The 68,695-nt window shown below is 42.8% G+C and overlaps 1 protein-coding gene and 1 pseudogene across 1 annotated transcript; one reads left to right on the top strand and one right to left on the bottom strand.

Annotated features, from left to right (window-relative positions):
- Positions 1-12,552: 12,552 nt before the first annotated feature.
- Positions 12,553-13,509, bottom strand: LOC129713632 (craniofacial development protein 2-like; annotated as a pseudogene).
- Positions 13,510-19,096: 5,587 nt separating this feature from the next.
- On the top strand, positions 19,097-60,153 carry galnt12 (UDP-N-acetyl-alpha-D-galactosamine:polypeptide N-acetylgalactosaminyltransferase 12). The gene is made up of 10 exons (XM_055662816.1): positions 19,097-19,860; positions 28,787-28,956; positions 31,961-32,150; positions 35,942-36,127; positions 46,907-47,024; positions 49,457-49,633; positions 52,842-52,973; positions 55,635-55,748; positions 58,524-58,679; positions 59,133-60,153. Exons 1-10 carry the CDS (start codon positions 19,451-19,453, stop codon positions 59,271-59,273), a joined length of 1,794 nt encoding a protein of 597 aa, XP_055518791.1. The 5' UTR covers positions 19,097-19,450; the 3' UTR covers positions 59,274-60,153.
- The last annotated feature ends 8,542 nt before the right edge of the window (positions 60,154-68,695 follow it).

Below are 68,695 nucleotides of genomic sequence, written 5' to 3'. Positions count from 1 at the left end.
CCCTCTAAACCTGTCCTAGCCATGTACCTGTCCAAATATTTCTTAAACATTGCGATAGTACCTGCCTCAACAACCTCCTCCGGCAGCTCGTTCCATACACCCACCACCTTCTGTGTGAAAAAGTTACCCCCAAGGTTCTTATTAACTTATTTCTTTCCCCCTCACCTTGCACCTACTCACTGCATTCAGATGACTGCTAATCGGACTTCTTTTAAACCCTCTCACTGTTTTCACACTGAAGGGGAAAAAGACTGAAACTGCTTATCTTTTAAGTGCATCTGCTTCTCACCTTATTATTTATTTAATGTTTAATAATGACCATGAAGTCATTGGACTCCTCCAAAAGCAAACTGATTCATGAATTTTGTTTGGAATAGAAAATTGGTGGGGCGGAATTTTCAGTCCATGTGCAAAGAGCACTCTGAGTATATTGTGGCTGAATTATGCAAGTCCTAGGACATGTTATCAAATTTCTGCTTTATCCATTTTGTATCTGGCTATTTGCAAAAAAAATGCTTATGTGCCAACACTGTTGGACAACTTTGTATCGGCTTTTTTTTGTTTTGAGGGGGAACAAAGTTGCATAAATAACAACAAATAATTTGTAAGTACATGTGCAATCTATTACATGCCTATGACCTGATAACTGATCAACATATTCATGGGTGAATGTGAGGCCAGCCACTTTCAACTTAAATAGGATTGAATGGGATGATTATTGAGCTGCAATAAACATGAGGCAGTGAAAGTTCAGAGACTTGGTGATTTATACTTTGTTTAAGAAAAATGGATGAAGGGGTGCCAGTGGATGTAGTGTATCTAGACTTTCAGAAAGCCTTTGATAAGGTCCCGCACGGGAGACTGGTGACTAAAATTAGAGCACATGGTATTGGGGGTAAGGTGTTGACATGGATAGAAAATTGGTTGGCAGACCGGAAGCAAAGAGTAGGAGTGAACGGGTCCTTTTCAGAATGGCAGGCAGTGGCGAGTGGAGTGCCGCAAGGCTCGGTGTTGGGGCCGCAACTGTTTACCATGTATATTAATGATTTGAAAGAGGGAATTAGGAACAACACTAACAAGTTTGCGGATGACATAAAGCTGGGTGGCAGTGTGAACTGTGAAGAAGAGGAGGTTGCAGGGTGACCTGGACAGGTTGAATGAGTGGGCAGATGCAGTATATTATAGATAAATGTGAGGTTATCCATTTTGGCGGCAAAAACAAGGGGGCAGATTATTATCTCAACGGGGTTAGGTAAGGGGGAGGTACAGCGAGACCTGGGTGTCCTTGTACACCGGTCACTGAAAGTTGGCGTGCAGGTACTGCAGGCAGTGAAGAAAGCTAATGGAATGTTGGCCTTCATAACAAGAGGATTTCAGTATAGGAGTAGAGAGGTTCTTCTGCAGTTGTATAGGGCTCTGGTGAGACCACATCTGGAGTATTGTGTACAGTCTTGGTCTCCTAATTTGAGGAAGGACATCCTTGTGATTGAGGCAGTGCAGCGTAGGTTCAGAAGATTGATCCCTGGGATGGCGGGACTGTCATATGAGGAAAGATTGAAAAGACTAGTCTTGTATTCACTGGAGTTTAGAAGGATGAGGGGGAGATCTTATAGAAACGTATAAAATTATAAAAGGACTGGACAAGCTAGATGCAGGAAAAATGTTCCTAATGTTGGATGAGTCCAGAACCAGGGGCCACAGTCTTAGAATAAATAGGAGGTCATTTAAGACTGAGGTGAGAAAAAACGTTTTTCTCCCAGAGAGTTGTGAATTTATGGAATTCCCTGTCACAGAGGGCAGTGGAGGCCAAATGGATTTAAGAGAGGGTTAGATGGAGCTCTAGGGGCTAGTGGAGTCCAGGGATATGGGGAGAAGGCAGGCACGGGTTATTGATAGGGGACGATCAGCCATGATCACAATGAATGGCGGCGCTGGCTCAAAGGGCCGAATGGCCTCCCCCTGCACCTATTTTCTATGTTTCTATGGAAAGAACTGCAGATGCTGGAAAAATCAAAGGTAGACAAAAAAGATGGAGAAACTCAGCAGGTAAGGCAGCATCTATGGAGCGAAGGAATAGGCCACATTTTGGAAGAAAGGGTCGTGACCTGAAACGTCGCCTATTCCTTCACTCCATAGATGCTGCCTCACGCACTGAGTTTCTCCAGCTGTTTTGTCTACCTGGTGATTTATACTTGGAGCATTTTAATATTATTTTATATCAAAATGACTGGGCTGCAAAGTAATAGAAGATTTAACTCAGATATATGAACATCCTGTTAGACAGCACTCATGGTATCGTGAACGGTCTTGGTCATCATATCTTGGGAAAGATACATTGGCCATGAAGAAATTGTAACCCAGATATACCAGAATGGCTCCTGAATTTCAAATGTTAAACTCCAAGAGGAGATGCCAGGAAAGGATTTTAATTTTAAGGTGTCAAGATCACTGACAGATATCTTGGGATAAATTTATTTTTACTGGTTGGTCATCAAAGGGGTTGAAAGGAGACACTGATAGGTGGCTAGCATTATCAAGGACCCACATACTACTGGCAATTCCATATCAATGATTTGAATGAGGGAGCCTTATGTAGTATTTTTAAGTTGGGCAAAATGACACTGGGTAGGATTGTGAGGAGGAGACAAAACCACTTCAAGGAAATTATCCGAGGGGCTTTGCGATTTATTTCATGCCAGTTACATGCTGATCAGCTCCATTCTGATTGTTCCATCGTGCACCAATGTGATAAATTTTGAAAACATCGGGTGATCTAGTAAAGAGCAGCGAGGCCTGTGATAAATCAACCATGAACAGCATTTAAAAAGGCCATTCAGCCCAACACATCCATGCTGACCAAGCGAGTCCCACTTTCCTGCACCTGGCCCATATCCCTCGAAGTTTGCCATCTACGTACCTAAACCTAACGGCTCAAAACAAAACTGCTAGCTTACAGAGCAGTTGTCCTCTCCACCATGTTGTATGGAGCCGAGTCATGGACCACCTGCAGCAGGCACCTGAGAGCCCTGGAACAATACTATCAAAGATCCTTACAAAAGATTCTGAGGATCAGCTGGGAGGACAAATGCCCCAACATCAGTGTTTTGGAGGAAGCCAACATGATCAGCATCACCACCACAATAATGCAGCACCAACCTATATGGACTGGCCATGTCAGCCGCATGTCCAACACACGTCTCCCTAAACAAATCCTATACTCTCAATTGAAGGAAGGTCGGCGAGCCCTCGGCGGGCCAAAGGACAACATCAAGAACAGTCTGAAGAAATTCCACATCACATCAAGTAATTGGGAGCACATTGCACTGGACAGCGCTCCTGGAGGAAATCCGTGCAGGAAGGAGCTACATTTTACGAAATGGAACTACGTCGTGTCGCAGAGACTAAGCGACAGCACCGTAAGGAGAGAGAGAGAGAGAAAGGGGCTCGATGACTACCAACCACCGCCAGTCTCCAAGGTGTGTAGGTCGCGGATCGGCCTCTGCAGACATCTGCACACCCACAAGTAGACGACCCTATGGGGAGGAGAGGACAGTAATACTTATTTCGAGTGACCGCCGATGACCTGTCCTATTGTCATTTAAATGTTATAAAGGGCCTGTCCCACTTTCACGACCTAATTCACGACCTTTTTTACTCGTGGATATTTTTCATCAGGCTAGAAAAATGCCCCGATCTACTTGATGCCACGAGTACCTACGACTAACATCACGCCCTACCTACGACCTCCTAGGACCTTGTGACGACCATGCTGCGAGTATGTGTCAAGGGCAAACTCGGCAGAGGTCGTGAATTAGGTCGTGAAAGTGGGACAGGCCCTTAATTTTGCATGCCTCTACCACTTCCTCTGGCAGCTCGTTTCATATACTCTACCATCTGTGTGAAAAACAGGCCAGGTCCCTTTTAAATCTCCCCAACGCCCCCCACCCCCCCCCCCCCCCCCACCCCCCCACACCCCCCCCCCCCCCCCCCCCCCCCCCCCCCCCCCCCCCCCCCCCCCTTTCACCTTAAACCTTTGCCCTCTCCCCTAGCCTGAGGCAAAGGCTTATCCGTGCCCCTTCTGATTTAATATAATTATTCGGTCACCCTTTGACCTTGTTTGTTCTGGAGAAAATAACCAGGCAAACCAGTTTCTCCTTATAACTCTAACCTTCTAATCCCTGTAACATTGGTGTAAACCCTTTTTGCACCCTTTCCACCAAAGATCATAGAGCGGTTGTTTTACATATTCACATATTTGAATCGCCTGAGGATCTAGGTGGCTGCATCCTGCATCTTTCTTTTAATTCATACACTAAAGGTATCTTATAGTAGCTATTTAACATACCAGTAAAGCAGGTCTTTCATACTGGGAGAAAAGCAGAGGGGAATTATGTGTGGTCACATATGCAAACTATGCAGTCAGAATTGAAACAGAGTTGCTGTAGCTGTAAGGCAACAGTTCTACCTGCTGTGGTATTGCTGACAAGGTCCAAGAAATCAAATATGCTGGCCTTCATGGCGAAAGGATTGTACAGGGACTCGGTGAGACTATAACTGCAGTATCGTGTGTAGTACTGCAGTTATCGGTTGAGAACTGCAGCAACATCACAGGATATGGGGTAAAGCCCCTGTCCCACTTTCACAACCTAATTGGCGACCTCTGACGAGTTTGCCGGTGACTCGTACTCGCAGCATGGTCGCCACGAGGTTGCAGGAGGACTTTGTAACTCTTCCTCATGCTTGTGAGTGGTCTCCGGGTACTCGTGGCCTCAAGTAGGTTGCGCCGTTTTTTCCAGCCTGATAATAAATGTCCACGAGTAAAAAAAGGTCGGCATTGAAAAAATGTATACTTTTTACTCGTAGGTAGGTCGTAGTAGGCTGCGATGGTAGTCGTAGATCGGATACTGGCACGAGAAAAAAAAATGCAAACATGACATCATTTTATCATGTGATCATTTCCACTCGTAGCTAGTCGTAGTTGGTCTTAGGTGTGGAAGACTGAGGTCGGGGGGGGGGGGTTCGTAGATATGGTCATAGGAGGTAGTAGACATAGTCATAGGAGGTCATTTACTTCTGCGAGTCAATACGACCATAACAACTCGTCTAGGGTCTTCTGAACTCATGGATTAGGTCGTCCAAGTGGGACAGGCCCTTAAGGCTTTTAGACTGAGATTAAGTGAAATTTCTTTACTCACCGGTTGGTATATCTGGAATTCTGTATCAGGAAATCACAGAGGTCAAGTTGCCAACATTGTGTAAGAAAGGAGAGGATTGATTTGTATGATCATCAAGAGTTTTAAGGAGAGGGCAGGACTGGTATTCAGATGGAGGCTCAACCATGCTCATTTTGGATGGTGAGGCCCGTTCAAATGGGCAAATTGTCTATTCCTGCTGCTGAGTATTTCTCAATCTTGAAGGTAACATTATAGTATGTAACTGGAAATACTACTGGATTTTTTTTACTTTGGGTGTAGGAGACGAGTGGGGAATCTGATAGAAATGTACAAAGTTATGAGAGGCAAAGTTTGGATAGAAAGTAAAAGACTATTCCCTATGGCAGAGATGTCTGAGACCAGAAGGCATAGGTTTAAGGTAATGCATAAAAAGTTTAGAAGGGATGTGAATAATTTTTGCACCCAGACAATGGTTTCAATCTGAAATGCACCACCTGAGAAGGTGGTGGAGACAAGTACTCTTACAATATTAATGAAGTACCTGGATGAGCACTTGAATCGTCAAGGCATAATAGGCTGTGGACCAAGTATATGCGATTATACTTAATGGCAGATGTGCATATGATGGGTTGAAGGGCCAGTTTCTTTGCGGTATAACTCTCCTTCACACACAGTTGCAAATATGTGGGATTAATAGGTGTTGTGGAGGACACCAGCACAACAGCTGCCAGTGTCATTCTATCGTTGCTCCATAGAGTGTCCAAGTTCAAGTGAGTTTATTGTCACGTGTATAGGACAATTAAATTCTTACTTTGCTTCAGCACACAGAACATAGTAGGCATTTACTACAAAACAGATAAGTGTGTCCATATACCATGATATAAATGTAGACACATGAATAAATAAACTGATAAAGTGCAAATAACAGAAAATGGTTATTAATAATCAGAGTTTTGTCCGAGCCAGGTTTAATAGCCTGATGGCTGTGGGGAAGTAGCTATTCCTGAACCTGGTTGTTGCACTTCAGGCTCCTGTACCTTCTACCTGAAGGTAGCAGGGAGATGAGTGTGTGGCCAGTCCTGACACATGCCACCCTGGTGTGGTATGGCAACAGTTCTGCAGCTGACAAGAAGGCTCTGCAAAGCCCAGAAAATCACCAACACACATCTGCCTGTCCTGGAAGAGATCTAGTGCTCTCGTTGCCTGCGAAAGGCATCACTCGTCCTAAAGGACTCATCTCATCCTGCACATCACTTGTTTGCCCTTCTGCCCTCAGGAAAGCGTTACAGGTCCATCAAATCACACATCACAAGGTTAACAAACAGTTAACAAGATTATCAAACAAGGCTATCACCACTCTGAACTCTGCACAGAATACACAATATGTAAACAATAAAAATATTGTATACATCATACCTGAAACTCGTCAAGAGCAAAACCGTCACATTTTAAAAAAATATGACAAATCTTCAAATTTTCATAGTAGTAATTGTCCAATGAATGCACGTTTGACATTGGTCGGGTGCAAATTGACCAACCCCGCGCTTTGTTTTATGGTCGCTAGGCAGCGACAACCCTGGGATCAAGGCTGCCTCCTCATTACATCAATAGCAATAGCAAGGTTTCCAAGGAATAAAGGTAATGCTAACCTTGCTGATAATTTTGTTTTTCAATTGATTTATCTTTATAAAGTTATGATGTGAACTGTTAAATAAAAATGATCAATAACAAATGTAGAGTTGGGATCAGGGTTAGGGTCGGTCGGTCTGTCGGTCGGGCTGTCGGTAGGCCAAAGGATGCTGTGGAAGATCTGTCGGGCCGTCAGTGGGTGGTGAGAGTGGTCGGGCCACCGGTGGGTCCTGAGAGTGGTCAACCGGTCTGGGCCGCAGGTGGGTCATGAGAGTGGCCGGGCCGCTGGTGGATGGTGAGAGTGGTCGGTCTGCCGGTGGGTGGTGCGAGGGGTCGGTTGGGCTGTCGGATGGCCGGTGTTGCAGCGAGCGGGCTGTCTGACGGAGCTGGTGTTATGCTGAAGGCGGCCCAAGCGGCGTGCAGAGCAGTGCTGCTCCCCACCATCATCACCACGATGATCAAGGAGGGCAAGCTGGTCGAGTTGGACGCGTTGCGGGGCCACACTTATGGAGCCCGTAGCCTGTCCCACAGCGGCTTCAGCTCCTGCCGTGGGCGGGTGGGGGGGGGGGGGGGGTGGTGAGGGTTAAGGTCAGGCATTTTCCTGTCAGTGGAAGATGCCTGGCACTTCCCCCAGCCTGGCACTTCCCCAGTCTCACGATGGCCGTGACCCCCATTCTGCACACTGGCAGTCAGTGGGGTTCAGAAAACGGGGGAACCCACAGGAACTGCCCTCACCCATTAATTAGGTTGGTTCAGAAGCCGGACCTCTGCAGCAGTCTCTTTCAAAAAACACACTCACAATTATATTCTTTTTATATGATATAATTATACATAAATATGTATGATTACAGTCATATTCATGTCATATATATATATAGCATAATAATATATGGTTTAAATAGACCAACAATAAACGGCTCCCCATAATGTAATATGGGTATTGGACGCTAGATGGCGCTTTTCGATCTAATTTTCTAATTAATTTAATTAATCAATGTGCAACTTTTGGCACTGACGAGTTATGACTTCCTTCTCAATTATATTTTATCTAAATCTGCAAAATTTCATGTAGTTCCAAGACATGGGTCACAAAAGTTGATTTCTAGACACATTTTTGATGCTCGGCCCACTTACTGAGATTTTAATCATAGATGATTGATGACATTGTCCTACGGAACCACTAATGGTTTAACAATTACAAACTTCTGAATTATTTCGTTCTGGCAAGGGATCAGGACTCAGGGATAAGTTAGAATTCATGACAACTTTTACATTTGAAGGCTTAAGGAAGAAGAACTTGTTTGTTTCATTCAATTTCTTCATCAAACTCTGAACACATTTTAAAGAGAATTACCAACTGCTTGTTTTCTCTGTTTTCATTTGTGTTTAGTACTCGCTATTTTTGTATCTTGTGTGGTCTTACTGCTTGTATAAAGCTTACCTGTGATCTCACCATGCAGTTTGGCCTATAAACATTGATCTGCCTGCATCTTATTTCTACCAAAAGAACTGGAGAATTTCATTCCATTTACTTACTGCTGTCCAATATATATTAGTTAGAATGTCATCATGAACACAGAGATCCCTACTCATAATCGCATATCCAAGGCTAGGATTCATGTCCATAACTGATTGAAAATTCTTGTGGTGCATTTGATGGAGAAATGAAAAAGATCATACAGTGCCCTCCACAATGTTTGGGACAAAGACCCATCCTTTATTTATTTGCCTCTGTACTCCACAATTTGAGATTTTTAATAGAAAAAAAAAATCACATGTGGTTAAATTGCATATTGCCAAATTTTATTAAAGGGTATTTTTATACATTTTAGTTTCACCATGTAGAATTACAGCAGTGTTTATACATAGTCCCCCCCCCCCCCCCCCCATTTCAGGGCACCATAATGTTTGGGACACAGCAATGTAATGTAAATGAAAGTAGTCATGTTTAGTATTTTGTTGCATATCCTTTGCTTGCAATGACTGCTTGAAGTCTGCAATTCATGGACATCACCAGTTGCTGGGTGGCTTCTCTGGTGATGCTCTGCCAGGCCTGTATTGCAGTCATCTTTAGCTTATGCTTGTTTTGGGGGCTGGTCCCCTTCAGTTTTCTCTTCAGCATATAAAAGGCATGCTCAATTGGGTTCAGATCGGACTTGGCCATTCAAGAATTTACCATTTTTGAAAAACTCCGTTATTGCTTTAGCAGTATGTTTGGGATCATTGCCTTGCTGTAGAATGAACCGCCGGACAATGGGTTTTGAGGCATTTGTTTGAACTTGAGCAGATAGGATGTGTCTATACACTTCAGAATTCATTATCCTACTACCATCAGCAGATGAATCATCAATGAAGTTAAGCGAGCCAGTACCTTCAGCAGCCATACATGCCCAGGCCATAACACCCCCACCACCGTGTTTCACAGATGAGGTGGTATGCTTTGGATCTTGGGCAGTTCCTTCTCTCCTCCATTATTTGCTCTTGCCATCACTCTGATATAAGTTAATCTTTGTCTCATCTGTCCACAAGACCTTTTTCCAGAACTGTGGGTGCTCTTTTAAATACTTCTTAAGTACTTCAAACTGTAACCTGACCATCCTATTTTTGCGGCTAACCAGTGGTTTGAATCTTGCAATGTAGCCTCTGTATTTCTGTTCATGAAATCTGCTGCGGACAGTGGTCATTGACAAATTCGCACCTGACTCCTGAAGAGTGTTTTTGATCTGTCGGACAGGTGTTTGGGGTTTTTCTTTATTATAGAGAGAATTATTCTGTCATCTGCTGTGGAGGTCTTCCTTGGACTGCCAGTCCCTTTGCAGTTAGTAAGCTCACCAGTGCTCTCTTTTTACTTAATGATGTTCCAAACAGCTGATTTTGGTAAGCTTAAGGTTTGGCCGATGCCTCTAACAGTTTTATTCTTGTTTCTCACTCATAATGGTTTATTTGACTTTCATTGGCACAACTTTGGTCCTCGTGTGATAATCAGCAATAAAAGTTTCCAAAAGTGATGGAATAACTGGAGGAAAAGCTATGTGCTGCAAGCTCTCTTATACCTGCATTAAGGAGGCATTTAAACACACCTGTGCAATTACAAACGCCTGTGCAGCCATCTGTCCCAAACATTATGGTGCCCTGACATGGGGGGAACTATGCATACAGCTGTGATTTCTACCTGATTAAATCAAAATGTATAAAAATGGCCTTTAATAAAATCTGACAATGTGCACTTTAACCACATATGATTTTTTTCTATTACAAATCTCAAATTGTGGAGTAAATAAATAAATGATGGGTCTTTGTCCCAAATATTATGGAGGGCACTGTACTTCTCTTCATGACAACTGGCACTGTAAATGGTTTACTCTTCAGAAACTCTTACCCAACTCCTCCCTCACACCTTACAAAAGTGATATTATTATTCCCTATATCAAAAAAAATGACACAACCTCTAATCATAAAAATATTTTGCTTTGAAGTCATGAGAGTTATGAAGACTTTTGACATAGTTGGTAGATTTAAAAAAGTCACTTGCAGGAAAATCAATAGCCAAAGGATACAAATTTTAAATAATTTACAATATATAATAATAATAAACTTTATTACGGACTTGAGGTCCAGACAAGGGGCAACATTACATTAAAAAAAAAGCATTGCATATTAAAAAAATATCATAAAGTACATATATATCACTTATAAAAGCATCATAAATTATATATTTTTTAAAACACAATACCCAAGTTAAAAATCCAGATTAAAAGAATGATCAATGTCCTACAACGAGACGATACCAGTGTCTCCACAACTGGGATTCGTAGCGCTGACCCTTATGTTTGACAAGGCCACAATAATTACATTTTTAGAGTAATTTATCCTGCAAATGAATTTATACATGTGATTTCTTAGGATTGCTTCTAAAGTACTGACTCTTGCAGCCACAAACATATAACTGGCACTACACCATCTAGGTTTCCTTAACAGTGTTCTCATGGCATCGTTATATGCCACCTTTAGTCTCTGCAAACTTGTCTTTCCATAGTTCAACCACAGGTGCAGTGTAGAGTGGTGTGCAGTATGCTCTAAATAGCAACATCTTCACCACATCTGCACACGCACCAATATAACCTGATCCAGCACATTAATGTACATGGCATCTGTTGCGACTGTGATTTAGCTACATGGGGGACTGAAGCTGGTCTTTATTCTTCATATGAAGCACGCATTCTCTTCCAAAAGCAGAGAATGCCATGAGTTAAATCCCTGAAAACTCAAAGTACGTGTCGTTTTTATACTCTGAAGAACAAAGATAAGATCAGGTGCTACAGTCTCATTATTACTTACTTTAATATTCTTGGCTGACATGGCATTCACATTGAATTACATATTACAGTGGGAGTACTCTGCAACGAGATATCTCTGAATATTCAAACTTCTTTGCTGGTCAAAGTAATGTCTGGGTCAAAGTTGCTGCTGGGACGCAAGTCGGGGCTTGATCAACCCCTGGGCGAGGGTGTCTGATGTTGTGAGACCCGAAACACCCGATGACCCCAGGTCACATCACTGAGGATGCGTCCCAGTGCATCTAGAAGTATTTTTCACACATGGATGGTGTGAAAGGTTCTGAGTTCAGAGAATCTAGACACCCATAATTAGTCACAAAGTGCTGGAGTAACTCAGCGGGTCAGGCAGCATCTTTGGAGAACATGGATAGGTGACCTTTCAGGTCAGGACTCTGCTTCAGACTGGTTGTGGTGGGGATGTGGGGAAAAAGCTGCAAGAGAAGAGGGCCAAGACAAATTTGCAAGTGATGTATGAAAACATAGTGAATCTATAAGTAAATATATTAATTGGTTACACAATAATAAACTCAGAAATTGATTACAAATATGTAAAGAGCAAAAGGCCACGCTGTAAGTAAAATTAATTTAAATTTTGAAAGTTAATACAGCCACACAATTTTGCAATCTCACTAAAGATAATCCCCCTTTCCCCCCCCTCCTCCTTCCCCCCCTCCACCTCTCTCTCTCCCCCCCTCACCTCTCTCTCCCCCTCCTCTCTCTCCCCATCCCCTCTCTCTCTCTCTCCCCCTCTCAAACCCCCCCTTTCTCCCTCTCACATCCCCCCCTCTCTCTCCCTCCCGCGCAGCGAGGCTCCAACCGCACCGCAGACATCGCCCCCCCCCCCCCCCCCCCCCCCCCCCGGCCCGGAGAAACGGGCAATCCCGCAACGCAACATTCCACTACTTACCTGAAGTAGACACCGAAGATCTTTGGTGGGCATGAGGCATCGAGGTGATTGTGTGGAGTACAAATGGAGATCTGAACCCGCCCTGGCCCACTGCGCATACGTGGAGAGACAGCATCATTTTGCGTCGTTACTGCGTCACCGGCTTCCCCCAACTGCGCAGGTGCGGATGGTTGCAATTTTCTTCCCTAAAACTTCCAGCGGGCCGGAACCAGAATTTCGGGTAATTTCTGTCAAAGTGGAAACGCTGATAGCGGTCCAATTTTTATTTTCTCTGGATTTTTTTTACTCTGGGGGAAAAAAAACACCTTGGCCGGAGGCCCCCTAGATTTTGAGGCCCTAGGCTTCAGCCTATAGGTAAATCCGGCCCTGCCGAGGCCCCCCTAGATCTCGAGGCCCTAAGCTTAAACTTGTGAAGCTTATACGTAAATCTGGCCCTGATCTGGAAGCGGTTCACCACCTCTACTGTGTATTGGGCCTGTAGATTTGGTCGAGAGGAAAACAGCTTTCAGTCCACTTTTTCCTTGGGGCCTGTAGGCTTAGGCTGCTTCAGGCTAAACCTCACTCGCGTTGCCACCACTGTGATCCGAGCTCAAGGTCTCAAAGGTGCTGTGCACTTCAGTGTCCATGACACTATTGTGCCATTTGTGTTGCACCTGGATGTAATCCAGCTGGCGCTTTTCTTCTGTGCACCGGTCCTGATGTGTCCACAGCTTTCCTCGTCGCTTCTTGAACATGCTGTTGGCTGCTAGGAGACTATACTCCTGGAGAAAGCTGGCTAGGTGTTAACCATTCCGGTTAGTGTTACCAGTGTGATACGTGTAACAGACATCCTCCGGTCCGAGGCGGGCATTGAAGTCCCCAAGCACACCCAGAAAATTGTGCGCAAGTACTCGCTCCATCACAACTTGGAGGACAGAGTAAAATTGTTCCACTTCGGCCACAGGGCTGCTGTTGTGAGGGGAGTAGTATACTATGACAGTGGTGACAGGGTTACCACTAAACTCAAGGACTCGAGGATTGACAGAGTGGACACCCTGGGAGTGGACACCCTCCTTGCTCTCCGACTCAATAGCAGACCCACTCCTCCATGAGCAGAGTTGTTTACAGGACCTCTCCATGCTGACGATGTGATGAGGTCCATGCCACCCGCATTGTCAAACCTGATCTCCACGTCCCGGTGGACACAACGATGCTCTTGAATGCCCAGGACATCAACCCTGCATCTCCAACTGTCACTGAGGAAGACGAGGAGATGGAGACTGTCCTCAGGGATGTACAGATCCACGACAGCCCCTTCACCATGGTGGAGCTGCGTAAAGTGAAGACCTCGCTGAAGCAAGGGAAGAGTCCAGGCCCTGATAACATCCTTCCAGAGGTGTTGAAAAACTGAGCTCGAGGACAATATACGCAACACAGCACTAATGACGAATGACAAGCCAGCACAGTGGTCACAATCCAACATCCTCCCCACCCCCAAATCTGGGAGCCTTAACAGGATTGACAACTATCGTGGCATCAGCTTGACATGTGTCTTGGCCAAGGTCTACAACCACTTGATTCTCAACCGGATTAGGGCTGCTATCGACCCGAAGGTACGTTACAATCAGAATGGTTTCAGAGAGAAGAGGAACACGATTACACAGATCCTTGCCCTCCGAAGAATCATTGAGGAGGTGAAGAATAACACTAATCTGCTGCTCATTTGGGGCATCCGGGCGCTGACGCTACCGTTGCTCATGCTCAAGGGCAGTACTATTGGCCTGCCATGGCCAAGTATATCAAGGCTCGAGTGGCGGCGTGCTCCGAGTGCAACTCCATGGCCCCTCACCAGCAGCGCCAGCCCCTGTTGCAGCAGCCGGCCCCCGACATGCCCTGGTCTTCACTGGCTGCAGATATTTTTGAGTGGCGTGGGAAGCACTACCTGGTGTTGGTGGACTCGTATTCATCCTGGTTTGAAGTGGACCTTCTTCCCACCATCACATCGGAGATGGTCATCGGCAAGCTGCGACGTCACTTTGCTGTCTTTGGTTCCCCGGTCAAGCTCCAGACTGACAACGGCTGTCAATTTACTAGCGCCGAATTTGCTGCCTTCGCTACAAAATGGAACTTTACTCACTTTACTAGCAGCCCTGAATTCCCTCAGAGTAACGGCCTGGCTGAACGTGCTGTGCGCAGCGTGAAGACGTTGCTGGAGCAGTCTCGCTTGTAAAACTGCGATTTTTATCAGGACCTGTTAAATCTGCGAAATGTGTCTAGAGACGGTGTTTTGGGTTCACCTGCTCAGCGGCTCATGTCCCGTGTCCTCCAGCCGCCAATGCCAATCGCTCAGCAGTCGCTTGTGCCGGTGGTACGCCACCCTGACGCGGCCCACCGCCGTATTTCTCAACGCCACGAAATCCAGCGCCGGTCCCACAACAAGTCTTGCCGCCCCCTACCCCCCCCCCTCACGACGGGTCAGGTTGTCCGCTTGCAGACACCTACAGGGTTTTCCAAGCTTGCCACTGTAGTAGGAGTGGCGGACTCACCCCTTTCCTATTTAGTGGACTACGAGGGCACTGTGTACCGTCGCAGTCGCCAACATCTGTTAGCTGTCCGGGAGCCTGCTTCCATTCCCGGAGCCTCCCTCTCCGTGGCTCGACTCTCCTCCTCGGATTGTGCCGCCTAATCCTGTTGTTGTTCGTGCCCCTACCGTGCCTCTCACGGTGCCTCCTGGTTTCGCCTCCCCGGCCGGCATGTCTCCTCCATGTCTTTCGCCTACTGGTTCTTCTTCTTCTTCTTCTTCTTATCCGCCTCGGGAGTCGCCATCTCGCAGTCCACCGGTTTCTGGCCAATCCCCTGTTTTTCTGTCTGATCCGCCGTCCCCACATTGTTCTCCGCCTCTGCCTTTCTCTTTAGGGGAGGGGAGTGAGGGTGAGGGTGCTGTACGGACCCGCTCAGGTAGAGTTGGCCGGCCCCCTGATCGGTATGGCGACTTTGCTTAATATTGTGCTGTTTGATTAAATGATACTGTTACTATGTTGCAGGTTTGTATAATTACCCTGCTGCTGTTTATTCTACGGGAAAGGATGTAGATGGTTATGCATGCAACCAAATATGTAGCTACCTCATTACCATTTGACACTCCCACCTTATGTAGTATAACTGTAGTATCTGCATGCACCCTCCCCCTGTAGATTCCAGTACGTGTGTAGACCAGTTGTGGTCAGTGCTGGGACGTGTGGATGTAGTGTCTTAATAAAGACTTAGTGAAGGACTAAGGACCACGTCTAAGCACCTTTACACTTCCGGCCGTCCAAACCCTCATAGACTTCAAGAAGACTTGTTTCATCGATGCAAAATGATGAGGATTTTGAAGGCTTATGGTATCCCTCCTCGTCTCCCGAGAGCCATTGAGGATATGTACTTGGGCACCACGGCCAAGGTTGTCACCCCGGATGGCGAGAGCAAAGTGTTTGAGATCCTCGCGGGGGTCTTACAGGGAGACACACTGGCATCCTTTCTCTTCGTCATTGTCCTTGATTATGCCATGTGGCAGGCGCTCAACGAACATGAGGACCTCGGCTTCACAATCACCCCAAGGCGTTCGAGAAGAATCGGGCCAGTCAACTTGTCAGACCTTGACTTCGCTGATGACATCGTCCTGCTGTCAGTCCAGATTAGGGAGGCACAGGAGCTGCTTGGCAGGGTCGAGACAGAGTGAGAGAAAGTGGGCCTCCACCTCAATGCCAAGAAGACATGGCGTTCAACATTGGTGACCATGAGCCTCTCAAGACCAGTGGCGGTGCTACTCTCAAGAAAGTGTTGGACTTCAAGTACCTGGGAGCGAGGATGCAGAGCTCGCATGGAAAGCGCTCGCATGGAAAGCCCTCAATAACATGGGGAGAATCTGGACGTCTCTGATGTCTAAGGGTCTCAAACTGAGATTTTCCCATGCAACTGGAGAGACCATATTATTGTACAGGTGTGAAGCATGGACTCTCACTCGAGCACTGTCCAGGTCTCTCGATGGTACCTACACCCGAATGCTCAGAAAAGTTCAAAAAGTCAGTTGGAGGGACCCCATCACCAACGTCCAGCTCTATGGGGAGAATCAACCTCTGACCAAGATCAGGTGGAGAAGGATGAGGCTCGCTGGTCACTGCCACCTCCACCCAGAAATGCCAGCAAACAAGGTTGTGTTTTGGGAACCCACCCATGGAAGACGTGACCTGGGATGGCCAATCAAGACGATGCTGAAGACGTTGATGGGAGAGGCTTGAGTAGAGACAAAAGAGGAGCTTGCCAGCTGCATGGAGGACAGAGATGTGTGGTGCGTCCGTCACCTTGCCCGTCGGAAACCAGCACCACCCCGTCACCAATTAATCTTTGGAATATGCTCATAGTAAATACGTCATCTCTTCCCTTGGGCAGTTTCTTGTGTGCTAGGATAATTGCTGCCAGTGTATTCTGTAGTGATTTAATGGTCCTATGTAGGATCAACAAACTCGGCCACAGATGTAATAGATAAAACTTGACGGAGAAGGTGGATGACTTATTGTATGCCATGCTGTGAATGTAACCTCAGTACAAGGCCAGTTGAACGAAAGTAAGAAATTCAACAATTTGGAATTTTAAATGGTTACACAAAAATTAGCAGTTGGAATGAGAATGTTAATTGTGTTGGAGCAGTCAGTATGAAAACACAGGCTGCATTATGAAAATCCTGATTTCGGAATTTGATGAAATTTTTCTGATTAATGCGATAGAGCTTATAATGAATATAATATCAGCCATTTGGAAGAAATGGACACTCACCATAGCTGCATTTTTATATATTCACTTTTAAGATCTGGACATCAGTGGAAAAGTCAGCATTATTGCCCATCCTGAATTGTTCTTGACAAGATGGTGGTGATCCACCTACATGAGCTTATACTGTACTTGTTTGTTGAGTGGCCTGGAGGAGGCCACTTCAAATGCCATTTAAAAGTGAACCACACAGGGTAGTCTGGAGTCACATGCAGGCCAGACCAGTGGATCTCGTAGAAAATGTCCTCCTCTGTAGGGCATTAATAAATCAATCTGGTTTTCATAGTCACATTATGAAAGTTTGATAGTATTTTTGAAATTCCAAATGTTTAATTGAATTTTTCGTGCAGTTGGTGGTGTTTGAGCTGGGGTCGCGCAAGATTATTAATGATCAAGATTTCTGGTAATTTAGCTAATGTACCTTTCCAGTATCCGTAGCCATGAATATGGTCAGAGCATTGATACTGGGGATGTCAGCTTGGGAGCGAACATTGATGTTGGCTGATATGGTGTCGATGGATTTGGAGGCTTTTGCAGAGACAGGATTAGCAGCAATTTCCCAATGCTTCTTGTCATGCCTATTGAAAATAGTCCATGACCCCAGCTCGTCAAGGATTACTGTGAGTTTGGTGCCAGGGGACATATGAGTGAGAAGAGGTAACAGAAAAGTAATGGGGGGATGGCAATCCTCTGAGAGCTGGCATAGTCGGAGTGTGCTGAATGGATTCTTTCTGGACCATTGCGAAGTCCCCTCTGTGCCCTCCCTGATGGACATCTACATCCGCTGGTTACAGGGCAAAAAAATCTCAAAGACAGCTCCCATCCTGCGTTTGGACTGTTCGACCTGCTGCCCTCTGGAAGGCGCTATAGGTGCATCAAATCCAGGACAAACAGACTCAGGAATAGTTGCTTTCCGAGAATTATATCTACTATCAATTCAAATTAACACATGCACTGACTACACCGCCCAACACAGACTTCCATCTGTATATATTAGGTATGTTACAAAACGTACCTGAATCGTGGCTGAGCATCTGCCCCTCCCCTTGTGTGTGATTTTGGAGCTGTTTGGAGGGGGCGGGTTTAAAACCCGATTTTTACTAGGCTGTTCCAATCGCAGATGTTCAGCCTAGTAAATCATTAACGGAGAATCGCTGCAAGACCCGGTCCCAAAAGCAATCGTTTTATAGGCCTCGACAGAGTAGGTTTACCTAAATTTAAAAGCTTCGTTCAGTTCGCAAGCTCTATTGCCCCAGGGTTTTTATAAAGCAAACAATTAAAGGTATGTTTTTACATTAAATGGGGCATGTATATTACCCTATAATTATAATTTTCTATAGCGAGTAGCTCATTTTGGGCTTTTTATATCCCGCAGTATTTTTCTCGGCATTTGAGGGCACTAATCAGCGCGCTGTCAACATTCTAAACCAGCGCGTTCACAGGAACCCACTACCAAGCCGATTTAAATGGGCTCAGCAACTGAACACTAAATTCCTTCCATTCCGTCTATACCTAATGTAAATGGGATATAAAAATCATGTTACATTGTGCGATTTGTGAAGCACCTTTGGACACTTAGGCTATTTAAAAATGTTAATCTTTCCAAATTGCTTTTGATTATCTAAGATCACTGCTTTTTTGGGGCCCATTGAAAATCAATCGAACAAGATGCTAATTTCCGAGTATTGGTCATAACTTTTTTTAATACTTGAGATTGAAAGTGCCTTCGGTGTCTCCTAAACTTATTTATGCTTTATCTGATGGGATAAATTGCAGACTTGATTTTTTAAATCTCAAAATTTTGTAACATTGCTATATATATGTATATATGAAGAAGCAGGTTTTGTGCCGAAATTTCCCCCCCTATTTCCTTCGCTCCATTTTTTTTTGTTTGCTGTTTCACCCGCTGAGTATGCACTTCTCGAGCATCTTTTTTGTACACGTATTCGATTGGCATATCATATCATCTGCAGTACAAAGCGTCAAACAATAGCTCCAATTCCTTTTGAGGTTTGCTATGGTCGAGGGGCAACGTTGAAGCAACAATGAGAAAACGCACAGGGCCCGCCCATTCCCTCCGTAGCTGCTGCCCGACCAGCTGAGTTCCTCCAGTACTTTGTGTCTTTTTTTGTTGTTGGGAAACCAGTACCTCCTGCAGTTGCTTGCTACCTCAAGTCCGTCCCCTCTGCAGCCATTCGGCAGTTGGGCCCCGCCCGCCCGCGCGCCCCGTGTCCGGGTGACGTTGGTGGCCGCGGGCGGTTGGAAATATATCCGCCCGCCCGCCCGCCCGCTGTGACAAGCACAGATTATAGAGGCGCTCTGCTATAAGATCTTTGGCCCAGCTCGCCCGCCGCCCCCTCCCCGTGACAAGGGCAACGGTCAGCCCGACGCCCCCTCTCCCCGTGACCGTGACAAGGGCAACCAAAGCCCCGCGACCCCACTCTGATTCCGCGCCGCCCCCTCCCCTCCCCGTGACAAGGGCGACGCGCCGCGCCGGGCAACGCCGCTCCCACTCCAGCCCCAGCGGCCTGAAGTCCCAGCCTGTCGCTCCGCAGCCCCGGTGAGTGGAGCCTGTGTCGACTGGCCGGCCCGAGGCCCTTCTACACAGGACGACGATGCTGGGTCGGCGGCGGTGGCATGTCAGGCCGCTCCTGCTGGTCTGCTGCGGAATGATCGCCGTGGGCTTCGTGATCCTGACCTGGAGCGCACGGGGGGAGGAGGGGTTGGACGGGGAAGGAGTGGGTCGTCAAGTCGGGGGTCGCGCCGCTGCCGCTGCCGCTGCCGCCGCCGCAGGAGACGGCCGTGTGGACACAGACGCCGAGTACGAACAGCTGAAGAGACCCGTTTACGAGAAGCCTCCGCTGGACGTGAACGCGTTGGGAGAGTTGGGCAAAGCCGTGCAACTGAACCTGCAAGGCGAGGAGAAGAAGAAGGAGGAGGAGGCGATCAACAAACATCAGATCAATACATATGTGAGCGACAGGATCTCCCTGCGCCGCCGGCTGCCGGAGAGGTGGAACCCGCTGTGAGTAACGATCGGCCGGGGCTTCATCTACACCGGCTTTCACCTCTTTGCCAACATCCTCACTTCCTCACCCCCATCCCCACTCTCCTAACCCACTTCCCTCACCCCCATCCCCACTCTCCTAACCCATCCTCACCCCCATCCCCACTCCCCTAACCCATCTCCTAACCCATCCTCGCCCCCATCCCCACTCTCCTAACCCATCCCCATCCCTACTCTCCTAACCCATCCCTCACCCCCATCCCCACTCTCCTAACCCACCCCCATCCCCACTCTCCTAACCCATCCCCCCCCATCCCCACTCTCCTAACCCACCCCCATCCCCACTCTCCTAACCCCCCCCATCCCCACTCTCCTAACCCCCCCCCCATCCCCACTCTCCTAACCCATCCTCACCCCCATCCCCACTCTCCTAACCCTCCCCCCCATCCCCACTCTCCTAACCCATCCTCACCCCCACGTCCCAGTCCCTCCCTCCAAGGGGTTTGTAGTGGAGAAGTTGGGGAAATACTTTCCTGACTATTCTCCGTCCAGTCAAAAATCTTCCACTGAAACGTGAAGCTTCTTATTACCTGGTCGTTCAATGTTGTTATTTCGAAGGCGTTCGAATAGCTTTTCAGGACTTTAACTAAATTGTTGACCTTTGCGAAGCATGATTTGGAGTAAAATCTTATGAGGGTGTTATGGACTCAATGTGGCGAAATAGGTTCCTATATTGGGCCATTCTTTGGAAAGTGAACCAAAATGTCACACACGTGACCAGATCACATAAAGTAATACATTAAAACATTCTTGTAAGAGATTAATCTTATTCATTACTATTTTCCTATCTACAGAACTATAATGCATCTGCTAAAATATGAACATTCTAGCTTTTTTAAAATTCACTGAGTTTGTCAGATAAAACTGAGTTATGAAACAAAATGCTTCTGTGTGAGTTCACACACGTGACCACTCACATTTGACCTCTGACCCTAACCAAACCATAACATTTTCACGATGAAATTTGAAAAAAATATGAATCCTATTTACAGTACAAAACAATGTACCTGTAATTCTTTCAGAATTAGAAGAGATGTATTCCACAATTTTTCATATTTTTGGTCACACACGTGACTATGGGCCCATTGCAAATGAATTTGAATATATTTACCACAGATATCAATGCAGGGGTCTTTAACAATTTAACATTTTAAAATGTTAATTTTTAAAACCATTTTGTACCAGATTTGGATAAATATATGGAAGATACATACGCAGATAGGAACGTAAATTGTGAGTGGGAAAGAGGGGTGTGTGTGTTTGTAGGTATGTTACCTAAAATTTGAAGAATTGACCTACAAATAACCTTCCCTGCCCCCTCTCCTCAATTTCCATCTATCTTCTTTGTGCCCACCTAGATGCTTCCTATTTCCTTCCATCTATATTCCTTCCTCTGTATTCACAATTTGTACTTTTCCTTTCCTTATCTTACTTTTTGCCTTTTCATTTATGGCCATTGTCCACCCATCTGCCAATTAAAAATACTCACCAATATTCACCTCTTACTTGTCAGACGTAGTCTCGCCCCCATCCCTCATCTAGATTTCTCCCCATACCCGTTCTCTCCCATTACCATCAATATGAAGGCAGACCCTACCTGAAATATTGCCTATCCATGTTCCCCAGCGATGCTGCCTGACCTGCTGAGTTGCTTACACATTTTTTTTTTGTAAGCCAACATTTGCAGTTCCCAGTGTCTTCATTTTACCCATCATCCATTGATTCAAGTTCGAATACATCAAGTAAATGTTATGGGACTGCACAGAGGAAGGCGTGTTTGTACTTTGCAGTGTGAACAGCTGCAAGGACAATTTATTTTAGCTAACAATTGTCAGTTCCGGCTTAGATGTACGTGGCATTTGTGCACATAATAGCACCTTTCAAGGTCTGCAAAACTGAATGTTGTTGCCTACTAGTAAACATTGTGCATAATTCTGCTCAACAGTAATACCACATATTTAGCATAACAATGTTGTCGCAGATTTGATAATAGAACCAGTTGCAAGATGAAGTTAAACCTGATGGATGATAATATGGAAAGAATAGTTAGTTTCTGAAGACACAAGCAAGAGTTACGATACAATACAATAGAACTTTATTTATCCCAGGAGGGAAATTGATCTGCCAACAGTCATACAAAATACATGAAATTAAAGATGAGTGAAAGGCTTGGGGAGTGGAAAGGCTGGGGGGGGGGGGGGGGGGGGGGGGGGGGGGGGGCAAAGGGGGGGGGGGGGGGGGGGGGGGGGGGCACCCCGTCAAAAAGAGAAGTTTTAAAGTTTGATCACAGAGAAGAAGGATCTCCTTTTTGTCCTGTCCTGCATCTTGGTGGAACCAGCCTACTGCTGAAGGTACTCCTCGGGTTGAGCAGTGTGTCATGGAGGGGGTGAGCTGTATTGTCCAGGGGACAGTTCTTCAGACTAGTTATTCGCTGAAGTTGAATTCTCAGCAACTGAAAGGAAGTTTAGTGAATCGGGCCACTTCTGCATGTGAACCACGTCTGCGTGAGGAACTGAGTTCCAGGTGAGCAGTTTACAAGCCAGGAAAGTGGAATATTAAGTTTGTTAGAGTGAAGGACAAGGACGGTAGGTGTAAAAAAAGCTTGGATGATGAGGGAAATTGAGGCTCTGGTCAAGAGTAACAAGGAGGCATGGGGATCGGCAGCTGTGATCAAAGGTATCCTTGGAGGCATTTTGGTAACAACAAGCTAAAAAAGGAAAGGTAATGCAAGCTAAAAAAGGAAATCAGGAGGGCAAAAAAGGGGACAGGAGATAGTTCTGGCAGAATATATTAAAGATAATCACATGAGATTTTATAAGTACATTAAGGGAAAAAGTGGTAACCAGAGAGAGAAAGGGACCCCTCGGGAATCAAAGCGGTCAACTCTGTGGAGCCACAGGATATGGGTAAGGTCTTCAATGAGCATTTCTCCTATATTTTTACTGGAGCAAGACATGAGAATTGGGCAACGTGGGGCAGTCAATGCAAATGTCTTGAGGGTGGTCAGTATTGCGTTCATGGAGGTGTTGAAGGTCCCAACATGTATGAAGGTAGACAAATCTCCTAGGCCTGCTCAAATATATCCCAGGACACTGTGGGAAGCTAGAGATGAAATTGCAGGTGCCCTGGCTGATTGGAGAGTGGCAAATAGTGTGCCTCTATTTAAGAAGGGCTGCAGGGAAATGTCTGGGAATTACAGGCGGTGAGTCTAATATCTGTGGTCAGAAAGTTACTGAAGCATATTCTATGTGATAAGTTATACATGCATTTAGATGGACAAGGGCTGATTAGGGTTAGTCAGCACAGTTTTGTACATGGAAGATCTTGTCTCATAAATCTGATTGAGTTTTTTGAAGATGTGACCAAAAAGGTCGATGAGGACAGAACTATAGATGTTGTACATATGGATTTCAGCGAGGCATTTGATAAGCCTCCACGTGGTAGGCTGCTCTAGAAGGTTAGATGGGATCCAAGGAGAGATAGTCAAATGGATAGAAAGAAAATTGCCTTCATGGAAGGAAGCAGAGTGCAATAGTGGAAGATACATTTTTGGACTCAGCATGGAAACAGGCTCTGTGGCCCACGTTGACCAACATGCCACATCTACATATCTAAACTAAGCTGTCATCATCAGTAGAGATCTAATTATTTTTAATGTACCCACACTTTGCCGGAAGGGCAATAAGACAAGGGTTGATCCCTTTACATGAATTGTACTAATCAAGATGATTCGTACAAGATATGATTGCATATTGAAATGCATTAACCTTGCTTAAAATAAATAAGTACAATTATAAAAAATGAAAAAAAAAGTAACCTGACCTGGGGATAAGATTGAAGTTTACCAGAATTGATATATGACACTGGAGGGCAGTAGTAGTATTTTTGACACGAGTGTAGTCACTTTAATTGCAGATACATAACTGAGCACAGTCTGTCAAAACTCAGTAATAATTATTCCCTGAATAAACACTCCTATGCAGGTCTGGTTTGTTGGATTTGTTTTTGTGGATGCCTGAATTATTTTAAAAAATCACTTCAACACAACAACTTCCCATGTCTCCTTAACATTTTGCACTGATACCTGATTAAAAATAGTTTTTTTCCCCAAATGGCTGGATTGTTTATAAAGTATGCATCCACAGTTTATCAAGTGTGCATACAAAGAAGTTGTTTATTGGAGGTCGGTAATGTCGGATTGGGGGAATAAATTTAATTTCACAACTTGGAGACTGCTGATATAAAATGCGATAGAACTCGTGGGTGTAACCTTTCAGTGAGTTCTTTGTTTCTTTTGTCCTTGATATTAAATCTTAGATAATTGCTTCATCCTCTTTACAGTAATCCTTATTACAAGATATTTGGCAGTGCAGGTGCTAATGATAATGCTTCAGTTAGAATGCCTGTGTCTTTTCCCCAGGATATGGAAATCAAGGACTAAAGGGCACATGTTTAAGATGAGAGGGGGACAATTTAAAAGGGATCTGAGGTGCAGCAGTTTCTGCACAAAGGGTGATGGGTATGTGGAATGTGTTTCCGGATAAAGTAGTTGTGATAGGTACAACAGCAACATGTAAAATACACTTGGACAGGTACATGGATAGGAAAGGTTTGGAGGGATGTGGGACTTAGAGGCAACTTGACATTGATAGGTTGGGCCGAAGGGCCTGTTTCCATGCTGAAAAGTTGCAATATGTATATGTATACTATGGCTATCTGACTAAAGAATGTTTGCTGATATGAGGATGGCTATATTTCTAAAGGTTTGTATTAATCTACTTAGTCTCTGTTTAAAAACGTCAAATTTATTTTGAGTTCTGTGATTCTATGAAATGTTCAATTCGGTCATCACAAGGATATGACTTTGGTTTCATAGCATCATTTGTGACGGGTACTCTTTTGATTCCTACAGAATTTGCAGATTGCAATAGAAGAATGTGGTTTAATTCAGCTTGGAAGAAAAAAATATCATAAATAGTTAAAAGTCAGGAAAAGGTTTTGAAAACAATTCAAACTTTAAAGGAGAAATTGTCAGTTTGCTGGTAATTAAACCTTTTAGTTTGATAGTGATTGGGTCTGGTGTTTTGGTAGGAAACAGACAAAAATTGGACTGTGTCTAGACATTTCCCTCAGAGATAAAATAGCATTGCTTCTTCAGATTATATCTGAAAATCTAGTAAAAAAACAAGTTTGAAATAAATATTCATTGTCCAAGGGTGAAATACTTTTATTGTTGAATGTAAGGGTGGTTGGAAGAAAGGAATGCAAAAGGTGGTAATATTTATGTAGTATTGGAGCGAGGAGTTGGCATGATTTACAGCTTGTGATGGAAGGATGATCTTGAGCCATGCAAATTTTGGGCTGACGTAGAAGTTGTTAATGGACTGTGCATGATGTTAAAATCTGTGCACAGAATAAACCGTGTTTGCTGGGTTTTGGCAATCTGCAAGATTTTCAGAGATATTGCTTCAAGTAATTTGCAAGACGCATTGATTTATAATTAAGGTGCGATGACATGAAAATGACAGTAACATATGGTGAATAAATAATTGTTTCCCATTACATTATACTTAGTGATTTGTTGGTTGAATCCCACAACTCCATTGTTCCATGAAAACTAAATAATCAGGTTGGGTTTTGTTTCTACATGTATTCCATACACATTTTGATTATACTTTTCCTACCTTAGTCTTGTAACTCATATCAAGTTTCCTCCCTATTTTCTCTGATTATAAGCCATGGAAGCACAATCTAAAAATAAGAACAAAAACATTTCTTTATCGGGCAAATAACAGTAGGAGTTTGTCCCAATCAGTACCCCATATCCCCTGACTCCGCTATCTTTAAGAGCTCTATCTAGCTCTCTCTTGAAAGTATCCAAAGAACCGGCCTCCACTGCTCTCTGAGGCAGAGAATTCCACAGACTTGCAACTCTCTGTGAGAAAAATTGTTTGCTCGTCTCCGTTCTAAATGACTTTCCCCTTATTCTTAAACTGTGGCCCTTGGTTCTGAACATCGGGAACATGTTTCCTTTAGTGTGTCTAAACCCTTAATAATCTTATATGTTTCAATAAGATATCCTCTCATCCTTCTAAACTCCAGAGTATACAAGCCCAACCGCTCCATTCTCTCAGCATATGACAGTCCTTCCATCCTGGGAATTAACCTTGTAAACCTACGCTGCACTCCCACAATAGCAAGAATGTCCTTCCTCAAATTAGGGGATCAAAACTGCACACAATACTCCAGGCGTGGTCTCACTCATTGATGTATATTGTAAATAGCTGCGGTCCTAGCACTGAGTGCCAGCACCAGTGACGTTTCGGGTCGAGACCCTTCTGTGCAGTCATTTGGGAATTCCAGTGCAAAACTACTTGGAAGCATCCTGATCCAATTAGCAAGAGTACTTGCTTACTTGTCCACCTGGTCCATTTGACTTGCAGCAGAGCAAGTTTTTTCCAGTAGCACCACAATTTGTTCTGTCCGTTGATTCTTTTGTCTCTTGCCTACAGTAAAAGGAAATTTACTGTGGTCTGTCAACCTGTCAGCATCTGGCTGATGTGGTAGGTAACCAGAGCATGTGCACCATCTCAATGGCCACGAGGAAAATATTCAAACTATTAGACGCAGTACCCAAGGCAGGACAAATCAAAATAGGACGTACATGGTAAATGGTAGGGAATTGAAGAATGTAGGTGAACAGAGGGATCTGGGAATAACTGTGCACAGTTCCCTGAAAGTGGAATCTCATGTAGATAGGGTGGTAAAGAAAGCTTTTGGTGTGCTGGCCTTTATAAATCAGAGCATTGGGTATAGAAGTTGGGATGTAATGTTAAAATTGTACAAGGCATTGGTGAGGCCAATTCTGTATTCAAGTATGGTGTACAATTTTAGTCGCCCAATTATAGGAAGGATGTCAACAAAATAGAGAGAGTACAGAGGAGATTTACGAGAACGTTGCCTGGGTTTCCGTAAAGAAGTGACAGAGAAAGGTTGAACAAATTAGGGCTTTATTCTTTGGAGCGCAGAAGGTTAAGGGGGGACTTGATAGAGGTTTTTAAAATGATGAGAGGGATAGACAGAGTTGACGTGGAAAAGCTTTTCCCACTGAGAGCAGGGAAGATTCAAACAAGGGGACATGACTTGAGAATTAAGGGACTGAAGTTTAGGGGTAACATGAGGGAGAACTTCTTTACTCAGAGAGTGGTAGCTGTGTGGAATGAGCTTCCAGTGAAGGTGGTGGAGGCAGGTTCGTCTTTATCATTTAAAAATAAATTGGATAGTTATATGGATGAGAAGGGAATGGAGGGTTATGGTCTGAGCGCAGGTATATGGGACTAGGGGAGATTATGTGCTCGGCACGGACTAGAAGGGTCGAGATGGCCTGTTTCCGTGCTGTAATTGTTATATGGTTATTTGAATTTGAGAGGATTGATAGGGATTAGTGTTATTTAGTTTGGAATTAAACACTATTGGAGGCTGATGTAATTTTAGTTTTCTTTAGTTATTTAAACATGTTTGTGGACCAGAGCATGGAAGTGTAAAATTGGTACCTTTAACAGAACTAGAAATGACCAGAAATTGTGTCCCCATAACTCAAAGATAATGATGTAATTGTTGTTTAATGTGTGGTTTGCAGTAATTCAGATTACAATAGTATAGTTTCACACAGTTCAAAATTAATAAGGTCAAAGTTCACTCTTGACAGAATTTATGTTTTCATTTGAGATGTTGACTTAAATCTTGTATAGGGTTTTATTTTATCAAATTTGAATAATTTACTTTAGACAGAACAAGGTTGAAGCTCGAACCACCTTGGTCTCTGTAACTCAGTTATGAACTACATTAATTTGTTGGCAAAAAATTATTTCTAGCTAAAGATGCGATAATTAAATTATTAGTGTTGTATCTGAGATCTGGAGTAATAAACTATTGCACAAGATTATACCAACATAGTAATTTGCAGATCTGAGTTTATTAAAAAAATATATACTGTTTGCACAAGTTGACCATAGAGTTTTCAGATTGTTTGGGCAAAAGTCATCTAGTTTAGGTTTCCCTTGGAGAAGGAATGCTCCATTTACAACAATTTAGCTTAACTGATTGCAGTTCCAAAGCAATACAGATGATTTTTAACTGTTCGCTGGTGCCATATTCTTGGAGCAATGAGAGTTGTCTATTCATTCAAAGCTGGCAAGGGTGTCATTTTTTTGAGGGGGAGTGAGCAGGGTGGGAGCAGAATAACCTGTACGAGATTACTTAATGAAGAAGAGCTATTGATTTCAGATTATCAGTAATCTTTTGAAAGGGAAATTTTGCCCTCATGTTATTATGAATCCTGAAACCTTATTACTGCACTTGACCAATAAATTAAAAACTTGAGAGAAGGTGTTTGTGAACTTGTGTGGTTTCTGGGAAAGAACTTCATTCACTGAAGTCATTGACTCTTTTGAAGGAAAAATAGGGAATCGTTTTGCTTTCCCTGAAGAATACACCAAACCAAACTAGATTTGTATTGTGCTTGATCTTAAAATAATCTGTATGCGCTGAACATAGTCACACTAGGTAAATGTATGATCTTGTGCTCTTGTGAATTCCTTGAGATAATTTATTTTGACATTTGTTGAGTTTATTTTTCAATTATTGTTTCCTTAAGTCACATTTTTAAAATAACTTTTGAATCGATTAAAAAAAAATATTGTTGAACGATTTATCCCTTGGAAATTAAAATTGGCAATAGTTAGCTTTTTTGAGTTTTTCCCCATAATATTGACATATTAAGTAAGAAAAATAATTTACACTAGTGAGTGTATCAAGCTTCAACAATGTTTCGCATGTCTATTGCAAATGATTGCACTTAACGTTTGTTATATTGCATCTTCAGATGTAAAGAGAAGAAATATGACTATCGAAACCTTCCAACCACCTCTGTGGTGATAGCATTTTATAACGAGGCCTGGTCAACGCTCCTGCGGACACTTCACAGTGTTCTTGACACTTCACCTGATATCCTATTGAAGGAGATTATCATAGTGGATGATTACAGTGAGCGAGGTAGATATAGCTTTCATCAATTACATTGTCTGGATGGTATGTTAAAGTATGTACATGTGGGACATGTTTGGTTTCAGCTTTTCAAGCAGTTTAAAAAATAAACTGCTTACTTGCCCAGTTGAAGATGAATGATGACATATGCACTTTTGCTTTCTGAATTGAGTCCATAAATATTCAACTACGTGATTGATATTGCTAAAAGTGATATCCTTCTGTTGGTGTTTTCATCCAGGTGCAGAACATGCCAATAAAGTTCTCCATCTTCCTTAGATTTTATTTCCTATAAGAAGAAATTATGTTGTAGAGATGTGTGTAGCTCCACCTCTTCTCTGCAAGTCTGCTTGCAGTCAGTTTTTCTTGTAGCCCCGTTTTCTCAGTAAATTCCGGCTTTTTTTCAAAACTGACTGTATTTGAACCCTATTTGTTGTTACATTGCATGACGTATCTCCCTTATTCCGCCACGATAAATCTGGCGCTTTTATTTGCAATTGGTTGATTTAAAATGACACTTTTGACATTTTAAAACTCAGCTCTCATTTTCCATTGCTTTTGGATTTATTGTACTTGAAAACAGAATGTAGTACCAAAGCCTTCAACCTCTAGTGTATAACTACTCAGTTTACAATGTTCTCTGTCAGTTCTCAATAGCCTTGAATGCTCTCATCTTTTCAAGAGATCTTTAAATATCCTGAGTGATACAGTCACCACAACGATCCAAGGGAGACAATTAGAGAGGTCCAGTTTACATCTCAGTTTTGAATAACTTCCCCATATCCTGCAACTATATATCTTCAGTCTGAAGAATGGTCCTGTCCAAAATGCTGTCTACCTATTCCATCTTCAGTTGCTGCCTGAGCTGCTGAATTTCTCCAGTATTGTGCTTTGTATTTAGCTCAAGCTTCCAGCATTGCAACATTGCTTGTCTCTATACGTTTGTATGATATGTAGACGCAAAATGCTGGAGTAACTCAGCGGGACAGGCAGAACCGTAGAGGCTTGGGACAAAGACCCTTCATTTATTCCGTTCCCTCCGTAGTCCACAATTTGACATTAGTAATTGAAAAAATCACATGTGCACATTGTCACATTTCATTAAAGGGTGATTTTTAAAATTTTGCTTTCACCATGTAGAAATTACAGCTGTATTTATATATAGTCCTACCATTTAAAGCCAATGACCACTGTCAGCAGAAGTCTTCATGAACAGAAATACAGAGGCTACAATGCAAGATACAAACCACTGGTTAGCTTCATAAATAGGATGGCCAGGTTACAGTTTGCCAAGAAGTACTTAAAAGAGCAACCACAGTTCTGGAAAAAGGTCTTGTGGACAGATGAGACGAAGATTAACTTATATAAGAGTGATGGCAAGAGCAAAGTATGGCGGAGAGAAGGAACTGCCCAAGAGCCAAAGCATACCACCTCATCTGTTAAACACAGGTGTTATGGCCTGGGCATGTATGGCTGCTGAAGGAACTGGCTCACTTATCTACATTGATGATACAACTGCTAATGGCAGTAGCATAATAAATTCTGAAGTGTATAGGCGTATCCTATTTGCTCAAGTTCAAACAAATGCTTCAAAACGCATTGGCCGGCAGTTCATTCTACAGCAAGACAATGATCCCAAACATACTGCTAAAGCAACAAAGGAGTTTCTCAAAGCTCAAAAATGGTAAATTCTCGAGTGACCAAGCCTTTTATATGCTGAAAAGAAAACTGAAGGGGACTAGTCCCAAAAACAAGTATAAGCTAAAGATGGCTGCAATACATTCCTAGCAGAGCATCACCAGAGAAGACACCCAGCAACTGGTGATGTCCATGCAGTCATTGCATGCAAAGAATATGCAACAAAATACTAAACACGACTACTTTCATTTACATGACATTGCTGTGTTCCAAACATTATGGTGCCCTGAAATGGGGGGACTATATATAAACACTGCTGTAATTTCTACATGGTGAATCCCAAATGTATAAAAATTGCCTTTATTAAAATCTGGCAATGTGCACTTTAATCACGTGTGATTTTTTTTTTCTAAGACACATCTCAAATTGTGGAGGACAGAGGCAAATAAATAAATGATGGGTCTTTGTCCCAAACATTATGGAGGGCACTGTATTCTTAATAATATTTTCCTCATTCAAAACTACAGCTCCCGTACGTAATGACCAATGTTTCATTTACCTTCCCAACTTGTTTACTGGTGGCAATTGCAAATTGTGCATAAGAACACCTTCATCTCTGGACTCTTATTCCTCCTTTTAGGTAATCGCCTGCTTTATGTTCCTCTTACTGAAGTCCACACCTCACACTTTCCCACATGAAACATCATTTGACAAGTTTTTTCCCACTCATTCAACACTTCTTTATCCAGTTGTAGAGTCCCTATATCCTCCTCGCACCATGTTTTACCACCAATAGGAAACTAATAGTTTCCATGGAACTAACTAAAGCACACGTTTGGATCCCAAAGGGCATTATACTTTTGTGCCAAAGACTAGACTATAAGCTAGTATTCATCTTTACTGTTCTTGAAGGTAATTTTTCATTGTTGGTATTTTTCATTCTGTGCCAAACTGAATTGAATTGTAATGGCTGTGACCACAAAACCTTCACATACATCTATTGAAACTGAAATCACAGACTTCTGCACATTTTAGAGAGTACTTCAATGGGATTATTAGGAGCAAGGATTTAGGAACTATTGGGGATTCCAAGGTATAATATTTTGCTATGTATGGAATCGAACATCAGCAGAATTTTTACCTTCCTGCACAAATTGTGAGAAAAATATGAATGTAAATTTGTTTGCCACAAATTGGCGTAATTGTACAATGAAAAAGAAAGAATTAATGGAAGAGTTTTTCAAAAAGAATTGTGTATGATTGTGTGAAGCTTGTCATGATCCTTGATTACTTAAATCCTCTTCATAGGTTTTAGGATTATGCAAAATATTAAACAAAAACATGCTAACGAGTTTAATACTTTTTCTTTTTGCAGAGCACCTAAAGAAGCCTTTGGAGGATTATGTAGCTGATCTTCGCAAAGTCCGATTGATACGTGCTCGAAAGAGAGAAGGCTTGGTTCGTGCACGATTGCTGGGCGCATCAATAGCTACTGGTGATGTCTTGACTTTCTTAGATTGCCACTGTGAGTGCCACATAGGTTGGCTGGAACCATTACTTGAGAGGTAAATTGATGTCTCATGATTGGATATCGCTATGCAAAAGTACTGTCATACTTTTGGATTGATAATGATTTAGAATTGCAAAGCATATACATCAATAAAATTGGCTTTTTGGCAGGATCATCCTAAGACGGCACTCAAGGCACTTCTTGTTTTTTTTGTTTAAAACAATAACCATATAATTTTGCAAAAATAATCCAGATAATGGGAGCAAGAGATGGCCATTCAGCTACTTGTGCCAGCTCCACTCTTCAGTAATGTCACTTCTACCGTATAAATGCAGTGCATATCCTTTAATTCGTCCAAAAACCTATCAATGTACTTGTAACTGGAGATTCCAAATCCCTCTCATGCGGAAAATCTCAAGGATTTACTGTTCTCTGGGTGAACTGATTTCAATCTGTCCTGAATGGCCAAGTCCCTATTGTGTTGTTGAAACCTTTGATTTGATACACCCAGCCAAGGGAAACAATATTCTCGCATCAATGGCATCAATCTCCAAGAATTTTGTATATTTCAATGAGACTACTTCTCATCTCACCAGTGCGCTATCTATTTGCATTAATTGCTCTTCTTGGAAATTAACTTTCAGTATTTACTGTCCAAGATACGCAGCCCCTTTTCCACACTAACACTTTTCAATATCTTGACAATTTAAAGGAAAAATCCATCATTTTGCATTTACTTTCTCCATGGAATATTTAATCTGGCCTGTTTCTATCCATTAATTTAGTGTGACTGCGTCTCCCTGTAGCCCCTGTATTTCCCTCACAACCCATACTCTCTCCCAGTCTTGCATTGTCCAAACTGATCTAAATTATTGTTATAGCTTGTGATCCCTGTGATACTTATGAAATCTCAGCCTCCCAAGCCAAAAAAATCCCCTTCTCCGTTTTTGTCTTTTAAAAATCCTCAGTCTTGCATGAGAATGGGATGGATCAGACTAGGGTGGCACTCAAGCCGCCTCAAGTTTTTCATTTAAAACCATAACCATATTCCTTTTTCTTGTGTTCCCTCTGCCGTTTTGGACTTTGAGGACCAATTTTTGGTTAAAGTGAAGTCGTCGAGAAGCCAGGTGCAAATGGAGGCTGCAAAGTCCAGAAGTTTAGGAATTATCTTATTTAGTATTATGGTGTTGAAGGTTGAGTTGTAGTTGATGATCAGTATCATGAGATAGATGTTCTTATTGTCGAGGTGATCCAGGCTGAATGTAGTGCAAGAGAGATGGGTTCTGCTATAAACCCATTTATCCTGGATGCGCACTGCTGAGGTTCTAGATTATCTGGAAGACTGGTGCCATTACTAGTCTTTCAAAGCATTTCATTATGCTCATTGTTAGACAGTAGTCATTGAGGCAGTCACTTTATTTTTCTTGGGGCACTGGAATGATGGAGGCTTCCACTAAACAGATGGAGAAGACGACTGTTGAAGTGAGAGATTGAAGATATTATTGAAGATTGGCACACAATTTTGGATTCTTTGCATTCCAGGAATTCTTATTTCACTTTCCGAGAGAGTTCTTTAGTGAGAACAGATCTGACCTGCCCTTGAGATGAAAGGGAGGAGATGGAGGGTAGGGGGGTTCCTAGGTGGAGCTTTGTTTGGCTTTTCAAAATGGGGATAAAAGATAATGAGCTCATCTGCTAGATTTGATGGATATCAACCCCGAACTAGGCTTGCAGCTGATGATAATATTCAGGCCAAGCACCAGTTGAATAGCATCTGCTTTCTTAAACTGAGCCTCCAGCTTGTTTTGGAAGTCTCTCTTGGTATTCCTGATTGCTTGTGGGGAAAACACTGGATGCCTTGTCTAGTGTGGTAGCATCCTTTAAAGCTTAAATCTGGACTTCAGCAGATAGTGAGGCTTCTTATTCATCCAAGTTTTCTGGTTAGGATAGACTTTAGTTGTCTTTGTCAATGCAGTCGTCAACACATTCTTCGCAAATTGCTAGCCATCTGTCCTCAGCAAATTTGGCACCTGTGCACTCTGTCCCTTCATCCAAGTATTAATGAAAGTTATAAATAGTTGAGGCCACAATACTGATCCATGTGACACGAGTTACTAGTTGCCAATCCAAAAATGATCTATTTATTGGACTGCTTATTAGTAACCAATCCCTAAACTTTGCTGATAGGTGCATGCGTATACTTGTCTCGGTATATTTGTCCTGTAACTATTTGTGTGGTTTTAACAAATGCCTTCTGGAAAACCAAATTTACAACTACCTGTTCTCCGTTATCCATATTTGCTTGTAAGATCAAATTTCAAGCAAATTAGCTAAACGCAATCTCCCCTTGCATAAATAGCACATTGAATTTACCTGATTCTGAGATTTTTTAATGTCCTGATATCATCTCCTTTATGGATTTGTTTTGTTTTGGCTGAACTAACTGGCCCATAGTTTTCTGCATTTTGTTTTTCTTCTGTCTTGAATTATGGTATTATGTTTCTGCAGAACAAAATTGATTACAGATTTGTTGGGTATTGATTTACACACATTCTACTCCTCCACATCCTCTGTATCTGTAATGAACAGTATACAGGAACATGTATCATAAATTCTATTACTTTAAAATGGCCCAAAGACAACAAAAAACAATGTCAATTATTTCAGATAAGCAAGGACAACCTGTTCATTGCATTGTTCTTAACATTGAGAGCCATCTAATTTTGCCTTCGTTGAACTAATGTTTCACAAAAGTTTTATTGTATCCCAAAAAATTGCATCTTCATTACCTGACACTATTTGAGTTGGCACCAGACAATGCCATTTTTTAAATACATTGATTTATATAGGTAGTGGTCATGGAATAGTTGTTGGGAAGGTTCATTCTTAACATTAATTTCAGATAGTGATTGGGTGAATATGTTTTTTTTTTTTTTTTGCCCAGCTGCAAAGCTTTCTTTCTCTTGAAGGACCATACAGTAAACCCTTGTTTTAACAGACCGCTTTATTACAAATTTTGGTTTTAGCAGACAGACCTGCCGGCCAACCCCCTGCTCATACCCGCCTACCCAGCCTTGCCTTAGATCCCCAGCTTGCAAGGTGCACCAGTAAACTCCTCTTCACCCACTGCACGGTCTGGTTGTTGTGGCTCGCATTGTAGTCCCTGGGGGCAGGGCTTTTTTTAGGCCTTTGCCACCGTCAGGATGCACTCGTTACTGTGGGGTTCCCTCCTCCTTTAGGGGTAGTTGGTGAGAGGGGCTACAATGTGAGCCGCAACAATAGCTGTTTCAATCGGACCGTGCAACAGCTGGTGAAGATGAGTTTGCTGGTGGAGACCTGTGGAATCGGCTCCTTGTGTTAAGGTAAAAGGACACAAGTGCTGGAGTATTCAAAACTCGGTCAGTCTGAAAAAATGTTCCGGTCACCTATTCATGTTCTCCAGAGATGCTGCCTGACCTGTAGATTTCCTCCAGTCCCCAGACCTTCTGTGTATTAACTATCATCTGCAGTTCTTTGGGTCAACTACAGACAATAATGCCGTTGTCGGATATAGTGGACAGTTGGCAATAACGAACACTATCTCCCCCCCCCCCCCCGTCCCCCCTCCCATGGTCTGTTATAACAAATGTGTATTATATATCAAATCTGACGTGGTTCTAATTGTTACATAAGAAATTGTAGCAGAAGTAGATCACTAGCCTGCAGCTATTTGATCAAATTCATGGCTGATTTTCCACATCATTGTAATGTTATTTGGCACTATTGTAACATAAAAAATGCTTGCAACGTTTGAATTATTTTCAAACCAATTTTAGGACACGTAGTTTGTTTTTTCTTTCCTGTCAGAATTAAAGAAGATGAGTCTGCTGTGGTCTGTCCTGTGATTGATGTCATTGCATGGAATACCTTTGAATATCTGGGAAATTCTGGAGAGCCTCAGATTGGAGGGTTTGATTGGAGACTAGTTTTCACCTGGCACACGATTCCTGATCATGAACGAAAACGAAGGCGATCCTCAATTGATGTTATTAGGTGAGTTATTGATTACTGATCAACAAAGTTAAATGTCTGATTAATTCAGTACTTACTTACTGTACAAATCTATATGTAACATTGTGCTCAAACAAATGAATGAGGATTTATTTTGTTCGATTTTTTCTAAAAAAAAAAGGTAGTTTTTGTGAAATTCTAAGAAATCTAAAGTTGCCATCCTGATGAGAGCCGGTAAGTTCCAAATGCAAACACATGTACTTCAACACTAATTGTGCTGGGTTGCAAAGATTACAATAGCACTGGAAGTTTTGCTTTATAGATCCAAAGGGTAAGGCTTTATTAAACCTGCGCCATCCTTAAATAAAAATCTTTATGTACATGACTGAGCTTTTGTAGACTCAAAGCCATTCCAGACTAATTTGGAGAGTTTCATTGACAAACTAAATTTCTGCTGATGGGTGAATAACTTGATGAATGCAATTGTAAAAAAAAAAGTGTTCTTGGCACATTTGTTGATCCTAGCTCAAGCACAATGAAGGTTTATAGTGGGAGTTCATCCATTATGTTCTAAAGGATTAATAACTTGATTCTAACATGGCAAATAGATATGAAATGATTTTAAGCAGATCCTTTTCTGTGATGACGTGCAAAGACTCACCATTCTATGTTTCTATTCTGGTACCATTGTACATTTATGAAAATTCTCAAAATGTACATATCTGGAGGCTTTCTCCCCACCACCACAACCACAATCTTCTCCAGAGATGTTGCTCGGCCCACTGAGTTACTATAGCACTTTGTGTAATTTTTCTGAAAATTCTCATCTTGCCACAAGGAGATATGCATTTTTCTTATTTTTTTTACTTTACAGTTCAATGTTGTGGTGGCACTGAATCGATGATGCAGGGTCTAACTAGCCCAGCATAATGCCGTCAGCTCCTTCCACCACCACTCCATGCAGCTGCTGCAGCTTCTCGCACTTTGCTCACTCACCTGGCTGCCGTGGGACTTTTAGTGACCGCTTTCACCAACACCACAACCCATGACCGCCACAACCTGGCTCTCCATTACCCCCACTACAGCCCCCCTGCTTCCTGAGCTGAGGTCACCAAGATTCCCATTGCCCAAATTTGTCGATGGACGTAATGGTACTTTCTGAGTGCATGGAATGTCAGCCTGCAGACCATTCACAGCCACTGTTTTAGTTTCTTGCTGCTACCAGGAGTACAGGAGGTCCTTCACCTCCAGGTTCAAGAACAGCTTCTTCCCATTAACCATCAGTTCTTCATTCACACTACAATCCTAACCACAATCCTACCTCACCACTGAACAACAGACTTTGCACTACTCTGGTTGCTCTACATACTTTGCTTTTTTTGCACCATGGTATGGTTTGGTTTTACTAGGAATAACTGATAATTGGTTGTATATTTATTGTTGTGTCTAGTGTGCTTGTAAAGTTGCAGCAAGAACATGCTTCATTATTCCAATCCAGTGCATGTGACAAATAAACACACTGAAACATTGTAAGTACTTAAAACAGAAGACACAAGGAACTGCAGATGCTGGCTTGCGAAAAAAGGCACAGTGTTAGACTAACTCCGCGGGTCAGGCAGCATCTCTGCAGAGCATGGATAGGTGATATTTCGAGTCTGGACCCTTTTTCAGACTGATGTAGTAGAAGGGAGAAAGCTGGGAGAGGCGAGGATGGGACAAATTTTGCAAGTGATACAAAGTACTGGAGTAACTCAGCGGGTCAGGCATTGGCCTTGGAGAACATGGATAGATGACGTTTCTGGTCGGGATCCTGGCAACTGATAGCTGGATGCTGTGGGGTGGGTTGGACAAAGGCCAGAGATGAAAAGATTAAAAAGTGTAAAATAAACTAAGGATAGAAGAGGCCTGAAATATGGAACCAGAGGAAGGAATGCAGATGGATGGGGATGAGATTTGGGGCAGGGGAAAGGGAAAAATGGGACACAGAGGAATTGGGGGGGGGGGGGGGAAAGAGGGTGGAGGGGCTTTACATTTCACACCTCTTCTATCCATATCTCACCTTACACTTTTTGCCTTTTCATCTCTGACCTTTGTCCAACCGTCTGCCAATCCAAAAACCCCTCACCTACAGTGCCCTTCATAATGTTTGGGACAAAGACCCATCATTTATTTATTTGCCTCTGTACTCCACAATTTGAGATTTTATTGGAGGCCATTTTTTATACATTTTGGTTTCATCATGTTGAAATTACAGCTGTGTTTATACATTTCCCCCCCATTTCAGGGCACCATAATGTTTGGGACACGTGGCTTCACAGGTGTTTATAATTGCTCAGGTGTGTTTAATTGCCTCCTTAATGCAAGTGTAAGGGACCTCTCAGCACCTAGTCTTTCCTCCAGTCTTTCCATCACCTTTGGAAACGTTTATTACTGTTTATCAATATGAGGACCAATGTTGTGCCAATGAAAGGCAAAAACGCCCTTATGAGACTGAGAAACAAGAATAAAATTGTTAAGACACATCAGCCAAACCTTAGGCTTGCCAAAATCAACTGTTTGGAACATCATTAAGAAGAAAGAGTACACTGGGGAGTTTACTAATCGCAAAGGGACTGCTAGTCCAAGGAAAACCTCCACAGCTGATGATAGAAGAATTCTCTCAATAAATAAAAATCCCCAAACACCTGTCTGACAAATGAGAAACTTTCTTCAGGAGTCAGGTGTGGATTTGTCCATTACCACTGTCCACAGAAGACTGCATGAATAAAAAATACAGAGGCTACACTGCAAGATTCAAACCACTGGTTAGCCGTAAAAATAGGATTGCCGGGTTACAATTTGCCAAGAAGTACTTAAAAGAGCAACCACAGTTGTGGAAAAAGGTCTTATGGACAGATGAGACGAATATTAACTTATATCAGAGTGATGGCAAGAGCAAAGTATGGAGGGGAGAAGGAACTGCCCAAGAGCCAAAGCTTACCACCTCATCTGAGAAACAAGGTGGTGAGGCTGTTATGGCCTGGGCACATCTTCATTGATGATACAACTGCTGATGGTTGTCGCATAATGAATTCTGAAGTGTATAGACACATCCTATCTGCTCAAGTTCAAACAAATGCCTCAAAACTTATTGGCCGGCGGTTCATTCTACAGCAAGGCATTGATCCCAAACATACTGCTAAAGCAACAAACGAGTTTTTCAAAGCTAAACAATGGTCAATTCTTGCGTGGCCAAGTCAATGAACCCAATTGAGCATGCTTTTTATATGCTGAAGAGAAAACTGAAAGGGACTAGTCCCCAAAACAAGCATAAGCTAAAGACGGCAGCAATACAGGCATGGCAGAGCATCATCAGTGAAGACACCCAGCAACTGGTGATGTCCATGAATTGCAGACTTCAAGCAGTCATTGCATGCAAAGGATATTCAACAAAATACTAAACATGACTACTTTCATTCACATGACATTGCTGTGTCCCAAACATTATGGAGGGCATTGTATATCTGCCTATCACTTGCCAGGATTTGTCCTGTTCCTACCTCTCTCTACCAGCCTTCTCCCCTCAACTACAATCAACCTGAAAAAGGGTCCTGATCCAAAATGTCACCTATCCATGTTCTGCACAGATGCTGCCTGACTCACTGAGCTAGTCCAGCACTTTGTCTCTCAAATAGAACAAAAGCTAACAACTGGAAAATTCAAGCTTAATCTATAGCAAATTTTAAAAACAAATAATGATGCTGAATATCCTTGTGCAATATTGACTATGTGGGTGAGTAACATTAACTAAGCCATTATTTGTTTTAGGAATGTTTGATTTAGTAATATTTGCTGTAAAGCCATTGATGTTTTGGGATACAGGTTCTTGATTTCCAAAGCAATTTCCAGTTTAATTAATAATGTGTCACTCTGCACACATAGGTATACACTGTACTAAAATACCCATCATGCATCTTGTCTAGGTTTCTCAATTTACAAAATTCCACTTAACAAAATATTTTCCTGGAATACTTTTTGGTTAATCAAGGAATTATTGTAGCTGTTGTTTCAATACCCTTTGAAAAGTCTGAAAATGAGTGATTTCGGACTTTTGTCTTCTGTGCAACCTATTTATTTAGTCTATTGTGGCCAAGGATAGCTCATAGAAATTCTTATGTACATCACCTTTTCCTTACTTGTGCCTTGTTGCCATTTTTGGTTACTACGATAGTGGTTCTTCCTGTGAATTCTGTTTAGTTTATTGTAAAGAAAGGCACACAATGAGTCGGGCAACATCCCTGGAGAATATGGATGGGAGGGGGAGAGGGTGGAGGTGAAAGTTGGAAAAGAAGAGGGGCAGGATAGTGCATGGTATTAATAGGTGAACATGGGTCGAGAAGGATTTTTAATAGGTGGATTGATGGACAAATACAAGAATGAAAAGACTGGTATGAGCCTGAAAAGGATAAAGAGTTGCAAAATGTTCAGCTCAAGGTTAGAAAAGTTGTGAATTGTGTAGCCATTATAGAACTATTAACAAATACTCCAAGTAATGATCCAACCAATTTATTAGCATATAGTAAAGTTACACAGCAAGTTGTCACCACTGTGACTACATCCCGACTAACCACCATTTAGCGTTAGTAATAAATGGTGACGGTATGGTAAAACCCCGACTGGATTATAGATCTGAGTGGTGTATAGCATGTGTGTTAGTATTAGGTAAGACAGATCTACATCTTTCCTCTTGGGAAAATAATGTAACAATGAATATATATGTGAGTACAACTAATCAAGTTTAACTGGGGTCTATAAGAATAGGCAGTTGCCCCAGCACTGGAGCAGGTTAAGCATAGTCCCCGTATCTAAGGGTAGTTTTGCAAATGCGACTCGCACACTTATGGTACAAGCTCGCATCTCCATGCTTCACCGGCGAGAACTGTGGGACCCGGGGGCTGTTGGAGCACTGGAGATCCAAGAGAAGGGGATGGAGACTGGAGTACTGACCGTGGTGACGAGAAGGCAGGATACATGCTGGGTACAGACCCGGCAAACGGACGGCGGGCTGGGGAGGAGAGAATATCGGGCATGCGGTGATACAGTCCAGGAACATCCGGATACGGGATCGTGGGTTGCGGTTCCTTCACTGGTAGAAGGTGTTTACGGTTTCGCTGGTCAGTCCCTCCGTTTGAATCGACAATGTACGAACGTGGTTCTGGTGCAGCGCTGCGGATTAAACCAAGGAATTCATGACCCTTGTCGGTTTGAAGTCGTACAACTTGACCACTTGCCAGCGGCTTGAGTGGCCTGCTTGTTTTGTCGTACGAGTGTTTCTGGATTTCGCGCTTATGCTGGAGTTGTGGTTGAATTACCGTTGGCTTGCAAACCTGTGGCTGTAGTAGTTGCTTGGGTACGGGCAACGTGGTGCGGGTGTGCCTGGACATGAGGCGTTGGACAGGAGATGCTAACGCTGGGTCGTGGGCAATGTTTCTTAAGTTGGGCAAGTTCAGGTAAACATCAGATTTTGCCAAATGGGATCTTTCCATTACCTGTTTGGCACTCCGGACTGCCCGTTCAGCCAGTCCGTTCGATTGAGGGAATTCGGGACTGCTGGTAATGTGACGAAAGTCTGAACATTGGGCAAAATTCTTGAAGCACTAGCTGATGAGCTGGCTTCCGTTGTTGGACAGTACTTTCACGGGTGCTCCGTGACTTAAAGTGTTGCACTAATTTTTGAACCACCACGGCTGAAATGGTACTGGGAAGCAGATCGATCTCAAACCAACCCGAGTATGTCAACCAGAACCAGGTATTGTTTACCATGTTTGAATCGAACACTCAAATGTCTGTTGCCAGTGTGGACCATGATAGGGCAAGAACTGGGTGAGAGAGAAGCGGCTGCTTGGGTTGATGGGATACCAGGCTATTGCAGATCGCGTAGACTTCCACCTTATCCCGTATGAACTCAGTCATTCTGGGCCAGAAAAACATGTTCTTGGCTTGAAGAATGGTTGCCTCGATGCCAGGATGTTCCCCGTGGACTGAGTCGAAATATTTATCTTGTAAAGCTGGTGAATGACTGCCGTGTGTCCCTTGATAATCACACCGACCTGGAGCACAAGTTCATCGCGGACCGGGAAGTATGTGCAAATGACAACGGGTACCTTGTACTGTTTATCCGGCCGGCCATGCCGGATGATCGAGGACAGGGACTGTAGGGTGTCATCGGCTGCTGTCCGGGCACTCTGTAGGAAGGTAGGAGACCATCACAGTGTAGGTGTCGTTGTCTGACGGTTGTTGCTCGCAGGTCTTGCGTGGGGCTCTGGATAGAGTGTTGGCTAGGTGCATGTCTTTTCCTGGTTTGTAAACCAGTTTGAAATGGTACCTTTGAAGCTGCATCATCATTCGCCGCGCAGGAGCAGCATGGATTGGCTTGTTCAAAATGCTGATCAGGGGCTGATGGCCTGTTTCAACAGTCACAGTCTTTCTAAAAGTTAAGTCTTTGAATTTCACACAGGCGAAAACCACTGGCAGTAATTCCTTTTCAATCTGAGCATTGCATTGCTCAGTTTCAGGCATTGTACAAAAGGCATATGCCATGGGTCTGTCACCTTCAATGGTGCTCTGAAGACAGGCAGCACCCAATCCGTACTGGGAGGCATCGCAGGTTAACGTTACAGGCCGTTTTATATCAAAGTAACCCAGTCGGGGCACAGGACAAGAGGCTGTGTTAGGGTATCGAATGCTGTCTGGTGCTGTGTATACCAGGACCACGTTGCGTCCTTGTGTGTTAGCTGCCGCAGTGGTGCTGACAGTTAACTGAAGTTCGGAATTAACTTACCCAGGTAATTCACCATGCCTAGGACTCTTTGTAAGCTGGTTACGTCTATGGGAGCTGGCAGTTTGTTGATGGCAATGGTCTTGGAAGGATCTGGTTTGAGTCCATCACTGGTGAAACCGTGTACCACATACTTCACTTCCTTGATACTAAATCTGCATTTTAGGGGGTTGAGCTTGAGGTTTATGTTCTTGGCACAATCCAATACTTCCTTTAAATTGGCAACGTGCTCTGACAATGGCACAAGGGTATCCTGCGAACAGCTGTTCCATCATGCGCTGGAAGGCTTAACTGACGGAGTTGATGCCAAAGGGCATTCGCAGAAACTTGTAGCGGCCAAAGGTGTGGCAAAAGTGGTTAGTTCAGTTTGTGGTCTAACGGAATTTGCCAGAATGAACTTTTGGAAACCGAGAACACAGTCGCTTTGCCTAAGTGTGCTGCCACCTCTTCTACTGTGCGCATTGGATAATACGGGCGTTTGATTGCAGTATGCAGATCTCTGGGGTTGATACAGATTTGTATTTTGTCTTTGTTTTTCTTGGTGGTCACTAGCATGGTTGAGACCAGGTCGGATGAGTCGTTGACTGCAGCGATGACGCCTAGGGATTCCATTCTTTGAAGATCGTTTTCTACCCGGTCCCGCATGGTATGCGGAATTCTATGAGGAGCTCGGACAACGGGCATTGTGTCTGGGTCAGTTACGATAGAGTAAGGAAGGTGGCGTTGTTGACGGCGGTCAGAGCAGGTCGAGCATCGGGTCTAGCCGGCTGCGACAGCCATTTTGGCAGTCGACTGTGGCGGACGTGGTAGTAGGCCGCAGTGGCCATTTTGGCAGCTGACCGAGGCGGCCTTTACTGGCAGCGAACGAGGCGATTCCCGGTTGCGTGCGGGGCGGCCGGCATCGAGGGGCCTTGCCCCACCGCTGCAGGTAGGAACTCCCACTGTTGCCGGTGTAATCGGAGACCGGCAGTGCTGCCGTGCCCTCGGCGAAGACTGGAAGCGGCCGAGGGATCCGTCGCGGGACCGCCGACTCATGACCGACTGAGGTTCCATCCCGCTGCTGGACTGACCACAGTCCGACCTGACGGGCTGCCAGTGGCCAGGGATATTCGGAAAACGCGCTGGCGAGGAGCAGAATGACGTCTTCGGGCAGCCGCCCCAGGTAAGTCCGCTCTCACCCTGGGGTGGGCGGCGATGCAGGTGATGATGGGGGCAGGGGGCTGATATACTCGCCCCTGCAGCAGCTGGTGTGGGAGTGGCGGCAGCTGCGGCCTCTCAGCCCCGGTAGTCAGCTCCGGGCGGGTCATGCGGGAGAGATTGGCGGCCGTCAAACAAGGCCCGGACTGCGCCCATCGACCCGGACATCCTGCGGCTGCTGAGACCAGTCTCGGGAGCGCGTTGAGGCGGTCGTCGGCAGCATACATTACGGTAGGGCCGGGTTGACGACAGTTAGGAATGACACATAAAACATTGAACACTAATAATAAAACAATAATTAAACGTGAATACCAGAGCAAAATGAGGGTACAGATTTTTGGTTAATGAGTAGAGCTACTACTTATGGGGGAAAAAAGCTGTTTTTATGTCTGGTATTTGACAGTCCAGAGTAGCCTTCCAGAGGGAAGTGATTCAAAGAGTTTTTGGCCAGGGTGAAAGGGGTCAGAGATGAGCTTACCCACTTGCTTCCTGGCTCTTGCAGTTCGTCAATGGAGGGAAGGTTGCAGCCAATAACCTTCTCAGCTGATCAGACGATTCGCTGCAGCCTCTGGTGGCTGAGCCAAACCAGACCATGATGGAGAACGTGAGGACAGACTACAACGGCCGTGTAGAATTGGACCATCATTGCTTGTGGCAGATTTTGCTTCCTCAACTGCCGCGGGAGGTACATCCTCTGTCGTGCCTTTTTGACTGTGGAGTGTATAGTGGCTTTTAAGGTTCTTGGAGATGATGGTTCCCAGGAACTTAAAGGACTCCACAGATGTGACTGTGGTGTTGTTGATGGTGAGGGGAGATGGAACTCTCATAAAGTCTGAACAATATGAATTGTTTATATTGGAATTATTTTTCATTACACCTACTGTTTTCGTGAAATACATCTACTTAAAAGTGCACAGTTAAGTGTTGTTTGAAATTTTTTAAAGATATAAAAAGCAAAAACATTTTGTTCCTCTCATGAAAAGAAACGTGTTGTTTATTGCCTGAAAGGAAGATGATGGTGTGACTGCAGTCACTTCCCGTTGTGTGTATTGGCAGAACACTCAGCCACTGGAAATGTCAAATTGTGTCGGTTCCTGTGCCCAAGTTCAATTTGCACTTGAGTAGTTCTCACAAGATTGCAATCTACACTGAAAATGTGGCTTGACTTTTTGTCCAGCAGCTCTCTTAAGAGTTGTACTGCTGAGGGCCTACTTGGATAAATTAGTAACTGCTTGCTAAAGATTAAGTCATAGCGTCAGAGTCACGCTGTGTGGAAACTGGCCCAACTTGCCCACGCAGACCAACGTTCTCCATCTGCACTAGTCCTACCTGCGTGCGTTTGGCCCAATTACCATATCCCTCTAAACATATCCTACCTATGTACCTACCTTCAACGTTGTGATAATACTTGCCTCACAGATACTACCTCTTCTGGCAGCTTGTGCCATATTCCCACTACCCTTTGTGTAAGAAAAGTTGCCGCTTGGGTTCCTATTAAAGGGCCTGTCCCACTGTACGAGGTAAATCAAGAGTTCTCTCGAGTTATCCCCAGATTCAAACTCGGAGAATGTCCATAGCAGGTCCATAGGAGTTTGTGAATGCCCCATAGCGGCTCGTATGAGTAACGGTAGGTACTCGGGAATTCTGGTAAACTCGTGATGTTTTTTCAATACTGTGAAAAATGTCCACGAGTAAAAAAAATACTTGTGATGACATTTTAAAAAACCTTTTACTCATACGAGCCGCTACGAGACATCCACGAACTCCTACGGGCATTCTCCAAGTTCGAATCGGGAAAACTCGGGAGAACTCTTGAATTACTTCGTACAATAGGACAGGTCTTTTAATCATTCCCTCCTCACTTTAAACCTATCTCCTCTGGTTCTCGATTCCCCTACTCTGGGTAAAAGACCATGCATTTACCCTATCCATTCATCTCATGATCTTTTACACCTCTGTAAGATCAAATCTCATCCTCCTCTGCCCCAAGGAATAAAGTCCTCATGTGCTCAACCTCTCCCTATAGCTCAGGCCCTCGAGTCCTGACAACATCCTCATAAATCTTTGATGCACCCTTTCCGGCTTAACAACATCTTCCGTATAACAGGGTGACCAAAACTGAACACAATACTCTAAATATGGCCTCACCAATGCCTGTCTGTAAAACTTTGTGTGAAAATTTAATATATCACACTAATCTGTGCTGAATTGCTTTTGTCAATTTACCTGCTATTCTAAGATTTCACCTACCCCAACCTAAATTTGTTGCAGTCTTCAAAAGTATCTTAGTATTGATAATAACTGAACAATTAGTAACATCCATGAACTGTGCTAATAAGAAGCTGTGTACATTGGTGGTCAGAACATTATAAGACCCACTTCCCAATAACTGTAATTGAATAAATATTGTTCATCTGCTTCCTGCTTTTGATGTTGCAGCTGTTAATTCTGCTACGTGTCCTGACTTGGCATGCTCCAACCATCATCAGGATATTGTGCCACCATACATATTAACATTGCTTAAAATCTTATTAACCACTCAACCTTTGTCTGCATATATTTGCTCTTGTCTGTTAAATATGACCATAAATTAACTAGGATATTAATATTTAACAAAAATATTTAAGTACTGGATAATAATCGGCAAAATCAATTTTTTCAAGGACTGGAATTTTTGAGCTTGCTACTCGGAGCTTGTATAAACAAGATCAGCGCAGTTGACACTTGGAGTCATTGTTACCTTGTTTCTCTGTTTTACAATCAAGACCAAAAGTTCAGTATAAATTAAAATAATTCTGTCTTAACAGGTCTCCAACTATGGCAGGTGGGCTATTCGCTGTTAGTAAGAGGTACTTTGAATATCTGGGTACTTATGATACTGGAATGGAGGTCTGGGGAGGAGAGAACCTGGAGATTTCTTTCAGGGTGAGACTTTATTCTTAAATTTTGTGTTGAATGTCAGATTTCTCCTTTTGGTATGCTCTGTATAAATGTTTGGGTTGACTTAGATTAGTTCCTTGGAATTAAAAAAAAAATCATGAAAAACACTACTTGATAATTCTCATATTATGAATGTTATTGGTCTCTACAGTGCTGTCAGGTGATGGGGGAAAATAAATGTGGTGTTTTGATTCATCATAATGGCAGGTTAAACTTGAAGGCTAAAGTTGTTTTTAATTAAAAAAATTATTTTTTTAAAACACAAAATTAAACACAACAAGATTTCTGTAAATTCATTGTCAGTATAACTTTAATTCATTTAACAGTTGTCCTGCTCCCTGATTCAATACCAAAGAACTGAAGTTGATCTATCGAGATTAGGCTTCAGGCTAACTAACCATATTTAATTAAACTGTTTTTATTAAACAATCTCTTAAAAATAAACTACTGCTTGTATATCAATGCCTATAACATGTTATAAATTACCGACTGTTTTTAGTGTGATGATGTGAAGCATCTCTTTACAAATTGTTTTAATGGTTCGTGTGATAGGCAGTTGTAACTCACCTGCTGGTTAGATGCATTTACCCACTGTTTAATCCTTTGACTCCTTTCACCGCTGCAAGTTTAAGGAGAAGCATGGGGCCCAGCTATGCCTGCTTTTATGTCAGTTGCATTGAACATTCCTTGTTTCAGGCGTACACTGGCCCAATCCCCCAACTCTCTCCACTGCATTGATGACTGCATGGAGCAGCCTTCTGCACTTGTGCAAAACTCGTGGATTTTGTTAACTCCACACTAACTTTCATCCTGTCCTCAATTTCACCTGAACTATCTTTGATACCTCTCTCCCCTTTCTTTATCTCTCTGTCTCTATCACAGGGGACAGACTATTGGACGACGGCTGCTATAAACTGACAAATACTCACAGATATCTGGACTACACTTTCTCCCACCTTGACACTTGCAAAGACGATATTTCCTCCTTTCGATTCCTCTGTCACCGCCGCTGAATGAGACTTTCCATTCTAGGACATCCGAGATGTAATCTTTCTTTAGTAAACTTTTTTTTCCCGTTCTGTCTAAGATGAATCCTTCACCTGCATCTCCCATGTGTGTCCCATAGTTCTGCCCTCGCTCCATCCTCACCCCATCTGTCCCACCCCCCTCCCAACACGGAACATGGATAGAGTTCCCCTTGTTCCCTCCTTTCACCCCACCGACCGCTTGCATCACATCATTCCTTTTTCTGCTTTCTGCAGAGACTGCTCCCTCCACAAATCGTTGGCTAACTCATCTCTTTTTCCTGCAACTACAGCAAATGCAACACCTTTCGCTATATCTCCTCCCTCGTCTCCAGCCAGGGACCCCAGCAGTCCTTCCAAGTGAGACAGAGATTCACATGCACCTTATCTACTGCATCTAATGTTCCCGATGTAGCCTCCTGTGCTTCGGCGAGACTAAGTGTGGACTCGGCGACTGTTTTGTTGAACACTTGAGCTTGGTCCGCCAAGGCCTACTGGATCTCCAGTTTGCTAATCCTTTTAACTCCCCTTCCCATTCCCACACTGATCTTTCTGTCCCGGGCAGCTTCTATTGCCACAGTGAGGCCTCATGTAAAGTGGAGGAACAGCACCTCGTATTACGATTGGGTAGCCTACAACCCAACGGTATGAATGTTAAATTCCCCAATTTTTGGTTACCGTTAACGACCCACATCCCCTTCCTTTCTCCCCCACACGCCGCCCCACTTATACCCCACCTTCCCTCCCTGGACTCCCACCTATTTCTCCCCTTTACCAACCCCTCCCTCACCTCCGCCACTTTCCTCCCTCTGGCTTCGCAATCTTCAACTCTTCAAACCTACTGTTTTTATCTCTGACCTTTGTTCCAACCATCTGTCTATCTAAAGTCTCCTTTACCTGTGTTGACTTACTACCTGTAGTGCTTTGTCCTGCTTCTCCCCTTTTCCAGCTATATTCTCCCCACTGCTACGATCAGTCTCAAGAAGGCTCTTGACCCGAAATGTCACCATGTTCTCCAAAAATACTGCCTGACCTGTTGAGCTACTCCAGCATTTTGTGTTATTTTGTGTATGACCCAGCATTTGCATTTCTATGTTTCTTAATGGTTTTATTTATCTTGGTCACTGTAGTTAGTTGAAGTTGGTCAGCATCCAGAGTAGAAATTGGGAACATTGGTCAATTTTTAAAATAATGTTTATTATTAGTTCTGTACCTGTCACCTCTCTGTGACCACTTACAATCAGAATTGTTTATGTTTAAAGGGCCATGGCATGGGTATGTATTATTTTTAATTAAGTCCCAAAAATCGTGAAATGTACTTGATTTAAGGAATGAAAGATTATAATACTGATCAACATACTCTGAAAACAACTTGTTTCTTCTACTTCCCAGATTTGGCAGTGTGGGGGTTCCTTAGAAATACATCCTTGTTCTCATGTGGGGCATGTTTTCCCTAAACAAGCTCCTTACTCGAGAAGTAAAGCGCTGGCAAACAGTGTACGTGCTGCAGAAGTCTGGATGGATGAGTATAAAACTCTGTACTACCACAGGAATCCACATGCTCGTTTGGTGAGTCATAATCATCAGCAGAATTCCAAAGTGAAGAACGTATATTACGTAATATTTTAAAACTGAAGCATTGTAATATTATTTGTTCAGAGAACTACTTTCTGATTTTGGATGTTAATTTCATCTTTAAAATACAGAAACAAGGATCAACACTGATCAACAAGGGAATATTTTGGTTTACTACACCATACTTTGAAAGGTGTGTTGTCAGCATTAATTAGTGAATCAGTGGTCAAAATTGTATCCAAATAACATTTAAAAAAAGATTAAGAAGCTTAAAACTGAAAAAGCAAGTTTCAACACAAAACTGAGTTTGCTGTGCATGTGCCTTCCCTGGCAGTGTGCTCCAGGCACCTACTATTCTCTACATAAAAAAATATTTGTAAGCGGAAACCTTTGATGAACTGCGAGGTCCATCAAAGGTTAAGCCAGGTCCGCTGTATACGTCAAACGCTGCCAAGCGGTACAAGTAGGCCCATGATGATGTACACAATGCTATCAAGGATGCCAAGAGCCAATACCGGGTCAAGCTTGAGTCCCAATATAATCACTCATATACACCCACGGAGAATGTGACAAGGTCAAAATTCGATAACTGGCTGTAGAGCGAGGTCAGGGAACATCACCCTACCTGATGAACTGAATGCTTTCTATGCTCGCTTCAAGCAGAAGGCCACCAGGCCGGTGTCACCTGCCCCTTCCGACTCGAGTGTGCCTCTCCCCAGGGTTAGAGGTTAGATTGGCCTTCCTGAGGGTATACCCACAAAAAGCAATTGGACCAGACGGTGTTCCTTGCCCTGTCCTTAATAACTGCGCGGACCAGCTAGCGGGCGTATACGCGGACGTTTATAATTTATCCCTACTCCGTTCGTTCTGCTTCAAGAAGACTACCGTCATCCTGGTGCTGAAGAAAAGCTAGATCCCATGCCTAAATGACTACCATCCAGTGGCTTTGACATCCACCATTAAATGTTTTGAGAGACTAGTTATGGAATGCATTAAATCCATTCTACCACGTGGTCTTGACCCAATGTAGTTCGCCGACTGCCACAACTGTTCCAAGGACGATGCCATTGCCCTAGTCCTACACTCATCCCTGGAACACCTGGATAAGAGAGACACCTACGTCGGATCCCTAGTCACAGACTACATCTCTGCTTTTAACACCATTATACCATCCAAGTTTATTACCAAACTCTACGCTCGTCCCACTTGCCTGTGTATGGCCCATATCCCTTTAAACCTTTAATATCCATGTACCTGCTCAAATGTCTTTTTCTGGTAGCTCATTCCCGATACTCACCATCCTCTGTGGGAAAAGGTGCTCCTTGGGTTCCTATTAAATCTTTCTCTGAACTTACACCTATGCAGAGCTGCCAAGTAGTACGGATTTTCCATATTTTGTATGGAAATGCGATACGAATACGGATGTACGGATTTGCTTTGTAAAATACGGATTTTTAGACTTCCTGTTTCAACTTGCTGCTTAAAAAATGCAAGGATATAAAAAGTCATAATGTAACTTTAAAATTATAGCAGATTAAATCTATTAGTATTTTAAATTTCAAGATCTGGATGATTATTTTTGTAAGCTTTGATCTGCCTGTCCCGCTACAGGTTTAAACAGTGCTGTCAGTTTAGCGCGTGGGAATTTGAACGAACAGTGCTATGGGTTCGCTATGGGAGCACTATTGCCTTTACACATAGTGCTGTGGGCTTTACACATTACATTGTACCCTCCTCGTGCCATTCTGCTGTCTGCAGGGACCCCTCACTATGACTCCCTGTTTTGCTCATCCTTCCCTTTCACTTCCCCCTGCAACCGTAAGAATTATAAAACCTGAAGTAGACACAAAATGCTGCAGTAACTTGTGGGTCGGCAGCATTTCTGGAGAGAAGGAATGGGTGACGTTTCGGGTCGAGACCCTTCTTCTGACTAATGTCAGGGGAGGAGGCGGGACAACGATAAAATGTAGTCGGAGACAGTAAGACTGGTGGGAGAGCTGGGAAGGGGAAGGCGATAGAGATGGAAAGCAAGAGCTATCTGAAGTTAGGAGAAGTCAATGTTCATACCGCTGGTGTGAAAACTACCCAAGCGAAATATGAGGTGCTGTTCCTCCAATTTTCGCTGGGCTTCACTCTAATGATGGAGGAGGCCCAGGACAGAAAGGTCAGATTGAAAATCGGAGGGGGAGTTGAAGTGCTGAGCCACCGCAAGATCACGTAGGTTAAAACGGACTGAGCGGAGGTGTTCAGCAAAATGATCGCTGAGCCTGTGCTTGGTCTCTCCGATGTAGAGAAGTTGAAACCTGTCTGTTCACCATCTCCCTCTCCTATATCCAGAGACTTAAATGCCCCTTCCAGGTTAAAGAGAAATTCACCCACGCCACCTCTGACCTCATCTACTGCATTTGGTGTCCTCTCCTCTACATCAGTGAGTCTAAACACAGATGAGGTAATTGCTTTGCTGATCACCTTTGCTCTATCTGCCAGGCTACCTGGAGTTCCTGGTTGCCAATTCCCCTTCTCAATCCCACACCGACTGGCCTGTCATCGGTCTTCTCGACTGCTAGGGTGAGGCCAAACACATATGAGAGGAACAGCATTTTATATTCTGCCTTGATAGTCTCCATTCCGATGGCATGATTGTTTAATTTTCCCACTTCAGGTAACCTACAGCCCCTTTGTCCCTTTCTTTCTCCAATACCTTACCCTCAATTTTTCCGTCTCCGTGGTAACCGCTCCCAAGATTAGTTTTTCCACTCCAGGAAAAACAAGGTCCTCTTTCTTCAGTAAAAGTTTTTTCTCCCCGTGGATGGATCCTCACTGTGTTTCCTGTCCTTTAGTTCTGGTCTTGCTTCCTCTCCCCTTCCCTAGATGGAACAAGGATAGAATCCCCTGGACCTCACCTTTCATGTCACCTTTCACGTCACCTGACTCTGCATCCAACACAACATGCTCTGACTTTTCCGAAATGATTCCACCAGTTACATCTTCCCGTCTCTGCCATTTTCTGCAGAGACCACTCCTTTCCCTCCCTTCCTGACGTACTTTCCCCTGCAACTGCAGGAAATGTAATACCTGCAATCTGAGTAAACTAGTTAAAAATAAGTTATAGAACAAAGATTTTGATTTCAGTGAAATTGCTCTTACTTTGAAGTTACTTTGAAATGGTTTTAGTGTTCTTTCAACTTTTGCTTGTTTACAGGAGGCATATGGTGATGTAACAGAGAGAAGAAAACTAAAAGAGAAATTGCAGTGTAAAAACTTCAAATGGTTTTTGGAAAATATTTACCCAGATATACATGTACCTGAAGACCGAGCCGGTTTCTTTGGAATGGTAAATATGTCGTGCTATATTTGAGATAACTCCATCACTAAATACCAGATGGTTTTCACCATCTGCTGGTTATTTTGTGTGATTCCCAAGACCTCACTTTTGTAGTGAAATATTTTCAAGGATGGACTGCATCATACTCTGATGGAGACTGTTGTCAACATTTACACAGCTGGGGCTGCACTGCCCAAGCTAAGATCTTTGTGTACGTTATTTAGTGCTGAGATATGCCAGAAATGCCTCCATTTCAGGCAATCTAAGTTGTGAATTCAGGTGATCACAATTGATTGAATTTTACTGAAATGTGATTATTTGATAATGATGCTCCCCTAAAAACCTCATTCCACCTCTGAAATATCCTTGCAGTGCCATTTTTGGATTACTGTTAGTTGATTTGGTGGAATTAAGGATAAAATAAACCGTATGAAACTTGATACACCACACACCAGGACAATAGTGAGTAAGGTGGACCAGAAATTGTAGTGCTATCGTGTACCGTTTTGGCGTAATTTCAGGAACCACGCACAGACAGACACACAGACACAATAACAAACAAGATGAGAGTTTTCGTAATATAGATATTACTAGATTAAGTGGGAACAGTTGGGTCCCATGTTCACACGGGAGGGTAGGTCCCCAACGCAATATTCCACCTCTCCACCAATTCCAATATTGGTGGCCAATATTGGGCCTGGTGGGCTGGCAGCTCAGCTCCGTCACTCGGGCCTGGTGGGCTGGCAGCTCAGTCACTCGGGGCTGGTGTGCTGGCAGATCCGTCACTCAGGGCTGGTGGGCTGGCAGTTCACTCACGGCTATTCCTTGAAATTCCATTTCAGGCAGAGTGCAGGCCACCAAATTCAATGTCATAGCATTTCAAGTAGAGTGCAGGCCACCAAATTTAATTTCATAGCATTTTAAGCAGAGTGCACTCACTCTCTCACCCTTCCTCCCTTCATAACTCCTCTCCCCTCTTAGAAACATGGAAAATATGTTTTCTTCTCCCTCTATCCCCTCCTTTCCCCACTCTCCCTACTCGCAGCACAGGAGAATGGTGAGTGAGCTGACGAAAAATCGTAGCGCTATCACGTACCGTTTTTGCGCAAATAGAAAAAGTGCCCAAACTGGAAGAGCACAAGATCAGTTTTAGTTATGTATATATAGGTAGATCCTATAACTACAATTTTCTGTAATTAACCATATACTGTGTGTTTGGTTGCAATTGCAGATTTTTTGTAAAAACTAGAATATCTTCAACGTTTGCAGTTATGTTGGAAAAATCTGGATACTGTGTATGTCCTGCTCTCTACCACTTTGCCATAGAGCATAGTACACAGAACAATACAGCACAAGAACACTATACTGGGCATGATGCAAATTAAAGTAATCTTCTCTGGCTGCATGTGATCCAAAGCCTCCCATTCCCTGTACATCTAGGTGCCCACATAAAAGCCTCTTAAAACAACACAATCGTATCGGCCTTCACCACGCAGTGTGTTCCAGGCACCCATCATTCTGTGTAAAAAAAAATCTCATCTTCGCCCCTTTCTGCCTTCCACAGAGTCTGCTCCCTCTACAATTCCTTGGTTCACTCATCCCAAACAACCCCCTCCTCAGCTACTTTCCCCTGTAACGACAGGAGATGTGATATCTGTCCTTGTATCTCCTCTCTCAATGCCATCCAGGGACCCCAGCATTCTTCCAGGTTAGACAGAGGTTCACATGACCTCCGCTAATCTCATTTACTGCATCCAGTGTTCTCAATGTGGGCATCTGTAATTTGGTATGACCATGTATAGACTCGAGCTCAACTGGATCTCCTGGTTGCTAACTAGTTTAACTCTCTTTCCCATTCCCAAATGACCTTTTTGTGCTCCGCCTCCTCCATTGCCAGAATTAGGCCACATGTGAATTGGATGTGCAGCACCTTGTATTTCGATTGGGTAGCATTGAATTCTCCAATTTTAAGTAACTTCTACAAACACCTCCCTTCCCTCCCTCTTCACCCCCATTCACACTCCCTCCTCTACTAAAAGTCCATGAACCAACTACATATCCCCAACTACATTGGGGTCTCTATCCAACAATCAGCCGATCATGGAATCTCTTTTCTATCAGAACTCATCTGTTGCTGGCCCTGGTTTGTCCTGTTTATTTTCATTTTCTTTCCCCCCTTTACTACAATCAGTCTGAAAACGGGTCCTGACCCAAATCTCCACCTATCCATTTTCTCCAAAGATGCTGCCTGACCGCATGTCCTTTCTTAATATCTTCCGATTCTAAACATGTTCCCTCCTTTATCCTCATGTGGCCCTTCTCCCTGGTTAGCCTCATGTTTTTAATATATATAAATGAAATCTTGTGATTTTCTTTAATCCTTTGCAAATGATACCATGGCCCCCTTTAATTGCCCACGAGTTTTTTTCCTGCATTTTTTTCTCAAAGGCCTTGTCTGAATTTCATCTTTCATTGTGGTCTTTGGATAGTGGAAATCCCATATTTCTGACTGGAGATGCGATTAAACATTAACCTAACAAAAAACATTGTAATTTTCATTGCAATAGAACAATTTTCTTTGAAAAGATCTGTTATCAATGTAGGGTGCTTAATTTTAATATCTAGTATCCGCTGCAATATAATATAATAGCTATGTTTTGTTTTCTTCAGCTGAAGAATAAGGGGATGTTGAAATATTGCTTTGATTACAATCCACCAAGTGAACACAATATTGCAGGAGAGAAAATCGTCCTGTACCAGTGTCATGGTATGGGACAAAATCAAGTATGTATTCTGCGATGAAGGGTTTCAGCCTGAAATATTTTAATTTTTTTCCCCCACAGACGTGGCCTGACCTGTGTATTTTCAGTGTGCTTCTCTTTCATATGTAATAGCTGACTTTGTTTATTTACTGGGTAGGTGGATGGATATGGTTATTGTCCACCTAATAGTCTAAGGCCATGGCATTGTACCCTTTGGGGAAATGTGCACACAAGCATGTGAATATCCACTGGTTCAGATATGATGTTATTCAGAGTCTTAGGGTCTATATATGTGGATTACGGAATGTTGGACAGTATGCAGGCTTTTACTTTTTATTTGAATTTGATGAAGTCTGCTTCATTTATAGATGATTGAATTTTTAAATGAAGGTTTTATTTCCGTGTTTTTGGATGGGAAGTGCTGGGTCGGGAGAGTATTCTGCATATGATGAGGATTTTTAATTCGAAACACTGGGGAAGTGGGAGCGTGATTGGAGATAAGCAAGCCAGTGAGAAGAAGGATGAAGGACAAGTGGACTCTTGTTGTGTACAAAGAGAAATTGGTGCACTGCTTTATGATCTACAGAAAGTCAAAATTAAAATATAGCCAGTAATTAATTAAGCACATCCTAATTGTACATTGACCTGTAATGCAAAGAGGTTGGGGTAAACAGAGATTGTACAGAGATTTGATGAAACCACATTGGGAATACCATGCATAGTTTTATTTTGTGTTACAAAAGAAGGATATTATGATTTGTAGTCAGGATCGTGTTGATTCCAGGTATGATAGTTGATCCATGGGATGATGTTGGCCAATGATTTACGCTTGAGTTTAGAAGATTAAGAGATGGTGCAATTGAAGCATAAGACTTAGAAAAGGTTGATAGGGGAGATATCAAAAGATAAAGGGGGCTAAAGGGATATGGGGGAAAAAGCAGGAACTGATTTTAGATGATCAACCATGATTTGTACAATGACAATTAAAATTGATCAACTGAATCTGAATCTGAATCAGATTGAATGGCGGTGCTGGCTCGAAGGGCCGAATGGCCTACTCCTGCACCTATTTTTCTATCTTTCTAACACTACACAGAGACCTACCAGTCATGGCGTACGTTCTGCCCTTGCTAGATTGCCCAAAATGCAGCACCTCATATTTCTCTGTATTAAATTTAATCAAGCATTCCTCAGTCCACCTGCCCAACCGATCAAGGTACTGCTGCAATGTCTGACGACCATCTTCACGATCCACAATATCACCCACTTTAGTGTCTTGTGCAAACTTGCTAATCAGGTCTTGTATATTCTCATCCACATCATTGATATAGATGACAAACAGCAATTGGCCAAGCTGAAGCACACCACTAGTCACTGGCCACCAGTCTAACAACCTTCAGCAACCTTCCATCATCACCCTCTGCTTCCTTCCATGAAGCCAATATTCTATCAATTCAGCTATATCTCCTTGGATCAAATGCAATCTAACCTTCCAGAGCAGTCTACCTTGTGGAACCTTGTCAAATGCGTGTCAGCCACAATGAAGTACGATTTAGTTCCCTAGACGAAAGCTGCGCAGGACTTTAATGGAAGAAAGTGATGCAGGTTTCAGGATGCTGTTGACTTGGGGAAAGTGGAAGATGTGACCATTCAGCTTGTCCATGGAAATACAGCAGTAGACTTGTTGCCTTACAATGTTTGCAGCGCCAGAGACCCAGGTTCGATCCCGACTGCAGGTGCTGTCTGTAAGGAGTTTGTCGCATGGGTTTACCGCGTGGGTTTTTTCCAAGATCTTCGGTTACTTCCCAAACTACAAGACATACAGGTATGTAGGTAAATTGGCTTGGTATAATTGTCCCTAGTGTGTAGGATAGTGTTAGTGCGGGTATCGCTGGTCGGTGCGGACTCAGTGGGCTGAAGGGCCTGTCTTTGTGTTTTGACTCAAAGCTAAACTAAAATGACAATTAAATCCTTTGTGTTTTGGCTACTGACTTCTCTCTTCGATCATTTTTTAATGGAATTATTTGGGACTATTTGACTATTCTAAAGCCTTTAGTGCACAATGAGACAGATTACATTGTATGGGCTTTCTTTACAATAAGGTATGATTTACCTTTACCAGGTTTAGTTTAGAGATACAGCATGGAAACAGGCCGTTCGGCCCACCAAGTCTGCACCGACCAATGATCTACGCACTAACACAAGCCTACACACACTAGGGACAATTTACACTTATACCAAGTTTCCAAACCCAATCAAATTAACCTACTAACCTGTACGTCTTTGGAGTGTGGGGGAAAACCGAAGATCTTGGGAAAAACCCAGGCAGTCACGGGGAGAACGTACAAACGCTATACAGACAGCACCCGTATTTGGGTCTCTGGCGCTGCAAGTGCTGTAGTGCATCAACTCTACCGCTGCGCCACCGTGCTGCCCATAAAAGGTGATAAGAGTTTTATCAGTGAATTTAAGTGTCAGTCAAGGCAGTGCGATTCTTATTGGCATTCCAGTGTGTTTTTTTTTTTAAATGGTATTTATTTTTACTGGTTGCATATTTGCCTTATTTTAAATATTTTTTCCAATCAATTTGATAAAAAATAATAATTTACAATTTTTCATGTGTTTTGGTTCATTATGACATCATATTCCTTGAATGAGAAGGTACTAATTAATTGAAGAACCCTTGCCTTGAACAATCATTGACAGCAGTTTAAATTTCTGCAATGTCATCCAAGAATAGCTGTGAATTTCCTTGTTATCACAAATTAGCTGAGTCTTTTTCTTATTGTGTTACTAGTTTTTTGAATACTCTTCACACAATGAAATTCGTTATAATACTCGTCAGCCTGAGGCCTGTATTGCAGCAGATGCTGGCAGTGACTTCCTGACAATGTACCTTTGCCGAGAGAATAACCAACCTGTGCCTGACAACCAACAATTCATTTTTAAAGAGGTAACGTTCATAAAGTACTATTAGTGCTTTTTTATTTTTTGTAAGTATAAATTTGAAGATGCAGCCATGTGATTATTGGCACATCTTCAAAATTATAATCACCCATTTATTTTCATTTTAAAAACCTGGTATGTAAATTACAGGTGTGTATATAAATACATGTTAAATAAACTGAGTAACTGAAATCGTAAAATGTGACTCTTAAAAGTCAAAGACTGATAACAGATGAAGTTGTATTCCAGGAGAAAGACCTGCAGCACATTATTCTGTACTGTATATATTCTGTATAGAAATAGAAAACCATAACCCAAAGAAATATTTGATAATAAACTTTGGATTACATAGTAGAGTTATGAGTTTTGAGCATTTCTAGTGTAAGACTCTATTTTGTCTGAACTATTTTAATTAGCTTCTGATCTTGATTATTTTTGTTTTTAAATGTTCTTTTGTCAGGATGGTTCGATCTACCATATCCTTTCACAGAGGTGTATAGAGGCTGTAGCCAATGCATTCAATAATGGTCGGCCAGGACCATTACTGCGGCCATGTTCAGATACCGATAATCAGAAATGGTACTTTCAAGAAAGAAAATGATCTCCACGTTTACATAAATCTTTTAACAGCCAGATGAATGACTCCATTGTCTTCTCGTATTTTCAGAGAACAACCGTGACCAAAAAATCTAACAGATTTTTCATATGAAAATGGGATCTTAATGTTTTGTACATTGACTATAGAATATTTAGTGTTGGCATGATATCATGGCGTCTTTGTACCATTTTTTTCACTGAAGGCAGTTTAACTTTAATAATAATGCCTCAAATTTATATATATATAAAAAAACTCTAATTTTTCAATGGATAATTTTAAGTGTGGACTTTTCTTAAGTAATTGATTAGGTGCCAGATTGTAAATGTTTGTGTTGAATTTATAAGATGAAGATTTATAAGATACTTTGTGAAAGGCTTCAATGAAATAAGGTTTGAAAACTACATTTGGACTTAATACATGCTATTGCTGTTAGTGATTTGTGACGTCACAGCTACACGAAGAGAGGGAATTGACACTGACTCAGTTAGAATATGACCAGAGAACATTTCTTCCACCAGCGATGAAGATAAGTAAAGAGTAAGAATATCAGGTGGTTTATACAAAAATTTGCAGTTTTGATCCTTTCAACTTTGATTGGTGCACTTTTGGGAATATTATGTTTTGATGTGGGTTTCCATTTTTTTCTGTTCCACAACACTGCCTTGTGTTATTAAAACTGATGCAGTCTGTAAACAATGTTTAACCTAATAGGATGTATATTCTGAAAGTTCATACAAGATTTATTTAAAAGGATGACCTGAAGCAATAAGCATAACATGAAAATATATATGAGGTATACAAGGGAGTGTAAGGTGAAAGAAAAATCTAATTTCTAAATGGTGTGGACATGTTTTTACATCCAAATTTAACTGGGTGTGGGTGTGGGGGGGGGGGGGGGTGCAAGATTTGTCTTTTTACATGAATAAAAAAATTGAGACCATGTAATCGGGTATGGGACCAAAGTGAGCCCAGGGAATATTTGATCTGGTTTTGTACACTGGGTGAAAGTTACATTTATATTTTTATATTGTGCCTCATGATGAGAATTATTCAAGCATTAGAGTTGGATGACCTCTTTGTTTTGCGATTGAGTGGAGGATAAAAATTGGTCGGGAAAACTGCCAATCTCTTCCAAACAGCCAAGTGGTTCATTAATCTCCAGCTGAACAGGTGGTTAAGGCTTTGATTTAATGCCCTGTCTGAAAGTAGTGTTCTTTGTTGCACACAAATTTCAGCGTCAATTTCATGTTCCGTTCTTGGCTGAACTTGAAATCTTGACTCAAAGGCAAGAGTCCGGCAATTGAAACAAACCAGCACTCCTGCATGTATGGGACTAAGCATGCTCCCAGGTCTTTCAATGCTAATTTTTAACCTTTTGAAATGGAGGATCCTAAACTAAATTATGGTGGGATGGTGGCCCAGTTAGTAGAGATGCTACCTCAGTTTTAGCAACCTGGATTCTATTTCCACCTGTGTTTTCTGTGTGCAGCTTATATGTGCTCGCTGTGACTGCGGTTTCCCCTGGGTGCTCCAGTTTCCTCCCACATTCCAAAACATTGCCAGTTAGTAGATTAAATGACCACTATAAATTGCTGTTGGAAATGCTGGTGAATGATAGAATTTAGGAGAGTTGATGAAAATATGGGCAGAATAAAATGCAATGGGGTAAGTCTAGTGTCAATGGTTGATTGGTGTGGTATGGTAGGCCAGAGGTCATTTTACCATGCTGTGTGGCTTTGAGTCATTCAGATGTTAGATGGGGACATGATATGTAATCATTATCTTTGGTTTCCCATACATTGCTAAATTTTACTCCACCAATGTGTCCTTGATTTAGAACTGACTATGCAAATGGGCATGGTGCCAACATTTCAGTGGTAGACAAACAAATGAAGAACTTAAATGTTATATTTTTAAATGATTCTATACCCAATTGGGGATATAGCATATGATTTACCAGATGTGAACACATCTTTTTTTAAATGCTTGGAAAAATATTTGGACAATGAGTTAATGTTGTTTTAAAATCGTATTGGGTTAAGTTATTTCTATGCCCTCTCCTTTTGTATTGGCTCATTCCTGCCAATGTAGCTGTGATATCCTATGTTGGAAATGAAAAGCAAATGTACAATGGATCACCTGAATACAGAAGTCTTTTATTTTGATATAAGATTTGAACACTCTATTTTTGCACACCAAACGCATCGTGCGAAATGTGATTATCTTGTAGCGTTCTGCTATTGAGGATCGCAATTCAGAAAGTGTGGTCTGCGTTTTTTTCTTCCTATTTAAAAAATAACCACAGGATGTGTATAATATTTGCAAATGCTGCATATATGTCTACATTAACCTAACTATAGCAATACAGAAAATAGATGGTTTGATGGCTTCCCTCATCTGTAAATTGGACATGAAACCTGAATGTTGGGGAATGTAATGTGTAATTTTAAATTATTTTTGTAGATCCAGGCAGCTAATCACTGGAAATGACTAAAGGGCTTTGACTTGTATAAATATAATTATCTCTGGGCTTCCATAATGTGTAATATTTTGATTTAAACTATTTTTGCATTCGTATTGGGGGACCATTTTTAATCGTTCATGGTCATGCACTGACTTGACTTTATAAGCAATTTTAAGCGGTTTCTGATGTTGAGGTGAAAGATTGTAAATCAATTTGGTTGTTCTTTCTACGAAGCAGTTATGTCAACATATAATTGCATCTGATCCCAATTGTTGAGATATGACTGCTAAAGAAAAAAACAACTTTGGATATCAACTCAAATATGTAATGATTTGTATTCTAAAATTAAAAAATGGGTATTATTTTTGACTAACAAACTAATTTTATAATTAATCTTTTTGTAAAATATTGCAGCATTGCTGTTCTGCAGCTTCTTTCCTGAGTCTCAACATAGCAAATGAGTAGCCTGTTAGGGGTGAATTGTATATTGCCTAGTTGCCCACAGAAGCTGTAACATCAGTGCAATAAACCAGGATATTTTTTGTTCACCAGTTGCTAGCTCGCTGGCGGGCTAGCCATTGTTAAAAGCTACTCAGAGGAAAAACATTGATTGACATTGATTTCTTAAAACAAGATTTTTTTAGAAACATTGTGAGCAGTCACAACATCATTATCTGCTTCACGTATGTTGGCAAGATTCAAGAGAGGACACTTGGATTTTTCCTACCTACATTTGTTTTTCAATAATGTGTTGCATGCACTTTACAAAATCCGATACTCCTGAATCTATTCTTTGTGATGCTTTTAGGTATTTCTGTTGGACATTGTTATGGAAATTATTGTAATCAACTTGTGTAAACTCCTTATTGTAATAACCTCCTAGTGTTTTTCATCAGCAATAAAAGTATTGCAGCGAATTGCATCAAATCTTCAAAGTTGTGAGTTTTTTTATTTACCTGGTTTGTTGTGTGATCATGGGGATGCTTTGATGAAATTGTATTAAGACCTTTGGTTAATCATAGCTTAAATACACTGAGTTTGAATTATGGAGCAATTGACCCAGAGTTTGGTATTCTGAAAAATGCAATGAATCATGGGATTTGTCAAAGGTCACTCCCTATAAAGAAAAAGCAAACGAAGCACTGACTGTATAAACTGTATACATTCTTATCTTTATTAATTATTTTTGTGCAAAAACATATTTAAACCGAGGCCCGGGGGTGCCAGGTAATGGGAGATTGGGGTGTAACAGTGAGATAGAGGGGGCAGATGCGAGTGTGGGGGGGCGGTAGACTGGCGGAGAGACATCCTCGGCAGCTGTACGCACACAGACTAGCGCCTGATCGGCAGCCAGGATTGAACCCGGGTTCCCGGCACCACAAGCGCTGAGAAACCGCCACTGGACTGTTCCCCCCCCCCCCGTCCCCCGGGTGTCCCATCCCTGTCCGGGGGGTGGCCGGAGTTGTCCGGACCGATGAGACACTGGTCCGGAGCAGCGGCCCACAGCCAAAGCGGAGAAGGATCGCCAACTCCAGCCCAACCTCACTCCAGCTCCCGAGGAACCCGCCAGCCGCCGCCCGCCCCCCCCGCCCCACCCAGTGGCCCGCCGGCCACCCCCCCCCCCCCCCCCCCCCCCCCCCCCCCCGCCGTTGCCGGCTGCAAGTCCGGGGCTTCCACCGCTCCAGGCCTGCGCCCTGGCTGCCGGCCAACCCGGCTGGACAGGCAGAGCCAAGCTGGAGCCAGCGCCTCCCTCCCTCCCTCCCACGCAAGCCCAGGGCCACCTCGCACACCCCCAGACGGGGACGGCCCAGCAGGAACTCGACAGCGCCGGAGGCCCGGGCACGACCTCTACCAAGGACAAAACGCAGGCCAACACGCAACGCAGCACCACAGCTGCCAATAATGTTTATAGCGAGTGACCTATGACCTGGGCATGCGCAGTTGGAATACCGAACTCACTTATTACAAACATTGGTTTGGCAAAGAAATTAGGCTTTCATGTTAAAAAGGCTTCAAGCAATTCCCAAAACAAAAGGCTCTGTCACAGGATGAAATGACTTGCGGGACAAGGGAAAATATTAAAGGATGTTCTCAAAACCTTGTTGAAAAAGTGCAGTACCCCCACTAATCTGTAAATCCATGAGCATGACTAAGTGAAGAAGGAACATTCAGAATGGCAGTAACAACCTGGAAAACACAGAAGCTTTGCATAAATAGTGGAAGGTGTGTACACCCTCCCACTCAAACAATTTATCCTGTACTTCCTGGGGCACAGGGGGGTGCCTCGTCTCACTGCTGGAGCATCTTCCGTCCTATCTATGTTTGTGGTTGATGTTGAAATTCCTATATTAGTTGCATAACCCACAGATATGGAGTGGAAGAAGGTCACCATTAATCCTGAGGGATTGCCTTAAGAAGGAACAGAAATAATTGTCAGTATTACTCTTCATTTACAGAAAGTGAAAATTAGATGGTGATAGAGCGATTCCAACACCAAATGCACCTTAAAGTCTGTCTATTGAAACAAAATACAGTAGTCTTTCACAGCACCATTTTCCCCAGGGAATTTTAATGTAAATTTATATACTAATATAGTTCAGAAGCTACAATCCATTGTTTCCACAATGGAATAACTTTTAAGCAGGGCTTTTTTGAGCTAATAATTAACTTGATTGGTGTTGCTGCAGGTGAAGAAGTTAACAGGATTGTGTATTTCTCCATTAACATTTCAGTCTAAGACAATTTAGGAGTTACGACTTTTTAGAGAAATTTGCACCTTAAGTGTTGGATTGATCATGTTCTTTGAGTGTGATAAAAATTCCAAGGATCACATAGATTGGTTGCAAGAAATGTCATAGATTTAATACTTTAGCACTTCTCTGCCCTAGGAAGTTGAAGTCTTGACTCTGCAGTGCTTGCTCGAAGGGCCGAAAGGCCTCCTCCTGCACCTATTTTCTATGTTTGACCAAAACAAAAGTAGTTACTTGATGTTCCCTGAATCTTGCAGACAGCTGCTTTTAACACCCTTTCTAACTATGTCGCCCATTTCAGGGATTCATGTACTTGTCTTCTTTGACACATCTGCTCTACAACACTCTCTGGGCCCTTACCATTCACCATGAAGGTCCTTCACTGGTGTAATATCCCAAAATACAACACGTCTCACTAATCTGAATTAAACTCAATTTGCCATTCCCTGTCACATCTGTTCAGCTGATCAAGAGTCTGCTATAATTCTTGATAACTTCTGCTTATGATACCACTACTTTAGTTTCATCTGCAAAAGTACTAATCATATTTTGTACATTCTCAAACAAATCGTTGATACAGATGACAAATAGCAATGGGCCCAGCATTGATCCGTGAGCCACACTGCCAGTCGCAGCCCTCTAGTCCGATAAACAACTTTTCACCATCTCCCTCTGTTTACTACCATAAAGCCAATCTGTATCCAGTTGCCGCTTGCCATGGAGCCCATGTGATTTGACCTTCCAGAACAGCCTAACATGCAGAACCTTCTCAATGGCTTTTCTTGAGCCCATTTGGACTATGTACAGAGACCCTCTTCATCGAACGTCTTGTTTACTTCAAAAAACACATCGAATTTGTGAGACACGATCTCCCACGCAAACTATGCTGACACTCCTCAGATTCCTCGATAGTATCCTGCTTACCACAGATGTTAGGCCAGGTTTTTCTTTGCATCCTTAAGTAGAGGTACAATGATAGCCACCCTTTAGTCTTCCAACACCTTGCCTGTGGCTAATGATGAGTGTTAAAAGGAGTTGTTCTAGCATTATATATAGAAAATTGCTTTATTTATAGCATTGCTTTATCGGGAACAGTGCAAACTGCTGCCATCCCTGCTGTATGTCTGGGAGACTGCACATTATGTACCTGGATTGGGCCACTGCCCTCTCCACTGGTTCTCCTACAGCAATGAATAGAGTCAGTGTCATCCACAAACTTTGGGATGTTACATTTAATTCCTTTGTCTAAATCGTTAATATATATTGTAAATAACTGGGGTTCTTTGGTTGCTTTATTCCTTTAGGTAACGGGTTTGGAAGATCTTGGTTATGAAGCCCTAATGAGTGGACAGACTGCATCCTGAACTTGATCCAGACTGCAGCTAAGTTGTTTCAGAAATGGAACAAATTAATATTCAAGTAGATGGATGTGGTGCCAACTAATCTGATGTTTAGTGTTGGATTGTATTAAACAGCGTTAGTATTGAAACAATACAAGCAGCTGGAGCATATTTCTTCACATGCCTGATTTGTGTCTTGTAGATAATGGGAAGAGTTTGTGGAAATTGCTTGGCAATGGCAAGGCATTTTTTGTTGATAGCATTCTCTTCTGTTTACATTTGGTCATACATGAAGCTTTCACCCAGATGCACCAAAATCTGTACAACATAAAGGCTGAGATGAATATTATTTTCAGCTGTTTTAAGAGCTTACTTTCAACAATGAAAAGGCTCAGTCATCTAAGACAAAACTGCCTCGTTCTCGTGGCAACCTATTTTAAGCCATTCATTCCCTCCTGGGTAAATAAACGTCTCAGGCCCTGGAATTCTGTAGTAAAAGCAGTTATCTTCCCATAGATGCTGACTGACCTGTTTATTTTTTTTATTCAGCACTTTCTGCAAGTGCTCCCTACTGCTTTCCCACAATGTGGCTGCGGTGTGCACCATGTACAAGGTCATAGAACTTCATCAGATCACTGAACCATATCTCTATCGCCACATCAAACAAGGGCAGCAGGTACATGAGTCATCACATTCCCTTATAGACACACACACCTGCTGACGTGGAACTATGTTGCCACTCCTTCATTGCCACGGAGTCATAATCCAGCAATTTGCAAGCTACAGAAATGATGGGAGGAACTCGACTGCAAGTACGGAAGTGGTTGAAAAAGGTGGCATTGCATAGTTAATTCTAATTAGGGATGAGCAATTAATGTTGACCTAAACGTGAATGTTTAAAAATAAACACCCATATTCTGCTGGATGCAAGGAACTGCTGTTGCTGGTTTACAAAAAAAGACACAAAGTGCTGGAGTAACCTTGCGGGAGATTCCAGTCTATATATGATTCCAGGCCATACCAATGTACTCTTCACCCCCTCCCCAGGTACCTTCCCTTACAACGGCAGGGGATGCATCACCTGTCCCTATACCTCCTCCTTCGACTGTCCAGGGAGTCATTTCAGGTTAGGCAGTGGTTCCCTTGCATCTCTTCCAACCTCATCTACTGTATCCGTTGTTCAAGGTGTGGACTCGTACACATCGGCGAGACTAAACGTAGACTGGGCGATCGTTTTGATGAACACCTATGCTCAGTTTGCCTGGACCTACCTGATCTCCAGGCTGGTTGCCAAACACTTTAATTCTTTTTCCCATACTGACCTTTCTGTCCTTGGCCTCCCCCATTGCCAGAGTGAGGCCAAATGCAAATTCGAGGAGCAGCATCTCATATTTGGCTTGGTCAGCTTACAACCCAGTGGTATGACTTGATTTCTCTAACTTCAAGTAACCCTTGCGTTCCCTCTTCTCTCTTCATCCCTCCCCCACCGAAGTCGTACTAGCTTCAAAGTCGTATTGTTGAGTCTCATTGTCTGTAACTCGTTCTCACCTAACACACAGCTAACAATGGCCCTTTTCCTTTATCATCGTTACCTGTTTTGCATATCTTTCATTCATTTGTTCTATATCTATACATCACCATCTATATCTCTCATTTCCCTTCCCCCTGACTTTCAGTCTGAAGAAGGGGCTTGACCCAAAACGTCACCTATTCCTTTTCTCCAGAGCTGCTGTCTGACTCAAATATCCTATACCAGAGCTCTGCTATAGGATCTTTGGTCTGACCTGCTGAGTTACTCCAGCTATTTGTGTCTATGTTCGGTGCAAACCAGCATCTGCCGTTTCTTTCAACATTACTCTTCGCTGCTCCTTAGTTCAAGGGTAAACAGGATAGGGCAATGGCCACATCATGTGAATTAATAACTTTTCAAATATGCAAAAGGATACAAAGTGCTGGAGTAACTCAGCAGGTTTGAAGAAAGGTCTCGACCTGAAACGTCACCTATCCATGTTTTCCAGAGATGCTGTTTGACCTGCTGAGTTACACGAGCAGTTTGTGTATTTTTCTTTGTCTTTTTGGCAGTTTGGGATTTATTTAGTGGGCTAGTTTGAAATGTTAGTTATTTGTTTGAAACAAAACATTACAATTGAATCTAATCTGCCCCTCATCTAATCAAGTAGGCAGATTGAATGCACACCCACTGCAGGAACTCAACTCTAATTTATTTTAGTACTAACTGTAGCACTCTTGTCAATCTTTGAGCTCAATGCCGACTAAAGCAACCTGCATCTGAGCTCCTTTGTTTTAAGATGCTTCAAATACATCCAATGAGTGGTGGAGCCATGCAGGTTGAATGTGCTTTGGACACAGTTCCTGATCTCCACAAAGTAGTTAACTGATAACAGCTAGCATTGCAGCTCTGCACTTGATCTGCATTGAATTGATACATTTTATTAGCTGAATATGTATACATACAAGGAATTTGCCTTGGTGCTTTGCTCGCATGTTATACAGCAGACAATTAAAAATAAAACATTATGATTTATTCAATCATGTGAAGAATGAAAAAAAAAAATACCAGAGCAAACGGAGGCAACAGACTTTTGGCTGTTGAGTAGAGCTACTGCTTGTGGAAAAAAGCTGTTTTTATGTCTGGCTGTGGCCACTTTGACAGTCCTGAGTCGCCTTCCAGAGGGAAGTGCTTCAAAGAATTTGTGGCTAGGGTGAGAGGGGTCAGAGATGATCTTACCCGCCCACTTCCTGGCCCTTACAGTGTACAGTTTGTCGATGGAGGGAAGGTTGCAGCCAATAACCATCTCGGCTGATCGAACGATGCGCTGCAGCCTCCGTGTGTTGTGCTTGGTGGCTGAG

The sequence above is a fragment of the Leucoraja erinacea genome, chromosome 2 (genome assembly GCF_028641065.1).
Source record: "Leucoraja erinacea ecotype New England chromosome 2, Leri_hhj_1, whole genome shotgun sequence".
Classification (NCBI taxonomy): domain Eukaryota; kingdom Metazoa; phylum Chordata; class Chondrichthyes; order Rajiformes; family Rajidae; genus Leucoraja; species Leucoraja erinaceus.
The sequence above is the reverse complement of the archived record's forward strand: the minus strand, read 5'-3'. Positions and strand labels throughout refer to the sequence as shown.

What these genes read in the sequence shown, in the direction of transcription:
- galnt12 (XM_055662816.1), top strand. Translation starts at nt 19,451, where the DNA reads ATGCTGGGTCGGCGGCGGTGGCATGTCAGGCCGCTCCTGCTGGTCTGC. An exon ending in GGATGATTACAGTGAGCGAG is followed by an intron (nt 28,957 to 31,960) that starts GTAGATATAGCT and finishes TTCTTTTTGCAG; the next exon opens with AGCACCTAAAGAAGCCTTTG. An exon ending in GAGCCGGTTTCTTTGGAATG is followed by an intron (nt 52,974 to 55,634) that starts GTAAATATGTCG and finishes TGTTTTCTTCAG; the next exon opens with CTGAAGAATAAGGGGATGTT.